The sequence below is a fragment of the Emydura macquarii genome, unplaced genomic scaffold (assembly GCF_026122565.2).
Source record: "Emydura macquarii macquarii isolate MOO-44397 ecotype Brisbane River unplaced genomic scaffold, CSIRO-AGI_Emac_v2 contig_561, whole genome shotgun sequence".
In the NCBI taxonomy this organism is placed as follows: domain Eukaryota; kingdom Metazoa; phylum Chordata; order Testudines; family Chelidae; genus Emydura; species Emydura macquarii.
This window is the reverse complement of record NW_027130698.1, coordinates 14,353,946-14,415,396: the sequence shown is the minus strand read 5'-3', so window position 1 is coordinate 14,415,396 and position 61,451 is coordinate 14,353,946. Positions and strand designations below refer to the sequence as shown.

General features: G+C 46.1%; 2 protein-coding genes across 3 annotated transcripts; one reads left to right on the top strand and one right to left on the bottom strand.

Annotated features, from left to right (window-relative positions):
• The first annotated feature begins 15,915 nt into the window (after positions 1–15,915).
• FOXF1 (forkhead box F1) lies at positions 15,916–21,667 on the top strand. The gene is made up of 2 exons (XM_067539964.1): positions 15,916–17,002; positions 20,488–21,667. Exons 1-2 carry the CDS (start codon positions 15,916–15,918, stop codon positions 20,646–20,648), a joined length of 1,248 nt encoding a protein of 415 aa, XP_067396065.1. The 3' UTR covers positions 20,649–21,667.
• Positions 21,668–37,277: 15,610 nt separating this feature from the next.
• MTHFSD (methenyltetrahydrofolate synthetase domain containing) lies at positions 37,278–59,123 on the bottom strand. Of its 2 annotated transcripts, none has more exons than XM_067540196.1 (8): positions 59,050–59,123; positions 58,195–58,298; positions 56,582–56,695; positions 55,404–55,517; positions 52,607–52,697; positions 51,828–51,940; positions 50,999–51,124; positions 37,278–41,382 (listed from the first exon to the last, which is right to left on the bottom strand). In XM_067540196.1, the coding sequence occupies exons 1-8, from the start codon at positions 59,075–59,077 to the stop codon at positions 40,855–40,857; spliced, it is 1,218 nt and encodes a 405-aa protein (XP_067396297.1). In that variant the 5' UTR covers positions 59,078–59,123; the 3' UTR covers positions 37,278–40,854. The 2 variants fall into 2 exon arrangements, with proteins under 2 accessions (XP_067396297.1, XP_067396296.1); XM_067540195.1 differs by lacking the exon at positions 56,582–56,695 and adding an exon at positions 56,414–56,527.
• Positions 59,124–61,451: the final 2,328 nt, after the last annotated feature.

The window sequence follows — 61,451 nt, the reverse complement described above, 5'->3', positions numbered from 1 at the left end:
AACTCTTCAGGGATACAAGAGAACAGCTCAGCTGCTATTGTAATTATTGTGTGGAACTTCGAACCGGTTCAATACCGCAGGAAGGGGACTGCAGAACCAACCAACGCAGAACTTCCCCCTGCAACTTTAATTCGGCAAAACAACCATCTCGCGTTCACCGGGAGTTTATTGTTTAGATGCTTTTGTTGTTGTTCGGTTCCATTCTTGCCGGCTAAAGTTTCACCCTCATTCCTTAACTTTTGTTAATCTCCTCTTCAAACGGGACTTGTTTACACTGGGTTTGTCTTTGTAGTTTAAAGCCCGTGAAGAAACACGACAGTAATAAAACAGCTGAATATGAAACTCCGCACGGCTCTGACCCGGCCCTGTGCTCACGATGGCTTCACAGCGAGAACTTTTATACACCGCCGGGAAGCAGGCAAACGAGTGAAATGGCGAAGGAGACCCTGAGCTGTATGGAAAAGGCTGACAAGTGCGGGCATGAGTCGTGGGCAGTGAATTAATGTTTGTACCTAAAGATGAGGGCGGAGGAAGGGGGTAAACATGGGATGTATTAAGAGTAATCTGCAGGGAAGAGATTCCATCAACTGCATTGCATCAGAAGGGCCATCCTGGGTCAGAGCAATGGTCCAGCTAGCGCAGCATCCTGTCTTCCCACAGCGGCCACTGCCAGGTGCTTCGGAGGCAATGAACAGCACAGGTCATCCACAAGGGATCCACCCCCCTGGCCATGTCCCCAGCCTCTGGCAAACAGCAACCCCCGCCTTGCCTGGCTAATAGCGACCGAGGGACCATCAAGCGCATGTTCCAGTGTCCCCCAAAAAGCATTCGAACTCTGTGCACAGCTGCGGCCCTGGATATTTCGGCATGGTGATGGGTTGGTTGATTGGTTGGATTAAAAAGTCCGCTAGACCCAACACCCTGATCCTGCAGTTAAGGTGAAAAAAGCCCCCAGCTGAGATCAGTGACAGCGTTTTTGGGCTGGAGAAGGGCCGTAGAGTCGAGCCCTTTGGCTGTCATTGGGATTTAAAGAGAGTGGGGCAAACGATTTTGCGATCGAGGATGGGGAAATCATCGGTATCTGAGCAGATAATAACCTGGGGAGGGTCTGCTTGAAATAGCCCTGGAAAGATACTTGTATTTATCAACCCCAGGGCGTCTACAGTTATCGCTATTCAGGTGTGATCATCAAGGGCCATCTAGGTACCTATGCATACATGCAGATACGGATTAGCCGGGATAATGGGAAACCAGGAACTCTGAACTAGTGTAGGGGGAGCCTCTGCAGAGCAGCATGTGAATGCCCGCTCCTGCCTGCTCACTGGGAAGAAGCAGAATCGGGCCCTTTGATGCTGTACCCAAACCGCTGCAAATCTGAGCGCTTTTCATACATCTTTCGGGTGCACTTCCGTTTCTTTTCCGAATTCAGACTTTTAAAAGACTCCAGCACTAAGCCTGTCTCGCCTTGTATCGACTGCATCTTCCTTAGGAACTGATGGAAAACATATTCTGCAGCTCGGAGGAAAACAAAAGCTGCAATAACCACCCACCCACCCACACACACACACACACACAGATCTCCCCCATGCAACGCAAATGTGTTTCTGTGAAAACTACAGCCATCATATTTGCTCCCAGAACCTGATTACTTCTACAGTTCAGACCAATTCAGCAGCAAAACCCAGGGCGTTCAGTGGTCTGTTTGTAATCTCATCCTTGCTCATTAACGTAAACACTACTCAACACAAATATACATGGCCACCTACTAAGCCAGTCAAGTGAACGCAGGGACCATCTCCTCGCTTTCAGCGGGCACATTAGCTCGCCTGGGTGTGTGAATGAACACGTGTCTACGGCCCCCTGCTCAACACTTTGTACTTATCTAGATTAACAAGTCAGTATTTTAAAATGTAGAGAGACATGCATTCAATGTCGCTCTGTGTTAAAGCCCATACATGTCTCCCACAACTGATCCCCCACCCCAGCCCGAATGCTTCTTTTGGTGTGTCACTTTTCTCAAGGAAAAACGTATATAAATGGCCATCCCCACACAGCCAGACTAGCCCCGTACGGCATCACTTTGGTAGGTTAGTCCTTTTTAAAAAATATCTTTGTCGCTCTTTTTCTGTCCTTGTCCCCCATCTGCAGACACTATCTTCCCCCTGGACTTTCAGATTCTGGGTTCAACGCAGAATTCAATCTCGTGGTGACAGTCAGTTCCTTTACGTTTGGTTGGCTTTGCTTTTACTACTAGCGCTGGCGAGAGAAACAGAGAAGGAACAACTGAAACGGCTTCTTCTGGAGCGAGGTGATCGGGTTTTATTTCCTTGTTTTTCATGTGAAGGCTTTTTTGCTCGCTCTCTGTCTTCCTCCTGCTTCCCCCTTCCCAGTTTTGCAGGGAGATTTACCTGGGCACTGTCTGTCTAACCCGGCTACTATTATTCACCCGAACTTGGAAATACTTTTGTTCCCTTCGAAGAGATGGATCAAACATTTGACAGCTGCGGGGCGCGGCTCCATCAGAACTCGGCAGGACAGTTCAGAGAAATGGCTTCTTTTAATTACGTGAAATCGGTGTAAATCAGAGACCTTCAGCTTCGCAGAGTGAAACCCTTTTCCTCTGCTAAAATTCTCCTTCTGGGCTGGGCTAATTTCACAACACGAGTATATTTGTTTTGATCAAAGCCCTTTATACCACTTTAACACCCATCTCGAGTTGGATGCCTCTGTGAACACGATACAATGGCTCCCCAGATGCCCTGGCTGTATATGCAACGGTGGGGGCGATTTTTATACGGCTTAAGTGCTTAGATTTTGCACTGGTGTTGGTTTTGTAATAAATACCCACAGAAGTGTCTATCTACTCTGATGCGATTTGCCTGCTTGTAATTTCTGGTCTGACTGGGGGGCAGTTCTAAGCAACTATTTCTCGGTCAGGTCTGCCCGGCATAATCCCTTTTCATCACACAGACCAGGGCTCATCTCTGACCTCTCAAAGACCCTGCTCCCCCCGCCCCATCGTCATATAGTGTTATAACCTTAAACAAGATTCCAGAGCGAAGAGTCAAATGGCCACACCAGGCGCGGCCGGGAGACGCACGCTGATCACGGCTCGTCGGGATTTTACATCCATGCTCCAGCCATCTCTGTGTGCTGGAGAAACCACCAGCCCAGGCCGAATTCCAGTCACGTTCTGCCTTATCTCCCAGCCTGGGCTTGGAAGTTTCAGAGTTATTGGGAGAGTTCAGATAGGTAACAGGAGGGCTTTGAATAACCCAGCGACACATCGCCCTCCATGGTCGCTTGAAAAACAAGCTGGAGACCATAGCAAAGAAGAAGGGGATAGTCTGGGAAGCGGCGTAGAAAAAGATCTATGAATGCAGTTCTTGGCGTGATTTTAAATATAGTTAAGGGAGATCTATCGATCTATCTAAATCTTCGTGCACACAGTTAATACGGTAGTTATAATAACTGTGGCTAGAAACGAATGCAACAAATCAGAGCTAAATTCAAAATCCGCTGGGTCTGTTCGCGGAGAATGCAAAAACAATTTAAAAAAAAGACTTCCAGCAGTTGTTTTAGGACAAAAATCTCATCCAGGACCGCTCTCTCTTCAAAGGATAAATTTCCTGATCGTCTACGACGCTTTACATTAATGTTTTAAAACCATTCAGATAATATCAATTTCCAGGGGGAAATGATCAGGATTTTTGTTTAACCTTAGAGTACCCAGAATGTCAGAAAAATAAACTAATTGTAAAACACATTTCATGTGTAATTCACGCAGTGTTCTTAGTCCTTGCAGGTATAAATCCAACTTGCATTGTTTAAGGCAGTTTGTTTCCAGTGCTTTCTGAGTCAGACGAAACTTCTGCCTCGTTCGCTCTCTGGTTTACCGATTTTAATTGGATTAGATGCAAAATGATATTTTGAGGCATATTTTAAGGATTGGAAATGCAGTTGATGGGGAGACCGGCTGCGTGTTTTGCTCTCCAACCACTGAGATATTTTTAAAAAATTAAGTGCGACTAAGGACAAAGCGATAGAATTTAAGAGCTGGTATTTTGCACTTTCAATACATTTCTCCAGGCGATGCCTGGCACAGACGGAGGGACAAACACGAAATATAAAAGTAGAAACGTAGAAAACTGAATCTATCAAATACTATAATTAGACTGACTCTCGGAGAAAGCAACTGCTTTACTGCAGGCAGCACACGAGTCACTGCAGAAACAAATATCCGGGTTTTGCAGAGACGCTTGCATCTGCTTTTCTATATTTCATGTTTCCATTTGAATCAAACCCGATCAGATCCTCTGAGGATTTTTTGTTTCTCCCGGAATGTAATTTCTTAGAGAATTCTTTTTGTTTTAATGAAAAACAATGCAGATTTATGCTTTATATAATTTAGCCTGAACCAGATTCTTAAAAGGAGATAACCGTTCCCGGGATTATTTTTTTAAATGAAATAAAAAAATGTGATTGTCCGAATTTTAAGGCGTTCTAAGAAGCTCTGCCTCTTAGCTGGATGCGGACTGGGCTGTGTGCTTATCATGTATTGAGTCTGTTAGCATAGTGGGAACTCCATAACTTCGACCCCTTATAATTAAACACCAAAACGGTGGTGGAAAAAGCCAGGGGAACAAGGGTTTAAAGCAGCCTCTTCGTGTTAACAGAGGAACAACAAATGGGGATCAACTCTAGACCCAAAAGAAAAAGGTAAAGGTAAAAAAGCCGGTTGGACAATCATTTCGCCGTTAAATGACCGGGTTAGACTCCAGTAAAAACACTGCTTATCCTGAGAGAAAGGAGGGTCAGAGGAGAAAACGGCATTTTCCTCTGTAGGGAGGATATGTCAAACCTCGTTTCGCATTGTTTAGACAGCAGATACAAGCCCAGAGCTTTCCTCCTTTTCCTTAATTTTCGTATGTAGCTTAAATTAGAGATACTATGGAAACAAGAAGGGAACAATCACCTCTCCTCCGACGCTAATGTGGCTGTATAATCTATAATCAGATTAACCGTAGGTGGGTGCGTGGTAATATTATCTAACTGCCCATGGCCATTCGCCCAATGTAAATACACCGGATGAAATCCTGGCCCGCCTGAAATCAGTGGGAGTTCTGCCATAGATTTGAAGGGGCCCAGGATTTTTCACCCACTGCCAGAGAGAGACTAGTTTGACGTAGGGGGCCCGATCCTGTATCCCATGGGGCAGTAGATCTCTCACGAAATAGAAATTCTGCTGTGCGGAGCTTTGGAGGACCAGCGGCAGGTAGATGCTGACTCGAACAGGGAAAAGAATGTCTGCCCACCTGTCTCGTTAACATTGTTACAAGGGAGAGGGGGTTTTAAACGGAGGCTTGACAAAGTGACCATTTACTTGATCCTTCCTTCCACTGTACCAGGACAACAGTGATGCATACCTAAAGGTTAATGACCCCATCTCTGCACAACTCAGAAACTAGCTTATCCCCATTTCGCAGACGGTTCCAATATGGACATCACCGTGGCGTTCAGCACGGGGCCCATCAAGGTTCAAGGTTTATTGGGTAGTCCTGGCGTCCTTTCTCCACTGGGCACAGTAAAGGCGGGTGGGGGTTGGGGGAAGAACATGCTTCGAAGGAGAGACGAGGTGTGAGGGGATCCCTCTTCCTCGGGGACTAACCTTTACCCAGCCTCGTAATCCGGTGGACACCTAAGGGAGCAGAATCTGGCCCGGGAACTGCCCCTGATGTGTCTCTGGATGCACAGTTTCGGCACAGATTTTAATTCCTGGCTGAAAGGAAGGGCACTGAGGGGCGGGAGCTGCAGTCCCTTTTTTATGGCTAGTAGCTTGAGCACAGGCTACTCGCCCCTGTGTAGGGATTTGCAGACCGGGCCCTGAGATCCTGGTCTATACGCTTCATGTTCTATTTATTTCTTCCTAGTCTAATCCCTGGCCATTGTACCACTTCAAAGACACGTTGTTTTAGCACGGCGCCTGCTGTTCACTGCCCCTTATACGATGAGTATTTGCATACATACCCCCCCCCCCCCCCGCAATTAGCATGCAATTAGCCAGGTTGGAGTCTCGAGCCTTCACAAACCAGACTGAACAAGAATTGCAGGACCACCGCTGTTGCCATCAGGCACTAAATATGCCTGTGTGTAGCTAGCTGTCTGGCTAGCCTCCTACCTAGAGCTCGAGCACTACCGACAGCGTTTGCCAGGGGCTGCCAGGAGCGGTGTTACCACCTGAAAAGCGGGGGGGGGGGGGGATTCATTCGGACTCTGAAAGTGAAATCATCCATTTCTTTGTAGGAGCTTTCCAATAGCAGGTGGCTAACTCACGCCACTTCCAACCCCGCTGACAGATAACCGTGTGCAGGGATTTCAGCTGAAGCTCTTTCCTTAGGACAGTTAGAAGCAATGCATGTCTGCGCTAGACTGGCTTAGAGAAAAGGAAACTGAGGGCAGAGTTTGCACCGCAAGGTACTGCGGTGGAGCAGTTGTCGAAAACACCCTGCTGCTTTTACTCCCTAGGTATGTGAGCAAAATGCTAAACACTCGGGGCAGGTCTATATCGTGCCTTTCTTGACATGGGTGCGTCGGGAGAGGCTTTTTCAAATGCCATAAGAAGCTATTGACGCCCGCTACCTACAGTTCATACGACAGCTTCCTAGCTGAAGGTATTACGGAGTATGAAGTGTGGCAGACCTCTCCGGTGAGCTCTCGGGATTCATCTACAAATGTTGGTAGTTGGGCGTGATTAACACAGCTCGACCCACGCTACTGTCGTTAGCTATTTAAGAGAGCTAACGGTATCATCGTACTGGAGCAGCATAATTCTGTATCATTCCCCACACATCCTTGGGTTGAAGGACACTAAACTCTTTCTATATATTACAACCCACTACAGAAGGGGGGAGTGGAGGATGGAGCAATGGTTTTAAGGTTTTGAACTGTAGTAGGAGGGGGTTTTCAATGCAGATTTCCGGGGAGTTTATTTCGTTCCACTCCGCACACAAGGTTTGTCAGCCCTGGGACACAGCTGATTCTTTGGCATTAACGACCCTCTTGCCTAGGACTAGTTTCTGCTGTCCTGGGATAAAAGAGGGCCGTGGTCGAGGTACCTGGAGAGGTTTGACTGGACCCAGGGCACTGGAAAGGTTCTTTGGCCGCTGCTGGACCCCTCTTGACCTCTCCATCAAGTGTTAGCAGCTGGGCGTCCTTTTTACAATACCTCCCTCGGGGAATATGTCAGTAAACAAAATGGGGTGTGTGTGTGTGTGTGTGTGTTTGTGTGTTTTTCTTCTACAAGCCCAGGGACCCCCAATTCATTCGCCAGAAACATCTCTTCCCTAGAATGTCAGGGCACCCAGGAGATTCCTCGACAGAAGGGAATGGGATATTTGGACCCAAATTCCAGCGCTCTTCCACTCACTTCACCGAGACTACGAAAGAGGCGCTCGGCTTAAAAGTCTGCCAGAAGCCTCGAACGAAACGATCGCAGGAGGGAGAATGTTTCACAATCATGCAGCGATAGTCACGGCCAACTAGTCAACACGCCCCCCACAATCCGCGGGAGAAACAGGTCATGAAGTGTCTATTGTCTCGCGTGTAATTGGGCCACCTCGTTCTAAGCATACGAATTCGGGTCTGTTCTCTAAGGATCGACAACCAACCTACGGATGTGGTGATTTATATTTCTCCTTTGCACCAATGCCTCAACTATCAGAAATCCGGATCCGGTTTTAGGGTCAGCCAGATGCATATAGCCCCTTATCTTCTGTAACGTTTCAAAGTCAGAGAGATATTTCTGTATGATTATACCAAGCCATTGCTCTTCCAGACAACAAAAGTTAGTGTGAGAATCAATTTGAATATTAATCAAGTAGGTATTAAAAACTAGGGTGACTGATCGTTACACAGACCAATCAGAGCACTTGTAAATTAACTCCTGGGATTCCCTTCTGTAAACTATTTGGTTATTTTTTCTGCATTCCGCTGTGCTATTTATTTAGCAGCAAAATCAATACGCTCGCTTATATAGAATGAAATGGAATATACTGTATTCATTCCTTTCACTATGCATGCTAGAAAATATTTTTCTCCCTTCGCTTAACTGTGAATAAACACAAACTGTATTTTCTTTTAGGTCCCAAATATAGATCAGGACTTTTTAAACCCACAAAATAGTGTAAGCTTTGTAAAGGGGGAAAAATGTTTCTTGCAACACCACAACAATGACAACTATTTCTCTTGTCCACAAACAATAAATATAGCTATTTTCCCAAGTCACATAAACTAAAAATCCCATGTCTTTGATGCAATTTGTCATTTGCTTTTCCCCCCTTCCAAATTCCAACTACTTAAAATGTAGATGAGGGCATTTCAAATGCATTTTTGATGATTATCAAGGCAAAAACTGAAAATAAATGCAAGCATAATTCGGGGGCGGGACGGTACAATTAATAAACCTTTGCTCGCCAAGGATTAAAGTTGTTCATGCTACAAGAATAATGGTCCTGCTAATGACTCTGCAGCTATTTTATCTGCATTCAGCAAACCAATTTAGTTCCTTCAGAATTACTTTCATTTCAGAGCATGTAGGAAAGTAAAAGAGATTACTTATCTGAAACTTTCGTGGGACCTAAACATTTCTTCTGGACTTCAAGTTGCTCAGAGCAAGACTAGCGTGTGATTAATACACGCTCGTTGTGGTTATAAACGCTTCTTGCTTTAGAAATAAGCTTATTGGTGTGCTCCGCTGATCTATATAAATATTTATTTTTTCCAAAGGACACTTTAACCCTATTTTTTGTCAACGTATCCCTCTCTCTGGAAATAATGCTGCACTTTTTATGCATGTGTCTGCACAGCGCTGAGGCAGATTGAGTGTGGAAAGGACTGAAAAGCGTGTCAAAAATCCTGGGAAATGGTGATTTTCTTGCAGAGATGCGTGATTTGGTCCAAGAGGGGATTTGCTGAGGAACACAGCGCATGGCCCAGATGAGCCTGACCCTTAAAACAGGTGAAATAGGCACGATCCTGCTCTCTGGTGTAAGGAAAGGAAAGCCCAGATTTAACAGCCCCTGGTGTCCGTGCGTGTGGGAGGGAGGGGCGGAAAGACATCGCACAAGCGGGACCCGATCCTGCGGGATCCCTGGGAGTTTTGCCCGAGAAAGTCTGGCAAGATCAGCCCTAACACAGCGTTCCTCAAATCATCGGACAATGTGACTGCCCTGTCCACGGCCGCAGCAGGGATCAGGGGCGCGGGGTGATCTCTCTTTCTCTGGAGGAGAATATTTACAGCTCTTTGTTTTGTCTTGCCTCCAGAACTACCTGGTGGAGCCGTAAATGCAGCGCTGGCATAAAGCCGCCCTCACTCCTGATGTCCGAGGCTGCTCCCCCCAGCCAGGACATTCTGGCCAAAGCGTCTCTTGAATCTGACTAAAGACTGTGGCTAGGCCAGACCAGAGCATGGAGACCTGGGGGGGAGTAAGACCTTGTATCAGAAAGCACCAGCGTCTCTCTCAGGGGCCCGCACTGAATTTCCCGGGGGCCAGGAGAGACTGTCGGGAACCCTGCTCTGCCTGGGAGGGGGGGATCGGCCGTGTTTCATTTTTAATGCAAGAGGTGCTGGGGCTCGAGCAATGTTGGGGTGTCATTTTTTTTTTGCCTTCCTAACTGATGCAGCAAGCCAAGAGGTGCCTGGGCTGTAACCCACCCACCCGGTAGCGGGGCTCAGCCCTGGCACCGCTGAGTTGCTGGGGACTGGAGCTGGGCTTGGCAGCCCGCGGCGGCTTCTTTGGCCCATATATAGCGAGGCAACCGTAGCGACTTCGTAACTGAGCACTTCAGTAACATCTTGGCAGGCGGCTCAGTTCTTCTGAAACGCCCCCCCCTCCTTCCCCGCTATTTATGCCTTAGCCGGCTCCGCAGCCAGCGAGGAAAATGCTCCAAGGAAAGTATTCTAGTTACCCAGCCGTGAGCGCAGATATAAATACATGGCGCTGGTTTAAAAGCTCTCCTCTGTGGCAAGCGAGTCTGTACCGGAGCTAACCAGGAGCTTTGGATGGTTAATAGCTCTGGAAACCGGTTTCTGTGTCAGGAGACTGCCCCTGCCAGAAAACGCGCCTCCAAACCCTTGCGCTAAGGACGGCTGTAAATTCCTGCGCTGCAGTGGTGTCAAATATTTCATTGAAGAGCGTCATGGAAAATGTGTGCTCCGGGGCACCCTCGGGCCCAGGCAGCTAACCAGCACAGTGCTTTTCCTGACCAGCGCTTGAACTTCTTCCTAATACACAGCTGGCAGGAGGCATTCATTGCTTGTCAAATCCCATCGATCCGCTGTATTCTCGCAGGTTGTGTGTTTTCCGCTATAGGGTAATATTCTACTCAGGACGCCTAGTTTTGTTCATGAAAACCGTATTTATATCTACATCACATATGAGAGGGTGCATATATACACACACACACACACTTGGGTGTATACATCTATACACACACACATTTGTGGGTATACCTATATATATACAGACGTATTGCACAGAATGGCGAACACAAATTCTAGGTAAATGAATAAAAAGGATCAATGAGACAGTATCGTCAGAGATTCCCATCAGGGCTGATTTGAAATCGCTAAGAGCTACGGGAAAGGTGGGAGTAGGCCCTGATTTTTGAGGGACTTTCCACCAGCATAAATGGAACAGGTAATGGGTTATGTCGGCATGGATATAGGTAGATGGTTATTGGTGTCCTGGCTGCATGGACCTGGGTCTGAATCCGGATTCATCCCAATATCCTCCTACCCTCTGTCTTTAACCCTTGACTGCAAAGATCCGGTTGATAAAACCGGCTCTCTTGCCTTGCTGGTCTGCAGGGAAATCAGCTGCGCTCAGGGGGAAAGCGTGTCTTTTCCGCCACATACTTCCTACATTAACTCACTTCTGCTGCTTTTCGCCACAGAGAAGCTCACACTCCGATGGTTACACCGAGAACTGCGACGGGTCCCAGCGTTAGTAACAGCAACCGAGCGCGGGTGCTGGCCAGTTCTGCATCTCCCTGTAACCCTCCCCAGACCTTCGCTAGTTCACCGCCTTTTAATACGTGCAGTGGGGCTAATGAAGGTGGGATAGGGAGCAAACGTCTCTCAGGTTTTCCCTCTGGAGAAGCCTCTCCTGGACAGGTTATTATAGAGAGGAGATGCCAATAAGCTGTCCGAAGAGCTTCCCCCCAACCCCAACGCCCCCTCCTGTCAACACCTTTAGGTTGGAATATTTACAAGTTAACAAAATGCCAACCTCGCTCTGTAACCAACTGGCTGGACCAGCCCCATCCCTCCCTCCCTCCCTCCTTATGTAAACGTTTAGGGTTCAATTTGCACCGGGCTAAAGCAAGGAGTTTGGGCGAGCAGGCAGAAGGATCGCCTCCAGAGAGCCAAGCAGGGGGGGGGGCTTCTCCAACTGAAGTCCCTGGTGTTAATGAAAAGCAGGGGCAGCGGAGGGAAGGACGCACGCCTGTCTCTGCCCTCTCCATGGGTGGTCTGCGCGCGGATAAACACATGGGCCTCTGAGCAAAGCAAGCACCCAACTGCACGGTCTTCTCACAACAATACTACCTATATACATTTCCATACTCGGATTACAGGCTGGCTTGCTGCGGAGTCGAGTTCACTTAAGCAATTAGCTAGTAAAAATACCTTCAGTGCAGGAAAAGGAAGAAAGCTCAGATTTGTCTATTTTTACACAAAACACGGCAGGTTTTTTTTTTAATGGAGAAAAAAAAAGTCTTTTGGAAATTGATTTTAAGACAAAAGGGTTATTTAAAAAAGAAAGAAAGATAGAAAGATATATAGATAGAAAGAAAGAAAGAAAGAAAGAAAGAAAGAAAGAAAGAAAGAAAGAAAGAAAGAAAGAAAATGACAGGCCCACGGAACTGATTTTTAGTTTAACAATCTGATGTGAAATCGGCACCGAAGTGTCAACATATCTGAAAAAGACAATGCTTACCCCCCAACTGATATTTTACCCATCTAGCTTATTTTCCTGGCGGGGCCAGAGAAGGGGGAAAGGATCTTACATTTTATTTTGTTTGTGTTATACAGGAAAATAACTATCTGTATGAATCACCGGCCTGGCATTTTCTGTAGCAGGAATTTAAGATTAAGAAATCCTCAGATCCTCTCTGTCCTTTAAGAATCCGGTCTTGACCATAATCTCAAAATATTTTTGGACCATCATTAACTTTTTATAACCAGCAAGCCACTGAAGCTAACAAGTTCTCTAGCAGCATGGTTTTCTGAGTCTATGCCCCAATAATAGTGACACTGACGGTTAATTTATTGTAAAATAAAATCCCTGTGCTATCTACAGTAAATCATGTCTTGGCCTTTACTCCCAAAATCTGTCATTTACTAAATACACAGGTTTTTTGCCACATAACACGATGTAACATTTCTTCTTTCCCCACAACTAGGCCTATTAAATACGATTATAATGAAAAAAAAAAAGTTTAACCAGATAAATACATCGGAAACAAAATCTTCACACTCTCAAAAGTCACTGGGGGAAACAAAGAAAACAATTAAGCAAAAGATTACTTTATTGTAATTAAAATTGTTTCGTTAAGACCTCTGAAAGAAGCGTCATTATTTTTCTGCTACAGTAGCTCGAGGTACTTCCTTGTGTAAATTACCACCAACATTTTAATTTGAACTGCAGTAAATCGAGAATTTCATTTTTAATGTGTTCTCATCAACACTCCCAGACGCAATTGCAAAAAAATCTTAATATGCCGCATTCCTTGTTTCTAATTCTGGAATTGACATATATAATCTGGGTTCTGAATTGTTTAAACTCAGAGTTAATTCTTTATATTTCTTTCAAGCAAACTGGTGGAGGAGGGAAAGGAAGGAAGGTACCTCTAATGCGATTTCACGTTTTAAAGAAATCAAGAAAAATAATAACGAGCGATAACACAGTAGCTGCAATGAAGAAAAATAGGTTAGACATGATCACAAGAAAATTAAAAGCTGGATTAAGAACATTATTCTGTATTGTAAGGGGTGGATCTGTAAGCAGAGCAGACATATGATCACTTACTGAAGAAGAGAGGGGGAAAAGTCTGTTTTGTTTTGTTTTGTTTTCACTGAGCAGCATGCACTATTCGTTATCCCCTTTGCGCTGTATTTTTTCTAGTATAGAACGGTATTTTAAACCGTTTGTCTTCCAGCTTTGAGATGGAGACGTGCGACGGAATTTTCTGCATTGGGGAATGGTCCCCCCTCTGTCTGCTCAGGGGAACATTTCACTCTCTTTCTATAGCTGGGAGTAGGTGGTCATACAGAACGGATAGCCGCCCGCCACATTGCAGTTATGTGTGGAGTATCCTGCATCCCAGGCCCTAATTTAGGCTATTTACTAGAGAGTTTTCTTTCTTTCTCGCTCGCAACTGAGGTCATTTTACCGACGCTGAAAATACCAGTCAGAACAACATTCTCCAACCTCTGCTGTGCACACGTTTAATCGATGCTTCCCTTTTTGTATTGCTAGCACGTTGGACGGGGCCAGTTACACACGAATGTACGCCCAAGCACACTGACATATCTGAACCCAGCTGCAGAGGTCCCGAAATGCAGTTGCCTCCCCTGGAAACGTGCCTTCTGTTCCCCTTGCAAAGGCTGGAGGTTGCTTCTGAGTCTTGCAAGGGGGGAAAAAAAAAATCCTGCTGTTAAATCCCTGTTGGTGGTATCACAGATGTGTCAGGCGCCCTGGAGGCTAGTAACGACTGGCTGCAAATAACGTTAACAGGGAATTTGGAAACCCGATCGGTATCTATCTTTCTTTTAAAAGGTATTAAATTATCATAAAACCTTTAAAAGCGAATTTGGGCAGAAGGGGAAATTAGAGCAAGAAGAGGAGAGGGCTGCTGAGAGGTTTCCACCCTTGCATTTCCACCCTCTGCTACTTCGCAGAGCCGAGGACCGGCAGCAGCAGCAGAACAAACTCGGTTGGGTTTTTTTCGTGCTTTCTGGCCTTTGCTCGCTCTTTCCCCCCCCCCCCCTTTGACAAGAAAGAAAACGGCAACAGCCAGCACATCTGCTCAGTTTCTAGCGATGAACTGTGAACGCCAAAACGCCCCCGCCCCCCCCAACTCTTCTTGCAGTTTAATTGTGCAAAAGTTACCACGCGCGCCTGGTTAAGAAGGTGACAAAAGTTTAAAGTGACTTACCTTGACGAGTGAGTGACAGCTTCACTGACGAAAGATGGTCAGACTTTTTTTTTTGGGGGGGGGGGGGGAGAGGGGGTCTGATGAAGGCTCTGCCCTCTTTTTCCTCCCCGCCGCCCCTTCCCCGTATATGTGGCGTGTAATTGTGTGTGTGTGTGTGTGTGTGTGTGTGTGTGTGTGTGTGTGTGTGTGTGTGATCCAGCACTGAAGATCAAAGCCTGGGCATAGCTGAAAAATCTCAACACATACTTGTGTACCAACAACAACAACAAGCTAAACCGGCAGCAAAAGAGGCGTCAGGGTCTATTTTATATGGCGCAGAAAGGCGAAGTACCCGGCGTTTTCTTTCTGATTTCTTTTTATTGAAGAACCCCTGAGACGCTGTTTACATTGAGCTGTATAAACATCCTGCCCATGTTCCTGTCTATCTTCAAAAGAAATCAGAAACTTGATTTTTAAGTGGGCGAGCTTCAGCCCTGTTGCCTCTGAAATCAGATTCGCGCTCCAGGGTGAGCCGCGTTCCCATTTCTCCGAGCTGTGTACAACCGGCCCGCCAGCAAACAGCTGTGTGTGTGTGTGTGTGTGTGTGTGTGTGTCGGGCTCCGGGCGAGCAGCCTGGGAACTTTCGTTTTCCTGAGCTGCTGCTCCTGCCTTTTTGGTCGCTTTTAAATCAGGCAGGCAGATTGTCTCTCTCTTAGTTCCCCACCACCACCACCACCACCACCCCGGGTTCTGATTTCAGAATGGAGACGGTGGGATGTTAGAAAACTGCCCGGTGCAAAGCCAAGCGTCTTCACCGTCCTTTGGAAACGATGGGGAGGAAAATCAGAGCAGTCCAGCTGGAAATGTAGTGATTTAAACTGTTGTTACCTCTGAGGCAAAATAAATACAAAATATATATATATATATTCTCCTTTCCCCCCTCCCCCCGGCATCCCTCCCCCCAGATCACCCCCCCAGACCACCTGGGAACGTACTGCAAAGGGTTTGACGCCCAATAGCGGAAGGAGTGAGCCCGTTAGTCAGTTGCAAAGCAGCTGGAGGGAGTGTAAAGGTCCCTTTAAGTGCCCACCAGAGCTGAGCTTGCGGGAAGGGGGGGGGGGGAGAAAAGGGGAGGTGGGGGAGTTGGTTGGGGCGGGGAACTCCTCTGGCTTCTTACGTCTGACTGTCAAGACCCGACAGACGCCGCTGACAAGAGATAAAGTTAAAGGCGATCGCCTCGGCCGGGGGCAGAATCCAGACCCGCTGCTATGGAAAGCAGCTCGCAGCCGCGGCCGCAGTGAGGGCCGGGGAGGCAGCGGCGGCGGACTCGGCAGCCTCTTGCAAAACAACTCGAGGGCAGCAGCCGACCGGGAGGAGGAGGAAGGGGGCGGGGGGGGGGGGAGCAAACAATCCCGGGCGGGCTCGGCTCCTCTGCGCCCGGGAAGCTGCCGGTCCCCTTCGCCTCGGCGGCTCATCCTCGGATTTAGGGGGGCCAGGTGGAGGGGTGTGTTTATCCAAAGGGGGGGGCCAAGGCTGCGGCTGGAAATTAACCCGCCCTCCCCACTCTGTAGATAGAGAGGAGGAGGGGAGAGAGGAAGGGGGGGCCCAGCCGTAAAGCCCCCCAGCAGCCTGGCCTGGAGTCGGGGGGCGGGGGGCGGTGGGGGGGTGGGGAGGGCTGAGCGGAGCGGGGCTGGCGCCGGTTTGGGGCCGTCGCCGCCGATGACAGCGGAGGTGCAGCGGGCGGTTTCCTCTCAGCCCCCTCCTCCGGCGGCGCACGGCGGCTGCCCCGGCCTCCTGTCCTCCTCCTCCTCCGCCCTGGAGAAGCCGCCGCCGCCGCAGCCGGGCTCGGCCATGGAGCCCGCCTCCTCCACGGCCAGCAGCGCTGCCCCACCGCCGCCCCCGGCCCCGGCCCCGGCCACCGCGGCCGGCAGCGGCAAAGCCAAGAAGAGCAACGCGGGCATCCGGCGGCCGGAGAAGCCGCCTTACTCCTACATCGCCCTGATCGTCATGGCCATCCAGAGCTCGCCCTCCAAGCGCCTGACGCTGAGCGAGATCTACCAGTTCCTGCAGAGCCGCTTCCCTTTCTTCCGCGGCTCCTACCAGGGCTGGAAGAACTCGGTGCGCCACAACCTCTCGCTGAACGAGTGCTTCATCAAGCTGCCCAAGGGGCTGGGCCGGCCGGGCAAGGGCCACTACTGGACCATCGACCCGGCCAGCGAGTTCATGTTCGAGGAAGGCTCCTTCCGCCGCCGGCCGCGGGGCTTCAGGAGGAAATGCCAGGCGCTGAAGCCCATGTACGGCATGATGAACGGCCTGGGCTTCAACCCCCTCTCCCCGGAGGGCTACAGCTTCCAGGGCTCGGCCGGCGGCCTGGCCTGCCCGCCCAACAGCCTCTCGCTGGAAGGGGGGCTGGGGATGATGAACGGCCACCTGGGCGGCAACGTGGACGGCATGGGGCTGGCCGGCCACTCCGTGCCTCACCTGCCGGCCGGCGCCGGCCACTCCTACATGGGCAGCTGCGCCGGCTCGGCCGGAGCCGACTACGCGCACCACGACGGCTCGGTGCCGGCCTCCCCGCTGCTGGCCGGCGGCGGGGTGATGGAGCCTCACTCGGTCTACTCCGGCTCGGCCTCGGCCTGGGCCCCCTCGGCCTCGGCCGCCTTGAACAACGGGCCGTCCTACATCAAGCAGCAGCCCCTCTCGCCCTGCAACGCGGCGGCCAACCCGCTCTCCTCCGGCCTGTCGGCGCACTCGCTGGACCAGCCCTACCTGCACCAGAACAGCCACAACGCCGCCGAGCTGCAAGGTAAAAAAAGGGGGGGCCGGGGGGAGGGGAAGGTGGGCCCCCCCGCGGCCAGGGCCATCGCTCGCACACGTGCGTCCGCGCAGCGCACCGGCTGTCACCCCCGCCGGGCCGGGGATCCTCTGCACAGACCGAGCGGGGACCGTCCCAACAGGCCGTGCAAGTGCCCGTGTGCGCAGGCATGCACGCGCGCACACACACCCCCTCCCTCCCATGCACGGACACAGGCACCCACATGCACGGACATAGATGCACATATGTCACATGCAGGGACGTATGTGGACATTTGCACGCGCACATGCACGGACATAGATGGACATATGCAAACAGACACCCCCTCGCATGCACATGGATGGACATATGCACCCACACACACAAACACGCACCATCACATGCCTGGACATAGATGGACATATGTCACATGCATGGACATATGTGGACGTATGCACGCACACACGCACCCTCACACGAATGCACATGGATGGACATATGCACCCACACACACACACAAAAACACCCCCTCACATGCATGCACATAGATGGACATATGCACGCACACACACGCCCGGTCACATGCATGGACACACATGGGGATGCGCGCACACAACATCCACACACGCCTAGATGTGCGTTCGCCCTGCCTCTGCCTCCCTTCTTCTCCCACCGCTGTCGTGTGAGAGCCGTGACACAATTTTCGCGGGGTTTAGAAGAAGATTTCCAGTGTGTCATTTCTAAAAATGAAGTTAGATCGGTAAATACAAGGAGGGGTGGGTGTGATATTTTAGTTTCTATCTGTCTAGTTTCACATTTCATTTAGGAATCGAGGCCCCTAATAGGATACCATGCCCCCAGCCCTCTTTTTTTTAGTGCACTCTGGTTTTCACTGGATTCCTCCAACTTTTGGTTATTTCTCTGCAATCTCTTCGCCTCCCCCCCCACAACCAACAATTGCTGGTTTTGTACATTAACGATCGACTCCCAGCTCTGCAAAGCAGCGCGGTGGAGCTGACTAGTTAGTGTCAAATCCACACCATCCCGCACATTAGCGCCGTGAAATGCCGTCGGTTTTGCAAACGGAGCACAACTCGGCTTGCAAAACTCTTTTTAACTCTGCGGTTGCTTCGTCTGGGGAACTCCTGATAAATGGCCTCGAAGTAAAGTAATCTAGAGTTCTGCATCCCCCCCCCGCACCTCCTCGTCCCGAGAGATCCAGTTTTCCCTTGCTAGAGTGAATTAAACCAGCGCCCCCACAACCAACCACACTCGTGTCCTTGTGCGGGGGAGACCGGCGATTATTTGCAGGGAAATGTCCCGCGATCGGTGGATACCCCCGAGGGACAGGAATGTGGCTTCTGGAAGGAGCCAGGGGAGATTGTGGTCGGAGAGAGCTTGCTTAAAGAAAACATGCGGGTGGCGAGGGTTAGGGCCGCGGCCGATAAGAACAAGCTCCGGGAAGAGGTTATCTCAGGCCCGGGAGGCTGCGGGGGTTCCCTTTGCCGGCGGCGGTGGAAGCCTGATGATGCTCTGTATTTGCACAGTTCCAGGGGACGGGGGGTGAAATCCTGGCTCCACTGCAGTCCGGGGGGGTTTGTGCTACTGATTCCCGGGGCCAGGCTTCCATGCCTGGCGTGGAAACCAGTTCCGCCGGGATCTCTTTTTTCCAAGGCCTGTTTTTCTGCGCGGAGGTTGGTGCGTTCGGGTCCCGTGTGCGCTGTTGTGAAGGGAGGGTGAGCTGGGGCCCCGGAGAGGGGGAGACTCTTCCGAAATATTGCAACCCTATCTGAATTAACCGGGTAGATCCGGCGTTAATCGCATCCCACCCAAAATGAATTCGGGTGTCTGGAGCCACTCCGACTTCGGTGGCCGTTTCGTGCGGTCGGGTGGTTATAGCTATGTCGTTTGTAGGCAGACGAGGGGTTTTGGCTAGTGGCGCGACCCTATTTTCCGCTGTCGTATCAGGCCCAGCCATAAGCATAGCCAGAAAAGTTTGTAAACTACAGCCCAGAGCTGCTGTTTCAACAGGGCTAAAGTCAGGGTTTCTCTGCGGCCTGTCTCTCTCTGGTTTCAACACCGATTAACTTCAGCGGCCTTTACAAAAAAAAAAAAAATCGCTTCTGAAGTATTCTTCGCAGGAAACCAAAAACCAAACCCCCGATGCCTCTGTGGCTCGCATTTTTCTCGCCATTTTAACCAGCTGTTATTTGGGGGAACTGAGTTTTTAAAGGGGGGCCCTTTTTGAGTCCATCTGGGCTTTTGAAATGCGGGCCTGGAGAAACGCACAGGCCTGTGTGTACATTGAGAGTTACTCCTGAACACCGTGAAATAGGAGTGGACAGGAATCGCGGAACATTGAGCACGTCTGTGTCGTTCTGCCTTTGCCAACCCCTGGCAGATGTCCTTTCCCACCCATCACTGCCCGGCAGGTGCCACTGTCAGCCCCTCAGACGTGTAAACAGACTGGTCAGGAGCCTAAAATGCAGTGCCTCTCTTAGCCGAGTAGTCCAGATTCACCATTTCCGATTAACTGCAAAATATAATCGGAATAGAGCGGATTAATCGTTCTAAATGAACTGCCAAATATAATTTATTCCGAACAGGAGAGACACACTCGGGTTTTTTTTTTGTTTGTTTGTTTTAAATGCAATATTTTAAATGCCAAGCATGTCAAAATGACATCCCGTGCGAGCACTTGCATGTGGTTTGCAGAAAATCGGTTGACGGGAAGGAATCGGTTCCGAGCTGATTTATTCGGTGTTGAAATGAGTCGTTGTGAACGCTGCCGGCATGGATTATAACCGTTTTATTCTATGTTATTAGCAGCATCGCTGCTCCCATCGGCGTGCCTGGCTTTACTGCCGCGTTGCTTTGCTTTTGGTGCCACTGGGGGAAATCTCTGGGAGGTTTCAGGCGAATTCCGCTGGGAATTCTGCTCCAAACCCTCTGGGCGTCTTTGCACCTCTGCCAACTCTTGTTCTGGGCGTTGTCAGAGCTCAGGAGGGAGGCTAGGGCCCTTGGAGTAGGGGCTGAGGAGCCCTGTAGGTCCCACTGGAAATGAAGGGGCCTTTCCCCCCCTTGACTTCCACGGAGTCTGTACATCGGGCCCCACGGTCTGTACATCAAGGACGCAGAATGTAAACACACATCTTAGAAATGCTGCTGCTTCCTTAGCCCGCCAGGAAACATACCGCCCCATCCTGCGATTCGCATTCGGGCCAAACTCCCATTAAAGTCAATGGGAATTTCCTCTGAGTGAGGACTGCAGAGATCGACGCCATCCCAGCACCTGTTTGTGCGCAACAAAATCCCCTGGGATGATGCAGCGGCCATGGCCTAGGCGTCTGTATTCCACCCCTGCAGTGCAAACCCTGCTCCAGATCCCCCCCAGCACTGGGTGACTGTACAGACACCCTCCCTCCCCCTCCAGCTGTTTCAGTCTAGGATTACTGCCCTGGCCACTCATTTTAACTGTGATCCCTGATTTCTTGCAGGAATTCCGCGGTATCATTCCCAGTCTCCAAGCATGTGTGACAGGAAAGAATTCGTCTTCTCTTTCAACGCCATGGCCTCTTCCTCAATGCATTCAGCGGGGAGTGGATCTTACTATCATCAGCAAGTGACATACCAGGACATCAAGCCATGTGTGATGTGAGCCCAGGCGAAGAAGCCACCTTTTGGGGACCCCAAATCATGACCCAAAGAAAAACCTGCTGTGTGGAAGGGACCTCCCAAAAGACCCTCTGTGCTGACGAGACATCCACATGACTAGACTGATTATACTCCGGAGGCATGTAAGCCCTTCGGAGAAGGGAAATGACGTTTGGGAACCTTTGAACTGAATTAACACTAAGCTAAAGAAGCAAGGATGCATGCCTTTTCGGAAAGGGTAAAGTGAACACTGGGTGCTGGCTCTTTCCGCCGTTTGTAGCATCGATCGGGGCCTGTGAGATGATTACGTTTCCAAGAATCACTTGTCTTTTTAATGGCTAAATCGAGCTCTGATTTTTTTTTTTTTAATCGATGGGGAGAGAAAAAACAAATCCAGAAATTGTATTTTGTTTCCTTCTTTTTTAAAAAAATTGAGTGTTAAAAATAAATCAAATAAAAACCACCACCCGGAACCAACGCCCTGAAAGAGCTCGGGACGGGTTTGGTTAGCACAGAACGGGAGCTTTGAAAGGAGAATGGACAACTTTTGGGACGGACAGGCTGGTGGGTTAAGGAATTGCGCGGAAGTTGGAGACGTCTTCAGAACACAGCTGGGATTTCTGGCTCTTCCAACACCCCACTGCCTTAAAAAAAAAAAAATGAAAAGGGAAAATAATTCCTCTATGTGCCTGTGTTATTCCCCATCACCTCTGTACTGGTGTGGGCGGACTGTCCTGCACCAGCCAACCAATGGGAGTTTTGCCAAGGCGTGCAGAATCGAACCCCACCTGCCTTCTTCTCACCTGAACGCGCATTTGCAGCCTATTCTCCAAATTCTGCTGTATAGTTGCCGGTGCCTGTTGGACGAGGGAGGTGCCAATCAGCGCTATACACTAAGGACTGAACTCATGAGGAAATGGGGGTAGGCGTCTCAGTTAGGGCAGCAATACCAAAAAATCCCTCCCATTGACTATCCCCGTCTCAATTCTATCCCCAGCTTTAGAGAAATATATATATATATATATATATATATATATATATTTGCTGGCAACCCCCCCTGGGTAAAATCGCCCGGAGAGAGTTATTTGACTGCAGGATCAGACCCTATGCAGAGAGAATAAGGCACTTTGAAAAAAAAAATAGCAAGGCTCATCCTGTTATTTATTTTCCTTTTTTGGGGGGCTAAGAATCGCGACACCAGTAGCCTCAGTGGATCAGTATTAAAGTGGTGTAACTTTGTTGGCAATATTTGCCGTCTAGATATTTTGTTTTTAGCTATCCATTGTACATTTTTAAAATGTTCTGATCTGCGTGTAAAGACAATCCTCCATATGTTTTATAGAAATATATATATAATGAAGGACTATTTCCTCCGCCCTTCCCCCCCCCTTTTTTTGGCCTGCCTTTGTACAGTTTGATGACACCTATTTTAATTTTCTTCTGCACTGTATTAAATTGTAATTATGATTTTTTTTGCCCCCCCCTTGTGTACTTTTGTCCTAAAAAAAAGAAAAAAAAGAACCAAAATAAAACCTGTATGTTATTTGTACATGGTCTTCACAATTGTATAAACAGCAAATAAACCAGCCTGCGGTGTAATGCATCTAGTGACATGTCAAGAGTCTGTGACGCCTCCCCGGGGGACATTGAACGCGGATCCAAGGTCTATGACAACCCTAGGCTTTGGATCAGCCTATACAGGGCCCAGCTGTGCATTATTTGTTCAGCCAATGTTGGGGTGTCAGTGGGCTGTCATGGTGAGCAAGGAAGGCACGCTAGCACCCCATATTTGCCACGAGATCTTCCCCCTCTTCACATGGCCATAGCTTTTATCCCTGCCTTCAGGATAATTTATTGGACTATCTTCACCTTTTCTTTTCTTTAACAATTTCACATTTCAGTGCAAATTTGAAAGGAGCTGCTATTGTTCTTGGCCTCTGCTTCTAACAAGTCCTTGATCCCAGTCTAACTTCTAGCCCCCTGCTTTGAAGAAATATTTAAAATAATCATTTGAAAAATACCTGGAGGCGATTTTTGCAAGATGAAGCTGAAATACGATTTTTTGACAGTCTTTCTTTTCGAAGGAATTTCGAGCTAATGAAGGTACATATAATTCAAGGCGTTCCTTTCTCTGTTCCCGTTTATACAGGGGGATTTGTAGCTGCCAAAACTGAAGCCTGCTTTTCGTATTATAACGCACCAAACGAGTGTATTTTTAAAACATATGTTGGGATTAGCTGAAGATAATGGAGGGGCGAAATAGCCAGATATTGGTCCTGGCCAGCGGTGCGCTAAATCAAATGCTATCTCTTTTCTTTCTTAGGAGCAGAGCCCCAGCCGACTGACTTAATGGGTTTGGGATCAAGCCCTTAATGAATGACTTGCAATTAACTCGCTTTACGTTTATAACACGCCTTCTCTCTTTGGTCTGATCTCTCCAGACCCACCGCAGTCCACTCGCTCTGGAGAGACACATCTCCTGAAGCTGGTTCTTTTCAAACGTGACGTTTTGGGAGTGGGGGTAATTTATTTGGGGCTCGGTTACATTGAAATTATCGATAAACCCGACTAGCGCAATTAATGGCGCAAGCTGCTGCCTCTGAAGAGAAGGCAGACTGGGAAAGCCAGGGACTCTGCGTCTCTCTTTGGTAATTCGGGGTGAATTCAATGAAGCGACAGGCGCATGATCTGAAGGGGCTGTTAGTTCAGAGTAGAGACCAAAACCAAACAAACCAAACGACAACAAACCCTCCTTCCCCATTGGAAATAATAGAAGGAAATGCAACGTGAAATGCAAATTCAGTACAAACAAATGCATTGGTATTTGCATTCATGTCATTGCATTTTCACTGCAAAAAGCAATAGTGGAGAAATAAAAAGAAAAATCAGATCCGCAGGCAGAGAAACGCCTGACAAACAAAATCCTCAGGAAATCCTCGCCTCCGTAACGACCCCTCCCCTCTAAAAAATCCAAACCTGGCCCTCAAACCCAGCAATTGCAAAGCAAACAGCGAAGCAGCCACTGGTCAGGAAGCTTGTAGGGTATGGCCCAAAGGCATAAACAGCAGTCAAAGGACAGCGCCTCTGCTATGCAAATTGTGTTTGCTTTGCACAGCCGCCTCCCGAGTGATTTGCCTCCCTGCGCTGCGTTGTACTGTCTCATTAACGTTTGCCTAGCCCTTTGCTCCTGCTGCTAGAGACACTTCCCAGGCGTTTTTATAAACTGTAAATGACCAGATACGGCGCTGATTTTTTTAAATGGACACCAACAGAATTAAAAGAGCCTTTCTTGGCTCAGCCGTGCGAACAGCACCGAGAGCCCCACATGCATTGGTTCCAAAACAACCTAATTCGTTCTCTGCACCGGTCCAGCTTCTTCAGGTTCCATTTCAGGCAGGATGGGGGTGGGAGCGGACCGGGATCGGACCCTGGAAGCAAAAGGCGCAGGCAGGTTGGAAAGCAAAGCTGTCCCCCCAGCTATGTAATGTAGGTATTTGCAGGAGGCTTCGGAGTTAAATGCAACTGGTTTGCGTGTTTCTTTCCAATGCCCCACTACACCTGTGCTGGCTACCGACGTACACGGCCCACGGGTCGCTAGGGTAGATCTGTTATCGGTGCAATGGTGCAGCGGGCAAGCCCAAGCATTTTCTGCTTTACAAAGCCTCTGCTACAATAAGTTGCCACCAACCTCCGCGGCCTGGCCAAATAAAGCTCGTGCTCTGAGGGAGCCAGATGCGGCGCAGGGTGAGTGGGAAGGAATTGGAACCAAACAAGCCTCTGGCTTTCCCAGAAGAACAGCTCGGGCCCGCGGGTGGGGAAGATGCGGACTGCGCGTGTGGGTCCGACACCATCCCTGGCATAGGCAGGGACGCTGCCGGCAGGCTGAGCCTGGTACCGTGGAGCGGTAGGGCTTGTCTTTAAAGCCCCGCTCCGCCGGGGCGGAACCTTTCACCTGCAAGCTACCGGTTGAGGGACACAGCCCCCAATGTCAGAGCTCCAGGCCTGTGTGTGTGTGGCAGAAATGAGGGGTGTGTGTGTGTGTGTGTGTGTGTATTTCTGCATTAGAGGTCCATGCATTACAGGCTCTCCTTACTGCATTTCTCTCTTGCTATTTCTGCAGTTATCTCCCCCAAATTAATCCACAGGGCTGCACACTGGCATAGCTATGCCTCTTATTTCTGCAGCCCTTGAACCTCTGTGGATTTTTAGCAGCAGTTTAAAACAGATTATATAGCTTCAGAAGACAGCTGGGCCCTAAACAGATATAGCTATCTAGCGATGGCATTGTCCTGCTAGAACTGGGCTATGTAGTTAACACAGAACCTAGGATCAGGGATTTTGCTTCTGAAGCAAACATCTTTACTAGGTGCCCAGATAAAGGTTCCGAGGTTAGAAGTTCAAACGCCACCAAATGGTTCTTTTCCTTGAAGTCTCCTTATCTTCCCCAAGATTCATTTGCAGCCTTCAGCTTCATTTCAGGCTTGCCTTTTGTGTACACAATAAATCCCTGGAAAGTCTGGGCTCAGGGTGGCGTGGAAGGAGAGGGAACGCACCTTGCAGGCCGCAGGCCCGGCCTCCCAGAGGCCTGCAGTCCATTCCACAGGAAAGTTTTGCACGGTTAATTTTTTTTTTTTGGAAACCTGGAAAAACAGAACCACCACATACCAGGGACGCCACATATTCCTCAACCCAGTGAGCGCAGTCTAAACAGCCAGGCAGCTCTCCATGTCATACACCTACAGCCAGGGAGAAAAAGATAAGCCCCTGGAGGCTGCTACTTCCTTGGGCCCTGGTCCTGCACCAGGGCAGCTTTGTGTGAGTTGTTCCAGTAGACAGTAAAAGAGTGCCTTGATAATATCTATGCCCTTTATGGGACCTAGAGGCGTGCGTGCATGCATGATCAGCTGTGTCCAAATATGAGCAGACACCAAACACATTAAGGCCCAGATGCTCAAAGCTATTTAGATTTAGCTTCCGTACATTTCACTAGGCTCCTAAATACTTTTGCGGAACTGGGTGATTGCCTGGAAATAGCCAGACATCCATAGGGCTGCCCACCCGTACTACTTGGGAGACACCTGAGCTAGAGATTAATGGGCAAGGATTCCCCCACGCTATGTTCTTCACCGAGCAGAGGTTCTGCCTGGTGAGGGCTGCCCTGGTGAGTCTGTTTATAGCTCATTGAAGGTGAGCCCACGACTTTGATGCCAAGAATATACTCTAACGGGTCATGTCCAGCTCTTCTCCTGTTGGGGATACGCTTCTCCCAAGCTGTGCAGCAGAGGAATGGGAAATCACCTCCTGTTAGCAAAAATCCTGGTCATCCCCCTCTTGGTCTCAGAGCAGGGCTGAGTTTGAAAAGGGGCAAGTTCCCAGGAATAATGGAGACAAACAGCGAGTTAAATCTCCAGTGAAGACGAGCACTTAATAAACAGGGTAAGAAAGAGGCTCAAAATGTCTTCTTGACCTATGTCTTGGGATGATGTTATGTATTTAGAGCCCCGCTTTGCTGCATGGCCTGGTTCCTCTTGAGGCCTCAATGGGCAAGTCTGATGGCTTGATTTCCAGCCAGTCATTGCCACTGTGAGGCATGCCCCTTGGAAAGGAGGTGCTGCAATTGTCTGTCAATTAAGAAAATAAGATAGCACACAGAAGATGAGGGTTGTGGACCGGACTGCAGGAGGTCACCTAGGCCAACCCCCTGCTCAAAGCATGGCCAACCCCAACATGATTTCAAAGGACTTCATGGGGCTTAGAGGGGTATAGCTCCAAGGAGAAAAAGGGAGCAGCAGAGCTAAAAGCGAGTAAAATTTCAGCAGCAGAACGAATCTGCGGCGAGGCAGGGGTTAAATGGCTAAGCCGCCTGCCAACAGAGCCCTTTAACACGGCGATAGCGCCATCTGCCGCCCTCTTGGGGTGCAGTCCTTCAGGGCTACGGCAATGGGGAAAAGGAACTCGCTGGGAGCGCCTGTGAGCGTGGTAGCCTGTTGTCCACTCCCTCACACTGGCTAGCCTACATTGGCAAGAGAGCCCAGCACACAACGTAGCAAAAGGCCAAGGCGTAGAGCAGGCGGAATAGTGCAAATGCAAACCATGGCTCGGCCTCAGAGATGCTTGGTAATCTTTCAGGGTGTCCCCACAGCGACAGGAGGGGGTAGCAATGTTAACAGGCCTCCACAGGAGTCCCTGGAGTTTTAAACACTAGCTCAGAGTCCTACGCAGTGTGGTGGTTGTTCCCGGGATATTAGGGACACACGGTGGGTGAGGTATCTTTGAGTGGCCCAACGTTCGTTGGTGAGAGATAAGACGCTTTCACCCACCTTGTCTCCTCTCAGCGTCAGTAAACAAGTCAACTCCTTGTCCAGATTTTTAAAAGTTTTCCCCCACCATTTTTTCCCATCAACAATGCATTAAAAGCAAAATGTTCCGCAAAAACTCCGTTCAATTTTGATGACACTTTCCATTTTTCCACCCTTTCCTCCCCCCCAAAAATGGAAATGCAATTCATTTTCCTCAGTTTGGTTTTGGATTGAAACACTTGTCTCATTTTGGTGTTTGACAATCAAAGGGTTTTTTTGTTTGTTTCAGATTTGTCATTAAAAAAAAATCCTAAAAATGTGTGTGAAAAAGAATCTCAAATGAAACCCGTTCGTTTGACATTTTTCACGGGAATACAACTGCCTCTTCTTGACTGGCCCTCGTCTATATTCTAGCATTACTATTAGCGGAGCTAAAATTATGTTAGCCACAGTGGGAAATCTTAGCTAAGAGGTAAACTTTTAAAAAGGCTCTAAGAGACACACCTACGTTCCATTTTCAAAAGCGATTTATTGCTTAGAAGCCTAAATTCCATTGACCTTCAATGAGAGCTGAGCTCCTACGAACCAGTTACTTTTGAAAATGGTATTTGTGCTCCTAAGTCACATAGGCCCAGTTCCATAAGGGCACCAATGAAATCAATGAGAATTAGGCACCTGAATACCGTTGAGGTGCTGGTTGCTGGATGCTTTTGAAAAATGTTGCTTGAGATGTCTTTCTTCCATGCATATTTGTCTGCCTGGAGTTTTGCTAGCAAAAATGTTTGCAGACAGAGGATGCGCTACAGAGCAGAAATGTTTGCACAGTTGTGGTAAAACGTCTGTGGATTGGGGAGTCATCATCAGGGACAAGAAACAATAATATGTGCGCTAGGAGACCATGCATACAACATGGATAACGAATTACGAGTAACAAATGCTCAGGGTACCAGTGAGGGTTAATAATTTGTGAGCGATTCATTGGATGACATTGTTCACGTAAACAAGTGGTTCCCCACGTTTGTATCTGTGGCCCTCAAGCCAAAATTTTTACAACGGTGAAGGGCCACCGCTCTCCGCCAGCAGCCCCCCCACTGCAGCCAGATGGAAGGAGATCAGCGAGGAGGCGCCTCCTCGCTGATCTCCCGTCTCCCTGGCTGCAGCAGGGAAACCACACGCATCCTGTAGCCTGTGCCCTCTACCTGGGTCCCTAGGCAGTGAATCCCTTCTGCAGTCAGGGGGATGGGAGATCAGTGCTCCCCTCCCTCTGGCTCCAGCAGGGACCACAGCACCTAGGGACCCAGGAGAAGCGCTTTGCCATGCTCCCTGCTACAGCCAGGGGGAGGGAAGCATTGATTTCCCATCCCCTTGGCTGCAGCAATGAGCCTCCACTGGTCTAGTAGCCCCGCGGCCACATGCTCCAACTGGGTCCTTACGCAGCAGCTCCCTTCTGCAGCCAGTGGGAGGGGAGCGGCGGGCCACTTTGAAAGCCCCCCCGGGCCACTTTTGGCCCCCGGGTCACAGGTTGGGAACTGCTGAGATAAACCATTCACTGGATAGGCTAGAGGAATGAATACATGTTTGTGAAGAGCACTTGATTTTTATTCAATTTGTGATACGCAGAGGAGGCCTTGATTGATTGATTGATTATTTTAAAATTAACTATGCACTGCAAATGGTTCACCCAGATCAATAAGGAAGTATAACACGCAGAATGTTCTCCAGGAGGAAGGCAGCTAACAGTAAAGACGATTAGTATGATTTGTATTGTTGTTGCATGTAGTGGTCCCAATCCGGTTCAAGACCCCTTTGAGCTGACATTGTACCAACACACAACAAGCAACCAACACACAACAAACAGTCTCAGACCCAAGTTATTTTTCCTTTGATCTTGGAACAATACAGCATGCTCCTGAAAGAACCACCCACTGAAGGCCTGATGTCTACACTGCAATGTAAGCCCGGGATTAGTAGGACTCAAGTTAGTAGACCCTGGGTTTGCTAACTTGGGGTTTGAGTATCTACACTCATTTGCAACCCCAGGTTAGGAATTGTTCAACCCTGGGACCCAAGCTGGGCCTACACTGCATTACGAAGGCCTGAGTCCAACCACCCATATTCCAGATGTCCTTGTGCCATCTCAAATTATGGCTACCCTAGCCCTTTGTTCGAGGTGCAGTGTGGGAAAACCTGACTGTCCACCAAATTCGACTGTCTGGAGGACAAAGAAAATTGGCCCATGGGATTATGAAATACTTTTGGCAGACTCTCAGACCATGAGTCCAGTGGGGCTGTATTTATACTGCAGAGCAATAGGTCTTGAACCCTGGACCCTGACTTGTCTGAGGCTCAGACCTTCCATGCCTGTGGGGTCCTGGGACCCTCGGTCCAAGTCCTGGGTTAGCATGATTTGTGTGTAGACAGAAAGCGGTTTAGGTTTGAGCCTGAATTCAAACCTTGGGTTTACACTGCAGTGTAGACATACCCATAGAGGTTTAAACCCAAAAGGGACCATTAGAATAGCTAATCTGACTTCCTGTATATCACAGGCCACTTTTACATTGGTGTAACCTCATGGACATCCCTGGGGTTATTTCCTTGCTTATAACTTTGTCAATGAGATCAGACTTATGGCTGTATCTACTTCTACATTCTCTGGGCCTAAGTTAGCAGAAGCTGAAATTTCATTGCACCGCATGGCTTCATGCTAATTACTGAAAAAATAAGCAAACATACCTGGGAAAGCAAGATGTCAAGGAGCCTGGGAAGTTTGGAAGGAACCTGTGGCACCAGGAGTTCATGCATAATGAGAATTGCTACTACAATTGTATTTATGTATGCTTGTAAAGAAATGACCCCATATATCAACTGCCTGAGTAATCACTTCCTGCAGCAGATGAAAACATTACATTCTGGAGCCTAAACAGCACAAATTACTGGAAACCCTCTGAAAATGTGATCGCGAGTTTAAAATGCGAGAGTTAATCTCCTTTAAAAGATTAAACTAATCAGCCGAGCAGACTGTTCAAAATCACTATGGAGTGACAGCGAAGGAGTTCTGAACGTTAATGAACAGCAATACAGATGTTCTCGCCCGTTTGTTTAGTGACTGCATCTCTCCTCTCAGGCTTTCTCATGCCGCATTCTTAGAGAATGCGCGTCGTTGCCGTACAGGTAAGGGACACCACAGCACCAAAAGTTGGGGTTCTCCAGCCCTGATCAGCTGGTGCTCATGTTCTTCCATGTGGTCAAACAACTGGTAAGCAGGAATGCCAATTCAGCACTATTTTAGGATTTCTAGAAGCTATTTGGACCACCTGAACTCTGTCTGTATCCTATGCAGCTCCTCTTAATCTGTCTTTGGTGTTGAAAAGTCAACTGTGCTCAAATTCGCTGATGACTCAAGAATTGGAAGGGGAGCAAACGCACAGAATACTACAGTCAAGCTATCAGATGACCCAGCGCCATCAGAGCTATGGGATTGCCGACACTGAGGTGAGCTTTGAATCCGTTCAATGTAAAACCCTGCCCATAGGAACAGGAAATAAAACAGCTCAATACACAAAATGGAGGGAAGAAACCAAGCTGCTGCGGCTGTTATATTGAAGTGAGCTTACTGCCACGTTGTCTCCTTAGAGGTCTCCTAATATTCCTTAGCAGTGTAACCAAGATGATAGTTTCAGCAGGAACGCTGAGAGCTCAGGACTGGGCAGCTGGGAGGGCAGATGTCCATGACACTAAAAAGTTCAAGGACCACAGCTTCTAACATGCTGTAGTGAGAGTGTCACTGAAATGATGCCCCTCTGCCATTGATAAAGCCACTTTCATACCTGCTGGATTTCAAAGCACATTGTATAGGTTACCAATTGCACCAGCAAATCTCTTTGCCCATCATTGAGGCATTGCCACCTGCCAGGCAAAAGGGCATGGTTGATTAATAGCATTACCTAATCAGATAGGCCAGGATGAGAAGAATACTGTACGCTAAGGAAATGTAATATAAGGACCCAAATGGGAATCTGGTAGGAGCATGAGGATTAGCTCTTACCCTTATAAAGTGAGCCAGGAGCTTCATTTTTTTTGAATTAAGATACCTGGAAGATAAAACAAAATAATACCTAACTCCTGTATAGCATTTGTCATCAGTAGATCTCAATGTGCTTCACACGGAGAAGAAACACACTTTTTTTGTGTTGGGGTGGACACCAACCTAATCAGATCATATGGCTTTTAAAGGAAGGGCTGTAGGGCATTTTATGATTTTAAGTTCTGAAATAGTCCCAACTACAGTTTGACAAATAAGTGAAATGGCCTCCTCAGCAGGAACGGAGAAATAATCGAGAGAAAAAGATGTGACCTCGTGGTATGAATGCTCGGCTGAAAACGAAGGACTTGATTTGCAGCTCTTCCAAAGCATTGGCTAAGCCACTTGAGCTCTTGGGCCCAGTCTTCAAAGTTATTTAGGCACCTAACTCAATGCCTATTGGGATTTGGGCCCCTAAATGGCTTTGAGGAGCTAGGCCTTAGTGCCTCAATTCTCCCATCTGTAAAATGCATAAAGACTTTAAGGCCAGAAGTGACCATCATGCTCATCTAGTCCAACCTCTTGAACACTGCAGGCCACAGAACCTCACTCACCCACTTGTGTAATAGGCCCATAACTTCTGGCTGAGTTATTCAAGTCCTCAGCTCTTGATTTAAAGACCAAGTTACAGAGAATCCACCATTTATTCTAGTTCAGACCAGCAAGTGACCTGTGCCCCATGTTGAAAGAGGAAGGTGAAAATCCCCCAGGGTCTCTGCCAATCTGACCTGGAGGAAAATTCTTTCCCAACCCTATACATGACAATCAATTTGACCCTGAGCATGTGGGCAAGACCCTCCAACCAGACATCTGGGAACGAATTCTCTGTGCTAACTCATCGCTCTCCCCATCTAGTGTCCCAGCTCCTCTTCATTGGAACTCTCTGAAGATTAATTAGCTAAGGCCATATCCTGCAATCATTTCTCCTATTGACTTCAGTGAGATGCCCATGCACAGCACAATGGCAGGATATGTGACTCTAAACATTTCTGAAGTGCTTTGAAGATTGAAAACTGAAAAGCACTGAGTTCTTTACCTATGTAAGGATGGGAAAGAAATAGGGACTTGTATCATTTATAATAGACAGCAAGAACAATATAGCTGAAATGATGGGAAGTGACTCACTTATCAGTTGGGATGATTATCTTCTGCAGGTGGCAATGAGGAAATCAAATCTTACAGAGCGTAAGTTTTGCAGGGTGCTGTATATGCTTTATTAACCAGCGTAGGTTTCAAACGGTTAGACACAAATGTTTCCTCCACTGAAACGGATCTTAGACTGTTCTTGGTAAAGAATTTGAATTAGAGAAATCGCAGGAGAGAAAAGAAAACCCTCACAAAAGATCTCTCTCCCCACTGTGGTTTTCAGTGAAGATATGGTCAAAAGTGTTCCAAACTCTGGAGATTTTGATAAAAAAAGTTAATAGGAAAAAAACATTTGCTGTTTTCCCCCAACCCCCATCAGCAACATAGCCCTGCTGAATTGTTTTCAAGAATTTTGCTGACATTTTTTTCGCCAAAAATTTCTCATGATATATTGTCGCCATTTTTTTGCCAAGCTCTGGTAATAAGAGGCTAAAGCCCTGAGACAGCAAGCTGCTTTAAAGGAACAGGCACAGGAGTAATCCCAATGAAGTTGGTGGGGTGCTGCGTGGAGGTCTGCCTGTATGGAAAAGGATCGGCGTTTACATGGCTTTCCAGGTAATGAGGAGGCTGGTTTTTTTCTGGTTTTGTTTTTTTGGTCTGTGGAAACAGTCTCTAATGCTTGCCTCTGTCACTCAGTTACTGACGCTTTCACAGCAATACACCATGTTGACTCTCTGTTGTTTTCTGCTGATTGAAGCTGTGCGGCCATCGATGGCTCTAGGAAAACTTTCATGTTCACATGGTTTTGGCACTGAATGGCAACTTGCCACCTGGCTCTGATTGTTAGCAGATTACAACACTGCCTCATATTGTAGGGCCACACATCCTGCTCTGTCTAATACTGTTCAACCAAAGAAAATCAGCTCCAGCGTGGCAACGGTCTAACATCTCATGACTCTGCAAGAGACTCAGTTCTTTTGCTACCAGGCTTCCATCACGACTTGTCTGCACTGAGAATTTAATTCAGAGGAAGGTAGGGTGTGAATTTAAAGCCAAATAGCTATTCCTGATTTATACCAGAATCAAGTATCCACACAAGGAATTAGAGTGCCTTATTCCACATTGACTGAATCCACTTCTAAAGTGGATTAAGCTAATTCAGAATAAGGCACTCGTGTTCAAGAATAAGAACATCCACACCTGAAGTTAATCAATCAGGAATAGCTATTTTGGAATAATTCCCCATGAAAACAACCCTCAGCATTTCTCCCACCAATATAGATAAAACTGGGGGGGATCATTCTTGGAAATTAGTCATTTATTGTAACTACTAGAATTATTTGAGGGGTCAACAAGCCTGTGGACAAGGGTGATCCAGTGGACATAGTATACTGAGATTTTCCAAAAGCCTTTGACAAGATCCCAAAGGCTCTTAAGCAAAGTAAGAGGTCAGGGGATAAGAGGGAAGGTTCTCTTCTGGATCAGTAACTGGTTAAAAGATAGGAAACAAAACGTAGGAATAAATAGTCAGGTTTCAGAGTGGAGAGAGAGAAATAGTGGGGTCCCCCAAGGGTCTGTACTGGGAACTGTACTTTTCAACATATTCACAAATGATCTGGAAAAAGGGGTAAACAGTGAGGTGGCAAAATCTGCAGATGATACAAAACTACTCAAGATAGTTAAGTCCAAAGCAGAAAGGATCTCGCAAAACTGGGTGACTGAGCAAGAAAATGGCAGATGAAATTCAATGTTGATAAATGCAAAGTAATGCACATTGGAAAACATAATCCTAATTGTTGATATAAAATGATGGGGGTCTAAATTCTCTGTTACCGTGCAAGAAAGAGATCTTGGAGCCATTGTGAATCGTTCTCTGAAATAATCTACTCAATGGGCAGTGGCCGTCAAAAAAGCTAACAGAATGTTGGGAATCATTAGGAAAGGGATAGATAATAAGACAGAAAATATCATATTGCTTTTTTATAAATCCATGGTATGCCCATATCTTGAATACTGTGTGAAAATCTGGTTGTCTCCATCTCAAAAAAGCTATATTGGAATTGGAAAAGGTACAGAAATGGGCAACTAAAATGATTAGGGGTATAGAAAAGCTTCCATGCAAGGAGAGATTAATAAAACTGGGGCTTTTCAGCTTGGAAAAGAGTCGATTAAAAGGGAACATGATAGAAGTCTAAAATCATGACTGGTCTAGAGAAAGTAAATAAGAAATTGTTATTCACTCCTTCTCATAACACAAAACTTGAGGGTCACCGAATGAAATTAATAGGCAGCATGTTTAAAATGAACAAAAGGAAGTATTTCTTCACACATCGCATAGTCAACCTGTGGAACTCCTTGCCAGAGAGTTTTGTGAAGGCCAAGGCTATAACGGGGTTCAAAAAAGAACTAGATAAGTTCATGGAGGATCAGTCCATCAATGGCTACTGGCCAGGACAGGCAGGGATTGCTGTTTGCCAGAGGTTGGGAATGGGCGACAGGATGGAACACTTAATGATGACCTGTTCTGTTCATTCCCCCTGGGGCACTTGGCATTGACCACTGTCGGAAGACAGGACACTGTGCTAGTTGGATCATTAGTCTGACCCTGAATGGTTGTTCTTTTGTAACACCTGAGGTGATTGCTTGCCCATTCAGGGCCTGATCCTGCTTTGTTCTCTGCACCCTCAGCTGCCTGTAAGGTCAAGGTGATTTGATAGCACTCAGCAGTCCAGAAGTTGCTGAGCATCTTGCAGTACTGATCCCTCAATGAGAGCATGCAATAATAAGACCCTAAATTGTTTGTGCCATGAACGTAGCTGGAAAGATTGCACCAAACCACATGACAAGCAAGGACATAATAAAGACGTCAGGCTGCAGAAAGTATAGAAAGATCTAATTTAAATTGCTTCTAAATGAGACTGGCTTGGGTATGTTTCAGTGAGTTGCCTTTTGTTTTGTGGTTGCGAGTGAAACTGAGGTGAAGATTACATGTGAATGACATGCATTGATTGCTTAACAGAGATCATCCTTGTTATATCTCTCTGTTTAAAGTACTTAAGTCACCCTCCCATTATTGTAGCATGTGAACACATCACCATCTTTGACGCATTTGTCCTCACAACATCCATGTGAGGTAGGGAAATACTATTGTGCCCCTTGTACAGACGGAGAACAGATGTACAGAGTCCCAAGGTCACACGGGAAGTCTGAGACAGAGGAATGACTTGAACCTGGGTCTTCTCAGTCCTGGGCAGGACTCCTTCCTCCTAATATGATTGTATCTACCATGGATTAGAAATGAACTACATCTGCAGATGAGCATAACCTGTGCTTTGATTTATAGAGCAACAACTGCACAGAAACTGGCACTGTAACGAAAATTCTTAGGCTTTACATAAATCTTTCCTCTTCAAAGCCTGTTAATTCATTTAGATTGTAAATTCCTCAGAATAGGGACCATGTGGTTTTCCTGTCAGCGAAGGGTCTCATGCAGTCTTGCTCCAGACCGTATTAAGGCCCATGGCTCTGGCTTCAATCCCTAGAGCTGAATGATGAGATCATACTCTCAGGATGCATTAAAAAAAGATGACGTTTCTAGTTTTTGTGGTCACACCGTAAAGCTTGAAAGTGCAACAGAGTATAACTGATGCTTGCCTGAGTCTGCAGAAAGCCTGAAACAATAGATCCAAGTGCTGTGAACAGCCTGATTAATCTTAAGTCCGAAACCTGCTGCCTCCCCAAGTAGGGGGTGGCTATTATGAAGAGAAGGACCACCCCAGGGGGGCAGAGAAATGGGGGCCCACTTAAGATGTACATAGGGCCCTGGATTGCCTTAATTCAACCCTGTTCTTAGGGTTATTTAAATAAACAGTGGTTACTATATCTTGCCTTTGGATTTATGCTTTAGCTGAAAGATGTGCAAAATCACAAATCGCAGACTGCATTCTAGGCCCTGACCCTGATTCCCTTGATGCGAATGGCAAAATAAATGATTTCAAGAGTTCAGGATCAAGCGCCTCTTGAATATGTAACTGAGGAGCTTTCTACGTGACATGTATTTTAGCAAGTGTATGACATGCTCTGCACTCATAAAATGTGGCCCTGAGTAGATAAAGTGCTGGTATCTTGAGGAAAAAGCTTTTATTTCTGGCCAAACCACTCCTTATCTGCATGATCTTACAGCAACATCTCCCTGAGAGATGTATATCTGAGCTAATACGCTCGAGGGATTTGTCTTCAGTAGGAAACAAAGGTGTGTTTTTAACTCAAGTTAGTTGATACAAAGTAAAATTACAAACTACCTAAGTCTTCAGCAGGATTGTAAAGACTAGGGAAGGCTAGGGTTTACCGTGACCCGCTAACTCGTGTGAAAACTACAAATTGCTTTGTCCTCATTAGGATTTTACCTCATGTTAGAAACCAAGTGTTGGCAATGTCGAGTTAAATAATGCATGTTCTTCCTAGTGAAGATGAGGTCTAGTCAGTGGATGACGTAGGCACAGCTGAGATCAGAAATGAGTGCAGGGGTTGGAAGAACAGCAACACAATACCAAAATGACTCCATTCCACATAGAATGCTAACATTAAATAATGCTCATTTTTAGCTAAAACTGTAGGGTCCTGATGTTTCAGGAGGTTAAAGGTTGTTTATTTTTCTCATGATGCTAACCCCAGGTCTAATTTATGTCTGGTAGATAAATCACCATGAAGGCTCTTCTGAATTGGCAAGCAAATCACAAACTGGATTAATCACTATTGCAAGATCTGCTTTAGCAATACTTATGATAGAACAAAGAGTGTAACTGACTTAAGAGACATGTAAATGGAGATCCATCTTTTTAAGAATGGATTTAACATAGGGCATAGGTATGGGTTAAACATAGAGCATAATTGCATGGATATGGAAATCCAATCAACAGCAAGTACTAGGTACACTTTGTCCAAACAAAAAGAGCACCAAATAGCACATATTGTGCTGCTATAAAAGTGTATAGAGTTACAGCTACCTTTTTGCGTTATTATGGGCTTTATGCTCACAGAGGGCACAATAACAAGTCCTAAGCTTATTGCTCTGTTTCACTATGTTCTGAACATAGCTGATCAAAAATCAAGTACTATGGTTTCCATCAATTTCCTGAAAAACATGGATTTGCTAAATTACCAGTGATAGTGTTAAAATCTAGCTTTAATTGCAAAACAACTTCCATATGCATAGTTACATATAAATACAAAGTACTCCACATATATACATTTACCTAGGCAGAACTACTACAACAAAAGTTTTAAAAATCTCAGCAGTGAATTATTCTTAATTTTAATTTAACAACTTCAAATTTTAGGAAAGAAAATGAGACAGAGGGAGGAGGAACCACAAATTCATGTGGCCAGGCCAAAAACCCAGCATGGGAAGTTGGAGGCAGGAGAGCAGGGTGTGGGGAAGAATTACTTTTCAAGCATTTATTAAGGTCAGGTACATGGGGCAAAGTTAGCTTCTGGCTTTTCAGATTCCAAGGTGAAATGGGACTATTATGATCATTTAGTCTGACTCCCGTATAGCACGGGCCATAGAGCTTCCCCAAAATAATTCCTAGAGCAGATCTTTTAGAAAAACATCCAGCCTGAATTGGTCTGGTTTCACCTTCCAGCCTTTGGAACATGTTATATATACTTTTCTCTGTTAGACTGAAGAGCCATTATTAAATATTTATTCTCCATGCAGACACTTACAGTGATCAAGTCACCCCTTAACCATCTCTTTGTTAAACTACAGAGATTGAGCTCTTAAATCTATCACTATATGGCATTTTTTCTAATCCTGTAATCATTCTCTTGGCTCTTCTCTAAAACCTCTTCAATTTATCAACATCCTTCTTGAACTGTGGGCACCAGAACTGGACACAGTATTCTAGCAGCGGTTGCACCAGTGCCAAATATAGAGGTCAAATAACCTCTCTACCCCTACATGCGATTCCCCTGTTTATGCATCTTGGCTCAAATTAGCTCTTTTGGCCAGTGTCACTCTGGGAGCTCATGTTCAGCTGATTATCCACCACAATCCCCAAATCTTTTTCAGAGTCACTGCTTCCCGGGATATAGTCCCCCTACATTCTTTGTTCCTAGATGTATACATTTACTTTTAGCCATGTTAACACACACATTGTTCTGGGTTGCTTGTTAAATTGGGTGCAAGCAAATGCTTTGAATTAGTGACTTGTCCGCTTTAGTATTTATCACTCTCCCAGTTATTGTGTCATCTGCAAACTTTTATTGATGGTTTTAGATTTTCTTCCAGGTCATTGATAAAAATGTTAAATAGTGTAAGGCCAAGAACTAGTCCCCATGAGACCCCCCTGGAAACACACACTCTTGCTGACAATTCGCCATTTAAAATTACATTCTGAGACCTATCAGTTAGCCAGTTTTTAATCTATTTAATGTGTGCATTTTAATTTTATATTGTTCTAGTTTTTTTAATCAAAATGTCATGCGGTACCATGTCCAATACTTACAGAAGCCTAAGTATATTACGTCAACATTATTACCTTTATAAACCAAATTTCTAAAAACATCAAAAAAAGGTATCAAGTTAGTTTAACTGGATCTGTTTTTCATAAACCCTTGTTGATTTGCATTAATGTCATTACCCTTCTTTACTTTTTTATTAATCAAATCTCATATCAACCACTCTGTTATCTTGCTGATGGGCCTGTAATTACCTAGGTCATCTCATATCTTTGTTTACATGTGTGTATTTTCATTGATGCCAATGGGGATACACGAGTTTAAACAGAAGCATAATTAGGTCCTCCCATCACATAATTTACAGTGATTTTGAAGAAGTGATACTGGATTATTTTTAGTTTTCTTTCCAGATCTTCTTTAAACTGATTATGCAATGAACATGTTTGCAAATTGTTACACAGCTCCCCTACCCCTTTATTTTAAATGCACAACTGGTCATACAGGCAAAACAAAGAGAAGTGTTTTGCAGTGTTTTAGCTTTAACTCACCCTGAGCAGCACTGATAATAATTCTGTGTTTGAGGAACAAAGTCAGCACTTGAGAGCATAAATTTTATTTCTTCAGACGTCTCTCCTTTGTTTTCCCTGCAAAAAGTTAAAGCAGTGCTTTCTTTGAGCCCTTATGCCGAGAACTCACGATAGCCTTGAGAACATTCTCTTTAACGCTGCATGAAAGGTCTTCCCCACTTGAAGCATAATACTGCGCTTAAAATATACTTAGTAATACCCTCTGGCTAAGGAAAATGTTTCCAACTCTCAGACTTAAAAAAAAGAAAATATCCATTTAGAAGCTTATTTTGACTTTTTGCCCAGGATCAATTGCAAAGTGCTTCTGTTGAGAAAGGATAGTTCAGCCAAAATTCAACTTGTTTTTCAGGAATAAGGAACTGAAAAAAAATAAAAGCTGCACCAAATAAATCATAATTCTGCTTTATTCTGTAAATGTGTGTGTGCGCATGCACACATACAAGCCAGCATCTCCCTGTCAAGAAAACTTTTCTGTAGCACTCTGTACTCAAACCCGTATCAATATGTGACATCATTGTTACAAAGCTGCAATGGTAATAAGAAGGCACAGAATGAATAGGCTGGGCTGATACCTTGGTAACGCTTCTAATAACTTTATGCCTAATCAGTTACCAACAGTGTTTGCATTGGAGGTCCTGAATCTCCTCTCCCTCACATCAGTTTTACACTAATATGTAACTCCATTCCTAGTCAACAGAGTGATGCTTAATTTACATCAGCAGAAGTGAGAGGAGAACCAGGCCTACTCTATCGAAAATAATGACATGCTACCCTACCAATCTAACCGTGAAAAAGGCACCTAAAATAGCCTGAAGGAAAAGTGATATTTTTCTCATTTCCCAGCCCAGAATAAAACGTACAACATTTAGAGAGTTAAGAGTGTGATCCAGTAGGGTACTGTGTGCTGTCAGTTTCAGGTGAAGCGGACAGGCACTGAGAATGGCTCAGCACTACAGCTGGTAAAAACCAAACAAACACACCTCCGCCCCCATTACAGTGCATCAAATTGCACTGAAAAATTGCTTTTCAAAAAAACATTTGTCACAAAATTTTTTGCAAACCTCAAAAAGCCAAAACCCAACACACACGCACACACACACACACACACACACACACACACACACACACTTCTTTAAATACCTGAATATTTTCAAGGGGGGGGGGGGGAGAGGGTTTTGCTTAGCACCCCACAGAATTGGGTCCTGTATAACTAGCGTTGCAGCCCACAGACTAGATTAGCAAAAGCTCACCTCTAAATGTGTGCGTGCAGCTTCGCGGGTACAATTCTTTGCCAGAACCGATGGTTGAATACAGGCACCCGGCTAGAATTGTGGGTACAGAGATGCTTTGGGTCAGGTTTGTTTTTTTTCCCCCCAAACAAGGCATGCGTGCAAATGAATGTGTATGTGTGTACAATGACACGCCTATCTTTGTGCACCACAACTACTGGCAACTGAACACAAACTGAGTAACTGTAGGCAGAAAGGGCCAATTTGCCATCTGCATATGCAAATATTTGATTTGCAGAAACAGATGGCAAATCAGCTGTGTAACTGCAGGCCTAATCTGTTTGAAAAGTTGGCTTTTAAGTTCTATAGTTTGACAGTGTTTAGTCAGCAAAATGAGAGGCTGTGCTGAGATACTCGGGAAACTCGATTGGATTCTTGCTGCACAGTGAAGCTATCCTTATTTTTTCTACTCAGATTTGTTTCTCTGTCCACTGATTTCTACTTGCCCTTTGTTTCTCTGGTTCTTGGCCATCTCAACTCGCAAAGAACGACCCCTGAGGCTTAAGCCTTTCAAAGAGGACACAACACTCTCAGCAGTCATTTTATCTGCGTAACCAAGAAAAGCCCTGCACTGTGCTTCCTGCCAAGTGAGCCGCAAAGGAGATGCATGGAATTCTCTTAAAGCAGTCTTTAACTCACTCACTCTGGTGCCTGGAGGTATATTACCTACATACACAGTGGTGAGGGCACCACGTGTGCCTGATTTGGTACTTAAAGAATCATTTCCATCATGACAATGACCAATTTGGGCAGAGGTGGACTCAGCTTGCAGTTTTGTATTCCCAGTCTTGGCATTTTTATCTGACTCCACTGCTTTCCTGGCATTCGGGAAGTCTGGATGTTCATCTTTGAGGGTAACATCTTTGCCTGCCTGGTTCTCTCTGTAGCGAAGATTCTTTAGGATTGGGATTCTTTCTAGCATCTCGTAGCTGACCTAAAAAATTAAAACAGAAACAAGTCCGAGTTTGGGTTGTTTTTTTTTTTTTTTAAATTAACCCAACATATATAGTCAGATCAGACTCTGTTGAATGCACTGGGGCATTTTGAATCATGATGACAAAATGAGATCAAACTTTATTAACTGCAGGGCTGGCTTCTTAAGTCACTCCATAAACATATATGTCAGGGCAACAACAAACACTAATCACTATGCAAGCTGCACAAAACAGATCCAGCAGAAAATAACCAACAGAACCAGAGCTATTGCACTTTGGAATTGGCTTAGTTGTGCATGTTCAGATTTGCAACATTAATGTTGTATCAACACAAGATTCTGGTTGTGACGTATATTATGTGTGTTATAATCTAAACATAAGGGCTGCATCCCCCATGTTTTCCTCATGGAAATTGACTGAAACTTGTGTTAACGTTTTTCCCTGACAAGACGCCTGGCCCTGCCCCCACAATCTCCCTTACCTCATTTCTCCCCATCACAGGCATATCCCCCTTCCTGTTGCACTCTGGGTGGCCCTGCGTGTTTTTTTTCTTCCCATCCCTCTCTTTAGGGGCAGCTGGTCTTTAGACAGAGGCCCACTCCCTCTCCATCACACCCCAGTTATCATAAGCCTCACCAGCACTGTTCCAGGAGTGCCCTATTCTCCCTCCTGAATGGTACCAGCCTACACACCAGGACTTAGAGGAAACTTGAGAGTTTCCTAGTTACTGTATAACATGGTCGGGCTCTCAACCTCTGAACTGTAGCAAAGCCATTGCAGTAGCTGGAAGGAGAGGAAACACTGCTTGCTTGAGTTTGCAGACTGACAAGATGCTTACTCTTCATGAGACCCACCCCTTGAAATTAGTGGGGGACCAGGGCACCTTGTCGACTCCACTTCAGTGATCTACAAGGGAAAAGGGGCCAGCCAGCTGCCAAGAAATTGCTGGTGGTAAATGAGAGTAGAAGGGACATCGGGACCTAGCTAGGGTATAGGGGAGGCAATTCAGCATGGGCCTCTCCAGGGTTTGCATGCCTTTGCAGCATTTCAGATTGATGAACCTCAAAGAGTTTCACTTCCGGGCTCAGACCAAAAATCAGGTCTGGTTTCCTCTTGTTTCGGCTGAACAGTTCATAGACGACCCAGTGATAGAATGAGAACAACTAGTTTATACAGAGGCTGCCTCCATTCTGGCACCACGTAGGTCCAGAATAAAAGATGCTGGAATCGGGCCCGTAAGAAGCAAACTTTGTTACTGTACAGGAATGCTTCACAAAGCGAACCCAATCTGGCAGTTAGGTCAGAGATGTCTGGGTTTCCACAGTGGCCATGGGAGCCGTAGCATTCTGAAGGTACATGCCACTTTCATATTTTGATGAGTTATGACTCTGCTGAGTCCTGGAGGGATGCATTTTCCTCCACCAAGTACTCAGACCGCTGAAATTGACAGCATCCTCTACTGTGCTGGGCATATGATATTAGACTAATGGCTGAAGCCATCTCGCTTTGTTTTTCCTGGCCAACAATTAGGATCATTTGTTGTCCTCTGTCAAGTTTCCATGTGAAATGCGAGCTCTATGCTAATTAAACCAAACAGGAAAAACATTTTTCTACACTCATGTAACTAATCACTCCTGTACCCAAAAGCAAACTCGGCCTATTACAAGGCAAACGTACAAGTTTCTTTCACCCTAAAGTCAAACACAAAAACCTTTATTTAGAAAGATCAACACCACCAAGGGCAAACCCTCACCTCTTCACACAGTCTCAGTACATGGGACGGGCACTGGGGTGGGGAAAGAATTCCCAGGCCCTTCAGGACACTCTGTGGACAGGACCAAATTAAAGCAATCCAGAGTCACAGGCACATCCCCCCAAAAGAGGACCTCTTCCTATCCCCCAGGACCAACCCCCAAACTCTGACATAGCCCTAGCCCTCCTCGAGGCGGCAGTAAATGAAGTGAGGCAGTTCATATCTCTAGAGTTATTGTTTCAGGCTGACTGCAAACTCGGGGAGGGCGTAACCAGTTATACTGGGTCAGGTTTTCAAGCTTCTCTTTGTCTCCATGAGGGCTAGAAATGTAAAAAGAAAAGAAAACGGAACGTTCGATCCTGAATTAATGCGACTTCAGGGGCTGGGGCTGTAGTTAGTACCTATACCTTAGGACAGCCCTGCCTGTGGATTTATTGAGGATTTCCTAGAGCTTTCCTCTTGCTCCAGTAGATCTCACACCGAGATTCATTGGTGATAAGCATGGAGGAAAAGCCTAGGATAGAAGAAACAAGTGCTCATAACTGCAGAGACACCATGTCCTGCCCCTGCCTAATCCTGCCTCCCAAATCACCCTTCCTACTGGGGATGCAAACCCTCCAACAGTTCCCCAAGCCCTTCTACTCTCCCACCCCTTCCCATGCTGAAGAATCACCCTGGTTCTGCTGCCCACTGGGCCTTTCATGCCCACGATGGGAGCAGGGCAACATGATCCCCCCCAAGGATCTAGTCCTATCCCACGGGAGTCTTGCTAGTCACTTCAAGGGGAGTGCAACTAAAATTTCCAACTCCTCCACCAAAACCCTCCCCCCAAAAACCCCCAAAAGATGCGGCTTGGGACTGTCGCATTCAACAAAGTCAATTCAGCAAGTCCGTGGGTTTGGAGGAGAAGGGAAATAAGCTGTTTGCTCTGTTGTAAAATACTAAACAAAGAACTCTTCTGCGGTAGGACAATGTGTTGCTAATTATAATCATGCAAAAAAAAAAAGCTACTTTTGTCTTGAGGGCTGCTGTGATTTATTTCGAAGTGGAGGGAATCCAAGGACAGCCTTCTCCTCCAAAAGTGTCCATTTCCTCGTTTGACACGTTCCGTAACTGCCCAGCCTCATCTAGTGGTTAAAGCACAGAACTGAGAGTTAGACGGCTTGGGATCTACTCTGACAGCCACTGGCTCGGTAGGTGGTCTTGGGAAGTCATTTCACCTCCCTCTGGCTAGGATTCCCGCTGTAAAAGGGTGATCATTTATTCACCTGTGCAAAATGTTCTGAAATTTCTCTGCATAGTGGCTATGTATTGCTCTCTCCTGGCTGGAATTTCTCAAAAGATTCAAAGCAGAGCTGTGTACACGCTGGGATTTTAACACCTTTTAAGAGCAAGCAGACTGCATGGTGCCCATTACTGAACATGTTCACTTCGGCTGCAACACGGTTCCCATGACACGCTTCTAGAACTGTGTTATCCCATTCTCCCCACTGTGAGCCTTCATTGTGCCAGATTAATGCTACGTGCTGGCATGGCTGGCCTCAGAGTGTGATGAAAGTATTCTGCTGCAGAAGAAAAATTCAGAACTATCCAGGATCCTGCCAAAAAAAATCAGCTATTATCAGAAGCTTCCTTGAATAACTCACTGATAATCCAGCAAATACGGATCCTCCACTGCTGTCAGATTAACAGGGCGGATGTGCCAATATTCAGCTAAATCTGATTTTCTAACACAGATTTTACAGCTATATTCTGCTCATGGGTGGCCTCTTTAATACAAGCACTAGTCCATGGAAAAGAAGCTCAGAAGGGGAAATTTCCCTCCCCATTAGAAGCCTGAGGAAGGCAGGAAGTTGCAGAGATGGTGACTGCTCATTCAAGTTTCCTTTGACACCATCCTGAGAATCCACCATGCACGTAAAGAGACTGGCTTCAGTCCGGTGGCTGTGACTTGGCAGATGGGCCACGTGGAGTCTCCCACTGAACAAAACCAGGTCATTCTATCAGGGTGTCTATCAGGTGTCATTCCAGCCATTTCAAGATGCGCACTTAAAGGATCTCCTTTGACCTGTACAGGGAGCACAGAGCACTGTGCCATTATGGGGCAAGTCCAGGCCCCCCTTTTGAAGCCACAATGGTCGCCCCTGGGAGCGGAGTCTGTGTGGTTCAGGTGTGTGGGTGGAGGGGGACGCGCACTGTAAGGGGTGGGGGTGTATTTCATCAGCGTGTCAGACTCAGCTTGGCAAAGCTCCACCTGTCATCAGGACCGGATTAAGCAAGGTGCACTCGGTGCACTTCAGGGTTCCCGACCTCAGGGGGGCCCTTGACCACATTTGGCCCCCGGGTTACCACCCGGCCAGTTTTTCTCCTGCCTTGTTGGTTACAATGTGCCTTCCCCCGCCCCCACCTTTGTAACATACAAGTTACACGTCAGCCGGACCCTTCCCCCACCCCCAGCACTCTGCAACCATTGCTGCGTGCACACACGGGGCTGCCAGCAGCTTTCCCGGTGCCCAGCTCGCACAGCCGCTGGGAGCACGACTGGCACGGCGCCCGGATCCCACCCCACATGCCGGGCCCTCGACACGCTGACGCAGGGACTCCTGCTCTTCTCGGTGCTGGAAAGCAGGATGGACCCAGGCTCACCGGCAGGGAGCGGTGAGGAACGGGGAAGGCAGAGGCTCCTGGGGGCTTGGGAGGGGAGAGTAGCCTGGCTCTTGGGACTGAGAATCTTGGGACAGGGGAGGGTGTAGGGGCTCAAAGGCCAGGGGGGTTAGATTGGTGTGTGGGGTGGGATACCTGGGTGGGGGGGGAAGGGATCAAGCTGGTGGGATCTGTTCAGTTTAAGGAAAATGGGGGCCTCCCAATTTCCATAGTGCCCTGCCCCCCCCAATTCTTTAATCTAGCCCTGCCTGTCACAACATGCACGGGACTGGGCTGGACAGAGAGAGCTGCCCAGGGAAGGGCAGGAATAAGATCAAGCAATTCCTCACTATGCAGGATGGCCCGTCCTTCTTCCAAGATGGCGGTGTGTTGGGCTATTGGGCTGAAGCAGGAAGCTGCACCACTGGCTGTGCGGAAAGGATGCCTTCCCCACAGGCTCTCTGTGGAGATACTCAGGCCACAGCCTGCTTCTTGTGCTGTGTCTGTGGATGTAGCCCCTTACGTTGTGTCCGTGCTTTGCAGCCAACCTGACTGGCACGTGAGTGCGAGCGTCCCTGTACAATGCCAGCTAGGGTGTCCTCACTGTTCCTGCACTCGTCCCTATGTCTGCACAGACCGTGGTTCTTCGGGCTGAGACACTCTAGGTTTCTTTCCTTGAGAGTTGGGGGAGAACTTGTCTGTCCTTCAGGGGAACTGTGGGAAGGGCACTGGAGGCCCTTCGCTTGCGTGATCTAGCCTGCATCCGCACCCGCAAAGTGGGAGAATTCCAACCCAAGTAAAAGCCTCACAACTCCAGCAGGGTAAGCCTAGCTCAGACCTAAAGCACCTCCAAGCCTAGCTCAGAGGTTCTTCTGTCTGAATAGCAGGGTTAAGGTTACAACTGGGGTAAGAGCCCAGGTTACTGTGCAGTGTAGACATACCATCGGCGAACTGCTGACGTGGGCATGCATTCAAGTTACATGGGTTTAAAGCAATGGCACACACACAGCCAAAGCCAATGAAACAGCCTCGCAGCACACACACATTTTACCTTCCACCGGCGCGCACAAAGCTTCCAAATACTTGCACACAATGTGAGAGCACAGTTAGGGGAAAGGGCCACCAGGCACCTAGGGTCTCTTCAGAGAACACACTTAGTCTAGAGATGCAGTTTTGCTAAGGGCCAGATTTACAAAGTATTTAGGTGCCTAAAGATGCAGTTAAATGCCTAGAAAATGAGTTAGGTGCCAAATGCCCACTCACTTCTCATGGGAGTTAGGTGCTTTTGTAAATTCCACTAGACACCTAGAAATTATTAGGTTCCTATCTGGAACTTGAGGCGCCTCAGTACATTTGTAAATCTGGTCCTCACTGCCCAAGCAGATTCTGTAGTTATCAGAAAATAGAAAGAAAGTGAACACCAAGCAATGCCCCCGACCCTTCACCCTTTGAGGTTGCAAAACATGCAAACATCTAGTAGGGGTGGAGAAAAGGAAACAAAAGTGGCCGATGCGTAGAAACCCACACGGCTGATGGCTGTGGATGCTATTCCAACACTACTGACTAGATAGCTAGGGCTGATTCTGTTTACACTTACACTGGTATAAGTCAGAAGTAGCTTCTTTGAAGTCAATAATGTTATATTAGTGTTAAACTGGTGTAAGTGAAGGAGAATTAAGCCATATTGGATCTGTTGTATACTGTCAGGCACTACTAAAGGAGCCGGAAGTCTTTCAAAGACATTAAATGATCATTTCTGTGATACAAATCCCAGCATTTCATTAGATTTTCCTTGTTGGAAATGTGCACGGAACACATTTCTTTTCATTACAACAAATATCGCGGCCACAACCACACATAGTGTTGCAGAAAGCAGGTTGTGGTGAAAATCTGTTGGGCCAAATCCTCAGCTATTGTTCATGGAGCAAAGCCAATTTACACCAGATGACCACCTGAATCATTTACTGTTTCCTCCACTTTGCCTATAATCAAAGTGGTAAGAAAACCTGAAACATGTTTGAGAACTGCATTTAACATTTATTTTTGAGGTGTGCATTGTTTGACATGTTTCTCATTCTGCCTCTCAATTTTTAGAGCATACACAGTGTATAGATGCTGAAAACAGAGCATGTTTGCTAATGGCTACTTGCCTAACAGCTTCACACCAAATTAAGCACATTTCCCAGGGCAATGCTTAGCAGTAATGCAGTGTTTGCAAACAGGAATACCCTACTTTAAATAAACCCTTAAGCCACTGTTGTCTTTGCTTGAGCAAGACATGTTTCTGGAGGGTGAACTTTTGTTACAAGGCAATTTACACATCTCATTGACATCCCTTACTAAACAATACACAAACTACATTCCACTGACAAAACATCCTGTTTAGAATTTGAGTCGTTTTATCCACTACCACTTGGTTAATTTATTTTTGCTCAGATAGAAGAATGCAATGGCAAAGCCAGGATTTGAAGGAGAAGAAAAGGATGATGTCGGGTTGGGAGTCACAAGCCTATGGACAAACACTTAAATAGCCAAAACAAAATCCTGTAGTTTTAAGATCTGCAGATGAACTAGCCTCCCAGCTCTAAGATGCCGTGTGCAGCAGTTACTTACACAGAAAACTCCCATAATGACAAAGTAACAAAAACAAGCATGCATGTTATGTTGTTCCCAATGAATTAACAACCCCAAAAATCGGTTCTCCTTTTGAGTTCTTTAGCTGTACCAGAAATATGGATGGTTGTTACCGCCTTGCAGAACAGAAATTCAAAGATTACTCTGATCTTGGTCCTCCAGCATTCATGTCTCAACAGCGCAAGTACTGGTGGTGTTAGGGAAAGGTAGTATTACCAGCATTGAATCGTAGGCGGTACAACTACTCAAGCAGTAGCATTTTGATACAGTATGTCTTCATCCCCAACCCCTTTTTGCCTTTGTCTTTTCTTTTCTTTTGTCTTTTCTTTTTTGCCTCTAAACCAACAAACCTCTATGACACTGCATAAATACCAGCTGTGTGTGTGAGAGAGAGTGTCAATAAAACTTCACTCCCTCGCCTTCGAGCTTTTCAGTTATGAATAAACATGAAAAAACATAGTGGAATTAGGGCCTGATCCAAATCCCACTGACGTCAATAAGGGTCTTTTCACAGACTTCCCCGGGCTTTGCGTCAGGCACTAATTGCTGTTCTACTGAAAACATTCCTAATAAATGTACTTGTTCATCTGTGGTGAAAACTATACCGTGCACGTTGAACACGAGACAAGAAACACAAACAGTAATGAATACAGACAGATCAAGCAATGATGAGAAAAACAGGTAATCACACCCCAGTGTGAACACCACTACTGAAAATAAAATGGTTTCTGACACAGCACAGGGGCAGCACGGTTTGGTGAAATATGTCTGATCAAGTTACAAATGTGAACAGATGGAAGTGCCTTAAGTGCTGGTAACCCTTTGTCCCAAGCTCTGTTATATGACTGGTCTTTAATCTCTCTCTCTGATAAGTGAAGAAAAGAGAAGAAATGCAAAGACCACATCTATTTTGATACACAGCTTAGCTACAGACTAACCTCGTCTGTGAGAGTGTCAAAAGCAGCACAAAGATTAAAGGATTTTTCAAGAGGTTTTGTCTTCTCCAGACCTTTGCAGATTTAGCTTGGGAAGGGAAGTGCAGAGAAATGTTAGCAAGGCAATTTATTGAGGTTGAATTCCGACGCGAAGGGAGAACGTGATCAAAGCCATGTTGGCAAGATAGATGTGGCACAAGAGCTGGGACTTCAAACAATTCCATTAAACGAGATTGAGTATAAGAAAATTGCCATGTGAAATATTTCAATTATGAAATGCAACAACACAAAGGAGCTTTCGTTAACTCACCCACCACCAGATTAGAATATTCGCCCATGATATAAAAATAGAATTGGTGGAGTTATTTGTTGCAGATAAATTACTTTACAAATTTAGCCCGTTTTTCTGTTAGTAAAGTGTTTGTCAACTGATCCTGGCTTCCACAAAATTACTCATTGCTTACAAGTATTTCCTGTATAGTTTATGCAAACAACAATTTGCTATTCATTATCCGTAGTATGCACATTGTCACTTAAGTCACATGGTGTTGTTTCTGCTGCCTGACTGGATGACTTGAGAGACACAAGATGGGTGAAGGTAATATCTTTTACTGGACCAACTTCTGTTGGCGAAAGATGCAAGCTTTCAAGGTTAAAAAGAGCTTCCAGGTCAGATGATTTAAGACTTTTAAAGAGGAAAACAATACAAATCAGATGATAAATAAAGCACTTTCCAACATGAACCTTCAGACAAAATCATTAGTGTGAACATTTGTGAAATTGTTTGGATTTGTGAACATCTTTGTGAAAAAAAGTGGTGAAAATCTTCCAAATTAGCAATAACCAACATAACTCCATGAGCAACATAACTCCAGCAGCATGAATTCATCGTGTTGGTGCATGAAAGTATTTAGAAATCTCTTTCTGCAAGCCTGAACTACACATTAATATATTATTTTCAAATAAATCCCATACCTAACCACTAGAGGCTATGCAAAAACCAACCTCCCTACCACTAATTCATAAAATGTGCACTTGCTTTTCCTGCAAAGATGGACTGGCAGACTTTGCACTTTGGATTTATGGCATTAAGCTCTCCCTACTGTACTGTCTCATGAAAAGCAACAGAATCCACTTCGACAAGCATTCAAGAGGTAAGACACACTCTGTGGGGCAGATCCTCATAGTTTTATTGACATCAGCAATGACAATTTAAGCCAGCTGAGAATCTCTCCCCATATGGCTCAACCTGAAACCCATAGGAGAGGACACCTCAGCTTCAGAAGCATTTCTCGTTTTTGCCACTATCACTATTTACAACAACCACAGAGACAACTGAAAACAACATGTCTTTGCCTGTTTCCATTTTCCAAATACTTCCCTCACCTTCCTAGGGTTTCTAATGCAACAAACTGCAACATGAGTCCATTTTGTTTACTTCTGTTTTATTTTATCATCATCCTTGGGAGCCTGTGGGAATGTTCACACGGCCTGTATATTTTGTGTTTGTTAGTTAGAGATGCAGTTCTCACAGATAATTGAGAAGAAACACATTAGAAAGACTAGTGATGGATAGAAGAGAAGGCATATCATTAGCTTCAGAAGCAAGGATTTGGTATCAATAAGTCATCTTTCGTTAAAGTAACTTACTTTATGCCATATTATTCCTTGCGGTTTTGGTCGTTTGCAGCCTGTTTTAATAGTCCGTGTTGGAGTGAGGATGTAATCCACCGTTAAATCATGGTCATCAAGGAGCTCTTCTGCAAAGTCAACCACCTACAATCAGAGGGAAGAGAAATTTGGTAAGTAATTAAAATAAACCCACCAGAACTGTGACTTCACATAGAAAGTATTACTCCAGACAGCTTCCCAGATATCAAAAGTCTGTCACTTAAGATGACAACGTGGGCAGATTACACTGAAACAATCCAAATCCAGACACAATCAGTACCACTATGCGCAAATACTTAACTGTTGCAACTAGGACTGAGTGAATACTTGATTTTTGAGTTCAGTGGCCGAACTGAAAAATTCATTTGGGGTTGACCCAAAGCTGAATTTTTTTGGATTTTCCTCAACAAAATAAGAAACTAAAAAAGGTAAAAAGCACCTAGAAACAAAGCAAAAAAATGTTTTTTGTTTCAAATCGAAACAGTATTTTTTCAATTTTTTTAAAGGCATCTAGCTAGATCTCTGAAACAAAATGTTGGTTTGAAAGGAAAAGTTGAAATGTCTCATTCTGAAAATGTCAAAACAAACAGTTTTGATGGACTCCCTGCCCCCACTTCATTTTTTATTCAGTTGAATTTGCCCTGAATTTGCAAATAGTTTTGATCACCCTGAAACTGCATTTTTGGGCAAATAAACTACTCATCCAGAAAATCCCATCCAGTTCTAACCTCAACTGCTTAATGCACTCCTATAATGCAAGGTATTGAATGGTTACAGACATGCTCTCAGAGTGGGCTTTTCAGCTTACCTGGCAGTCATGCACTATAGTAACTACCAGGGTGTCCTCTCTGACCGCTCCCATTGATACCATCATTGCATATTCCATATCTGCAAAACCTTCCCCTTTCCCAATTCTCCAACCTAAAGTGTACAAATAAGAAGAGAGGTAGTTACCACTTGAGGGCAGCAGAGTGCAAGAGATGATAATAATAAAGTAGAATGCTTGAGAAAAGGCAACAGATGTCTGGAACACGAACCAAGCACAGAGTGATGTTCTGTGTGCCCATCTGCACCAGGTTGGGTTCAGGAGCAGGTACTGGTTAACCCAAATATGAAGAAGAAAGCTTAGGCTTCATGGAGAGAGGATGAAAGGTTTTGCACTGAGAGCTGCCATACTACGGTCATCCCCCAAATAGATTGAGAATGGGCAACTGCAGTACAAGTCCTTCATGTTGCCCCCCACCCTCCCAACAGCCTTCTGCTTTGTCCTGGAAGGACCATTTCTACAGGCAAGGAAGATCTGCCCTCACGACCATTCAGCTGAAAACACAGTGCATCCCAGAAGAACCCTATTGAAGACAGTGGTGCTGTACTGTGCACGTACACCAGCCAATGTGTTGTAACTCCACGCCCAGCAAAGGGGAAGAAGTGTGGTGGCATCTCTGTAATGCAGATACCAGCCTCCAGGAGTTAGTGGTCTCACTCCAGCTCCTCACATGGAAAGGGATTACCCTTAAATATAAGACAGAGAAATTGAAATCCCCCTACCACCCCAACTCTAATACGCCTAACAGCCTTTACCCCTACCTTTTTCAGAAACAGCCACTGATCCTACAACAACCAGGTCCACTTGGACTTTTGCATCCAGACCTATAGGCACACTGTAATTCTTTACCCCCTAAGAAGAAAAACATGATTTTAAGGATGCAAGCAGTGTTTCATCCCCAATTCAGTAAGACAATAATAATAAATAATAATAAAAAATCAAGCCTCTTTTGCCTAAACCAAATAAATAACCAAGCTCTGAAATATCCCTTCATATACAACCAAATGTCAGAGATCTGAAAAGTTATTCTTCAAAGATTCAGCAAGTTAGAATTCTGGAATACATTTTCTGCTAAAATGTTGACACTTTTGGTATACTTCACTTGAAGCTGTGGTTATTCAGCACTTTTGAAAACCAAGCTACTTGTTTAGCAGCCCAAATTAGTATTTGAAGCCTAACTTCAGGCTTCTGTTTTTGAAAATCTTGACAGATTGCACTTGACAGTAATGCATAGCCCCAGTCACAGAAGGATCCAAAGTGCTTCAAAAGTTATTAAATTAATCCTTGCAATACTGTGAAATAGGGAAGTGTTCATACACTATCTTTTTCTGGATTAACTTTCTTGTACAAACACAACAATTTTTCCAAGGTCATATAAGAAGCTGATCTGTAGCAGAGCCAAGGGTAGAATCTGGATCAGTTGGCCACCTGTCTTATGCATTAGCCACTAGATAATCTTTCTCTACACATTAGTTAGCCCTCAATGTACAGTATGACCTGCACTTTCACCTGAACTTTCCTTCCTCCTATCATTTTGATGTCTGCATCATTTCTGATGTAATGGTGTCAATATGAAATACCTAAAGTAAGCCCTTCTACTTTAGAGCCTAGGGTATGGAGGGTTACATTTACTGCCAAATGTAATTAACAGCTTTTTTCCCCCTCCCCTCTCTACAGCATCTGTTCAAGACAGATTTTTGGAGCTGTACATACTCAGCACCTCTGAAAAATCAGATCCAAGGTGTCTCAACCTGGGCATCCGAAAATGGGAGGCATGCAAAAAAGTGGGAGTTTCACTTCTTCACTTTCCTCAAGGTAATTCATGTTTGTAAAGGATAAGGTGGACACTTCTCATACATTTGATCCAGGTGACGAACCTTTGTTCTTTATGGTGGGCTGATACCCACGATAAAAAAACAAATGTTTCCAGCCTAGAATAAAATAAGGTTAGTGAAGCCCAGCTCTTTGTGGCTGATTTTCTCCACCTGTAAAATAGAGAGAATAATATTTACTTCCCTATATTCCAGAGGAGTAGTGAGGATTGTTTTTACTGTACTTCGTGAATGTATGATGCATGATATGCATTATGACTTTATTCACTAGCATAGGTCTGCCAGAAAAACAGCATTAACATGATAGCGATGTCATAGATCAGATATGAGACCTGGCAGCAGGTGAAGAGAAAGTTATCTTTTGAATGACACATGGTCCAACCTCCAACTCTTAATGGTTTTAATAAACTAACAGTCTTACTAGAGAGAACTCTTAGCAGAGAAGTTCACTTTGGAGTTTCACAGATTTCAGTCCCCAAATTGTGTAGGAATCCGTGTTTGGATTGATCTTTACATTTTACTCCTTTCCTCCCCTCTAACTGTGAGGGGCCAGTTATTGAAAAATGTTATATTTTTGTTTTAAATACTAGAAATAGCTAAAATAATACAGGATTCTGTGGCATACTCACTCAGCTACGGAATGACATTTTTACACAAGGGGGCAGCAAAGTACCACTTTACAGTTTAAAACAAAAAACGATGCATTCAGAATTGACCTTTTTCCACACACCAACTCTGAGACAAAAATTAGTTAATTTGGATGCTTTTTGTTCATTTCCTTAGAGTCAAGAGGGTAAAGGGTCTGCTTTTCCCTCCCCTCTACCCCCCAAGTATGAATCACCATAAACATTTTATTATCTAGATTAAGCAAAAAGTTAAAAACATTAAATACTCTCTCCCCTCTAGGTTTTCAAAGCACAAAAGTCTGACTGTGCAAAAGAAGGCAGAAACAATATGCATCAGACTCTGGGGTATTTAAGTGTGTAAATACAGCCTCCAAAACTTTCTTACAGTGATCTAAGTAAATAAAGCCACTGAGAATAGATATTTCTGCACCACTTTGATTTTAGTGAAAAAAAAAAATACTGAAAACCCAAAACAACAAAGAGTAAAGTGATGGTGCATCTCTAAATAGTTTTATGGTTCAGATGAATACGCAAAAGGTTGATGCTTATTTCAAGCTTATCCACACTTTTTGGGTAGGCAAAGCAACGGCCGAAATCCTGTGAGCACCAGCTATCTCGCAACAGGCCTGAAACTTTCTGCTTCTGGTTAGGCTGCCACCATCGTGAGGAAAGTCTTCTGTGTGTTATTGCTATACTTAGAGTCCCAGATCCAAACAGGGAGTGGAGGAGTGCATGAGAGTGAAAAATAACACAGGTAAAAATGTTAACTATACATTTCTGAATCTCAGCAACAAATTTTGGTTCTCCTTTTCTCTTGTTATTTGTGCTATTGTAGTGTCTGGAGATTGGAGCACCACTGTGCTAGTTACACATTTATCTAGCAAGACTAGTCCACCGCTGAACAACTGACAATCTAAAGACCTAAGACAGAAATGAAATATCATCCCCATTCTTACAGAGAGGGAGCTGAGGCATGCATAGATTAAGTGGTTTGTCCTAGGCTATATAGGGAAGATCTCCGTAGCCCCAGTCTAGCATCTAAGCTACAAGGCCAATCCTCTTCTCTTCTGAATTAGCTGCCCCCCACTTCTGATACCTACTTGAGAGGTTGCGCATATTCTCAGGATCTCTTTAGTTGCTCCTGGTGGTGGGACAATCTTATTAAACAGCCCCGTTCTCAGACGCGGTGTTGGAACCAACAAAGTTTTCCTTGCCTGGGATAACAGAAAACATCAACAGTTACAAGTCAGAATTAGGACAGGCTTATTTTTCTTTAAATATATAGAAAAAAAAATCCTTTACTGCCACGTGTTTGAGCACAAAGACCAATGCTCCTCAGGCAAAAATACAAAACCACCACCTCAGAATTATTTATTTCACAGAATCATAGAACTGGAAGTGACCTCATAAGGTCCTCTAGTCCAGTCCCCTGCACTTATGGCAGGACAGAGCATTATCTAGTATTTGTACAATATTCGTACAATACTTGGAAATGAACCCTTTCCAATAAGCAAGACAATGAAATCAGAGAAGATTATTTATTTAAAAGATGGACAAGGCAAAGGATGAACTAATCTAAATGCAAGATCATTCTCTGCAATGACTGTGGAAAAATCTAGCTTCTGTCACAGGCTGATGCCAGACAGTCAATGTGAAATGGGGCACATTAAAAGATGTTACGTTAAAGTTATGGTTGCAGTTCAATCTGGATTTATTTATTTATTTAGGCTTTTGCAAGCCCGTATCATGACATGGCACAAAGACATGGGGGCTTTCTGAGAGGCATTTTTAACCCACAGCTATTGTAGTAGCTGTACCCTGAAGACTTACAGCGATACAGAGAATTCTTGCATTTTGCTGTGAGAAGTGTCATGTGCCAGCTAGTGTATACAGGAGGGAAAGTATCTCGTGGTGAGGGCTGGTTTTTCTAAAGTCTGTTCCAAGCTCTCCAACTGACTTGCTGAGTGCCTCAGTTTCTCCATTTGTGTAAGTGGCAATAACACTTATTTGTAAAGCTCTCATGTGGGAGGTGCCATATAAATGCCATGGGCCCTGGGTCTGCTCCTGCACTTGGGATTCCGTTCCCCTCTCTCAGGGGAGGTTCAATTACCTGTAACGTCACCAGCCGAACTCCTTCTAGTGGTTTGTCAGGATCCACTTTAACCTCACTTGTTCTGCGGAACACTTCAAGCTCTCCGATAGCATGGCAAGCCTTGTGGGACCCCTGCATCAATAGAACAGCATAAAAAGGAAAAGAAAAAAGAATACTTCCACTTACTTCCAGCGTTAGAAAGCGAGCAGTCTTCTGGGGAGCATCAGGGTTTATTTTAATGGTCTTGGCAGACTTGAACTCCTGTAAACCCAGAAGCCTAGCTGCAGCATGCGATGCACCCTGTTTTCATAGGAGAGCAGCACGTCATCAGGTTATTCACAACTTTCCAAAGCTGAGAAGATGCAATGAAATGGAATCGCTTACGTCTAATGCTGACCCTCCAGACCAAGAACTTCACGTTAAATCGGTGATATTTCAAATACACGTAACCACTCAGACTAAAATCCAAGTGGCTCATGGGACTCGTTGGGTACCCGCAACTCTTGCTCCCATTCATAATCACTACTGGGTCTCAAGAGGTAACTTGCAGTCCATCCCAAGTAAGTGGTAGCACCAGGGATGCTGCCCCAGAAGCAGATCAGGGACTGAATAAGTGACTCAGTCCACTTGTTTCAGGTGGAAGTAAAGCCATACCAGCCCTTTTCCTGGGGTAGTTACTTCCTCCTCTGCCCTAACTCAACTGGACTGGCTGGTACTTTGGGTTCATCCCGTCCACTCATTCTCCATCCATCTGCCTGGAAGGGGAAGCAGTGGTCTGGTGGCAACAGCTCTCCCCCTTACACTGCTACCCATGATACTGATAGCCCATGAGAGGAAGCCCAGGGGCTTATTAAACCTACTTATTCCCCTGTGCAGAACTATAGCCAGAGTTGCAATACAGCTCTTAATGTTTAACGGCCAAATCCGCTGTGCAGATGCACTAGAGGATGGAAATAGCCTTCTCCCACTCAATACACCCACACTGGAAGCAGCCACAGTACTACAACCATCACTCCCAGAGAATGACTGCACATCAAAACAACAGGTCACTCGGCAGGCTGATGCACGTCCTTGTGCATTTGAAAGCTAGTGCTGGATATGCAACGATATTTTATAGGTACAGTATGTGTCATTTCTGACAACACTCTCCTTTACCCCTGCCCAGTTATGGCTGCAGCTTCCCGGCACAGAAAAAATGGCTCAGCCACCATTGTCCAGTTACATCTACAAACCTCTGTCTGCCATCATTTACCAACCCTATTTCAGCAGCACATTATAGACAGTGTTGCCTAGTGGAGAGATCACAGGACTGGGACACAGGGGACCTGAATTCAATTCTTATCTCTGCGCCTGGCTTGCTAGAGGACCTTGGGCAGGTCACCTCTATGCCTCAGTTTCCTCATCTGTAAAATGGGATAATGATACTGACCTGCTTTGTAAAGCATTTTGAAATCTACTGATAAAAAGCATTATATAAGAGCTAGCTCTTATTATACCATTCAGTATTTAGGAATATGAACTGTACATCCCTTAAGTTTTCCAGTTATATTTGCCAATTACTATTCTGGTGTTTTTTTCCCCCCAATCCATCCCATCTGCTATGATTATTCACTAATTACGCAGGCTGCTGGGATGCATGATTGACAAACATTTTCTATATACATCAGAATGACCCACTTGTATTTTTTTTATATAAATGCAATGTACCCTTAAAAAAGAACTGGATTTCCGGTCAAGAGAACATTTAGTTTGGCAAATGACAAGAATGTATAGCGTTCATTTCTGAGAAACCACAATACCTTGAAATTAGGGATCCGGTGATGCACTGGTCTTGGGAAATCAGCCAGGTTATTTGCTTCCATGTAGTCCCAGATCTTCTCCCGGATTTCCCATTTGGAGACACCTGACAAAAAGCAACGAGGAGCAGAATAAAGGTGAGGGATCAGTGAATTCATATACTATGAAGCAGTGTGCCAGGCCAGGGAGATAAAGGTCAGCGTTTCACCGTAGCAGAGTGCGGAGGACATGCTGGACAGCCACCGTGAGAGTGGCTCTTCCACTGGGAAGGCAGATCACAGCACTGCACAAAGGGCTTTAAACGTCAGGGTGCGGAGAAGCTGTGCACCCCTTGATCTGACCTCACTCATCAATGTGCAGGGGGGTGGAGCCCCCCCCGCACAACTCCCTTCTTTTCAATAGGGAGGCTCCCGTTTCCCCCTTGTCTAGCCTCCCTTACCATGGAACGACCACCCCCCAACTCCCCCGGACAACTCCTCCCACCCCACCCTGGGTCTGTACCCCCCTTCTCCCCGCCCCTCCCCTCACCCCGGGGCTACAGACCCACCACTCTGCCCCTCACCCCACCCTGGGGCTGTGCCCCCCTTCGCCCCGCCCCTCACCCACCCTGGGGCTACAGACCCCCTCCCCCACCACACACACCGCCCCTCACCCTGGGGCTACTGTCCCCCACACTACCCCTCACCTCACCCTGGGCTACTGACACACACACACCACCCTGGGCTACTGACACTGACTCTCTCTCTCTCTCTCTCTCACACACACACACACACACACACACACACACACACACACACACCCTGGGCTACTGGCCCCTCCCCCCGCCGCTATCGGCCCCCCGTCCCGGCAGCTCCTACCAGCGCCCAGCCGCACCCCCGCCTCCATGGCCCCTGCCAGCGGAGCAGCGGCCAGGCAGCTCAGCAGGGGCGCGGGGGGGGGAGGGGTATGTCTCGGCTCGGCCCCGCCCCCTTCCCGGGTCCGTCAGCTGGCGGCCCCACGTGTCTGCAGGGACTACGGCGGCCTGGAGAGGACAGGAAGCCTCAAGACGCAGGCGGGGTTCGGGCGGTGGGGGCTGGCTGGGATCTCCGGGGCAGCAAGGGGAACCATGCCCCTCCCCACTGGCCAAATGACCCGTCTGGTTATTGTCGGCACTGGCGCCTGGACGCCTCGCGGTGCTAGGCGCTGCACAGATACACCCTCCTCCCCTAGCCTTGGCGCTGCACAGATACACCCTCCTCCCCCAGCCCCCGCTCCGCAGTGCTTGGCGCTGCACAGATAGACCCCTCCCCCCCCAGCCAGCCCCAGCGGAAAAAATTGAGTATTTGCAGCAATGTCGGGACTGTCATTCTTGTTAATTTCACGGAGGGGGTAAAATTGACAGGAAAGCCAGGGGCAGCTGGAGCCTGGCTCTGGGAGGGGACGGGGCAGCTGCTGCCCACTTCCTGGGACACAGGTGGCTGCCATTGGGCTCCTGGTTGCGAGCCGGCAGCTGCGGCCCACTTTCCAGCTGGGTGCAGGAACTGGGTGGAAGGCCTGGGCACCACTGATAGCCATCATCCAAGCTGAGAGCCATTAAATCGGATTTTAAAAATTCCGGTGCTCTTGGTTCACCTATGACTGTAATCCGGCAATGGGCTCTATGCTAGGAAGTAACTGTTATTATCCCCATTTCACAGACAGGGATGTGAACAACAGCAAGATTAAAACCCCAACACTGAAGCTGCCCTATGAATATTAAGTGCATGCTTGTAAGAGTGGGAAGTGATTTACCCAAGGTCACCCAGGAAATCTATAGCAAAGCCAGGGATCAAATCCAGCTCTCCTGATTCCCAGTCCAGCTCCTAAACCACAAGACCTTCCTTCCTCTCACTTATTTCTGACCTATGTGAAGTAACAGCAATTCAGCATTCAGTGCTTAGCTGCAAAACCACCTCCACAGCAGCAAGTGATAGCAGGAGGTCAAAGTGTCTGGGCTAGAAACCTTGGTGGGAGAAGAGTTGGCAGGTTCTTCCACTCCATAAAATTAAATTGCAATTACTCTCAGTGAAATTAAAGTGCACAAGGGATAAAATGTATCTAGCTGCATGACTTCTTTACACAGCACTGTACTTATTTTTACATTTGATGAAAATACCAATATTTGGGCCTGATCCTAACGTTTTTACTCAGGTTTACTTCTTCAAACAACGCACAGTCAACCTGTGGAACTTGTTACCATGGGGATGTTGTGAAGGCCAAAAGTATAAGTGGGTGCAAAAAAGAATTAGATAAATTCATGGAGGATAGCTCCATCAATGGCAATTAGCCAAGATAGTCAGGGATGCAACTCCATGCTCTGGGTGTTCCTCGTTTCTGATTGCTGGAAGCTGGGAGTGGAGGACAGGGGATGGATCATTTGAGGATTGCCTGTTCTATTCATTCCCTCTGAAGCACCTGATATTGGCCACTGTTGGAAGACAGGATACTGGGCCAGATGGACCCTTGGTCTGAGCCAGTATGGCCATTCTTACGTTCTTATAGTTCAATGTTCTTGCAGTCAATGGGATTTAGTTCTGATTAAGAACTGCAGGATGGGATCGTATGCTGTGGAGGACATTTTGTTAACTGGACTGCTTCCTTGTCATGGATCTACCCGTCAACCAAGTTCTACTGTATATGCAGTTCTCAAAGCCAGCAGGATTATTGATTCCTCAAACTTTGGGGCAGTGGAGCGTTGTTATAGAATTCTGCCCTATTCCAAATAAGGAGCCTTTGTGAAATGTTTTATTTAAATTAAGTATCCTCTTGTGAGTTTCTGGTTGTGATATTCTTGGCTCCGCTTTCTTTTTTGAAATGTCCTCTCTGGTGGGCAACTGTTATGTTATCATTCAGCAGTCTGCAGCTGGGGATTACAAGGTGTCTTTTAGCTCAGTCTTAATAACAATATAAATGGTTGCATGGCCCACATTCATGAACAATGGCGATATTCTTCCTGAAATTAAATATACAAAGGAACATGCTGTGCCATAAATTTTAAAGTGCAAATCAGTGGGGAGTTCTGCTTCAAAACTGAGAACACAGGTTATAGAAATATCTTGGTCTTTCCTTTGATTGTGTGCGATCTCCGGAAAAACACATTAATAAAAGAGCCCCACAACCAATTATATTTTCATTTAAATCCAGTAGTTTATGAACAGAACAATGTAAAATCTTTACACTGAATTTCAATTTCCTCTGCTATTCAAAATAGCATTTTTCTCACTTAAATTTAATGGAATAT

What these genes read in the sequence shown, in the direction of transcription:
- FOXF1 (XM_067539964.1), top strand. Translation starts at nt 15,916, where the DNA reads ATGACAGCGGAGGTGCAGCGGGCGGTTTCCTCTCAGCCCCCTCCTCCG. An exon ending in CAACGCCGCCGAGCTGCAAG is followed by an intron (nt 17,003 to 20,487) that starts GTAAAAAAAGGG and finishes GATTTCTTGCAG; the next exon opens with GAATTCCGCGGTATCATTCC.
- MTHFSD (XM_067540196.1), bottom strand. Translation starts at nt 59,077, where the DNA reads ATGGAGGCGGGGGTGCGGCTGGGCGCTG. An exon ending in CTCGCTTTCTAACGCTGGAA is followed by an intron (nt 55,518 to 56,581) that starts GTAAGTGGAAGT and finishes CTGTTATCCCAG; the next exon opens with GCAAGGAAAACTTTGTTGGT. An exon ending in AAGGAATAATATGGCATAAA is followed by an intron (nt 41,383 to 50,998) that starts GTAAGTTACTTT and finishes TTAATTTTTTAG; the next exon opens with GTCAGCTACGAGATGCTAGA.